The following is a 61772-nucleotide window of genomic DNA, read 5'->3' on the forward strand; positions in this document are numbered from 1 at the left end:
AGCTCCGACGTTAAATATCGGGAGACGAGCCGGCGTCTATAAACGTCCGAGCAGAAGACCGTCGAGCTCCGACGTTAAATATCGAGAGATGAGCCGGCGTCTATAAACATCCGAGCCGAAGACCGTCGAGCTCCGACGTTAAATATCGGGAGACGAGCTGGCGTCTATAAACGTCCGAGCGGAAGACCGTCGAGCTCCGACGTTAAATATCGGGAGACGAGCTGGCGTCTATAAACGTCCGAGCGGGGAATGCCAATAAAAAGAATACAATTGCCTCAGAAACTCGCCCTCAATATCATTAAATCGTCTCTACGTTCCGCTCGGCCCAGAGCCAAAAGGTACTTGCTCGGTACATAGCGAAGGACCTCTGCTATCAGAGCGGAAAATTAAGTAGGCGAAGTATTACATGTTTAGCCGAACGACATGACAATGCCAGGCACTTAATAAAAATCCCTTTCGAATACCAGAAGGGTGATAATGGGAGAGCGGATGAACACATATTTTGGTTATGTAAAAAGACAACAAATATAAAGAAAACATTGCATTAAAGTCAAAACTTTAGGCCGAGTGGCCTAATTACAAAAAAGGATGGTTCAGTCAAGTGAACAAGTTACAGAAACTACTCAATATATTCATAAAGGGTCTTGGGGATGTTATCCAGAAGCACCACCTGGTCGCCGGCCGGAATAGAAGTGGACTCGGGGAGAAGACCTTTCGACTTCAGATAAGTCATAGTGGCAGTCATGGCCAAGTCGAAAGATGTGTACATCCGCTCGCAGATTTTCTCCGAGAATTCGGGCGAGCGGATATAGCCCTGTCTTAGAGCTGCAACCCGACTCGGCTCGGCCTCCTGGTACTCTTTGAATGCCAGTTGAGCTGTAGAGAGGGATTCTTGCAAAGCGGTCAGCTCGTCCTTGTGCTTGGTTGCGTTGGTCGAGCGGCTTACTTTCTCCTGGTCAAGCTGTTCCATCAACTCCTTGACCTTCAGCTCCAGGCCTCGAGCCTCCACATTCTTCTTTTCCAAGTCAGAAATGGTCGTATTCTTCCGAGTGGTGGCCAGGGTAAATTTTTGGTCGAGCGACTTGACTTGTCGCTCGAGCTCGGACAAATGATGAGCCTGGTCGGTTGTTCTCTTCTGTTCGGCCGCCAGCATATCTTGGGCCTTCTTCAGCTCCTTCTGCAGATCGGAATATGAAGGGCCCTGAAGGCCGGACGGACCAACCGCAACCTTCAGTTGTCGCAGCTCTTCATCCACCAAGGCCAAGCGATTGGAAACCGCAATTTCTTCTACCCATCTCTGACGAGAAGAATTAGAAGCTGTTAGTGGCCGATCGGGAGGAAGGAAGACAAAACTTGGTAGATTACAAACTTACCCCCGTGGCCTGCTGCATATGGCTGTTAGCCAAATTCCCGATGGGGATCAGGGCGACGCGTGCCCGAGCGTCGGCCCACATCTCAGCGAGAGGCCCCTTCAGGGTGATAGTGTGCTCGGGCGCAGTCGGTTGATCGGCCTCTGGCAGCAGCTCTTCAGTCGGGAGATGAAGAGTGACCCGAATGGTACGACCATGACCGGGGGTCGTCCGACCAGCTGTCGGGAGGGGATCAGAAGCCAGCACCGAAAACTGCGAATGAATGGTCGAGCGTTCGACTGGTTGACGAGCGGGCGGGAGAGTGCTGACCGGAATAGCATCAATTGGCGCGGCCGGCTCGTCCCATTCAGAAGGTGTCCGGTCGGACGAAATGGCTTCAGCCACTGGCGCCTTGCCTCGAGCGGTTGCAGTGTCCCGCTCGGAGGGTTGGACAGCTGAGGTAGCCGAGCGCAGGGGAGTCTCCACTCGACGCCTCTTTTGTAAGGGCGGCTCCTCCTCCCGAGCGGAACCTTCCTCGGGGGCAGTTCGTTCTCTTGAGGGGGTGGCTCCGCTAGCCACATTTTGTTGGGAAGCTTGAGCGGCCGACTCAGCCTGAGTCCCGCTCTCTCCTTCATGGGATCCGACCGGCTGGATACCCAGTGCTTCCATTTCTTTGGCGGCCGCGGCTTCTAACGCTGCCGCCCTTCTCTTCAAAACGCTGGCCATCACCGAATCCATGACGATGTCCGCTGCAAAAGAAAGAAAAGAAATCAGTTAGCGATCAAAGCAAATGCCCAAGTAAAGTTCTTACCGAAGCCGGTCGGAAGAGGAGTCCGTATAGGACTCAGGCCGAAGATGTACATCACTCCGTCATGAAGGAGCTTATTGATGTCGAGTCGCAGACCGGCTAGTATGTTTGCCGCATGGAGGTAGTCCGGTCGGGTCTTGAATTTCTTCAGCTCGCGAGTAGGAGGCAAGTTGACTTGCCACTTTGTCGGGAAGGTGGCCTGATCGGGCATACGGATGTAGAAAAAATAATCCTTCCAATGTTTATTGGAAGTAGGAAGTTTGTTGAAGAAGACCAAGCCGGGCCGAGCTTGGAACATAAAGGTGCCCGGCTCGGCTTGCTTGGGGTAATAGAAATAAAAGAAGACCTCCGGTCGGAGGGGGATGTTGTGAATCTTAAATAAAATAACAACACCGCAGAGGAGACGGAAGATATTGGGTACTAAACTGCCGAGCGGCACACCGAAAAAATTACAGACATCTATGATGAAAGGATGTACTGGAAAAAGCAGACCGGTGGTAAACTGGTCGCGAAAGACACAGAAAGCTCCGCGCGGCGGCCTGTGCGGCCGAGCGAAAGGACCGGCTAAAAGAAGTTCAAAATCTTCGGGGATTTCGAAATTGTCTGTCAGAATATCAAAATCACGCTGGTCGAATCGGGACTGCATGGTGGTGTACCATGGGCCGAGCGACTGGTCTTCGGGATTGGAAGAGCTAGCCATGAGCCGATCGGAAGGAATCAAAAGGCACAAAGGCAGGAGAAAAACGACAGCAAACGAAAGGAGGTTTCAAGGATCGAAACTGAGAAAGAAATGCGGAGGAAACACCGGAAAGGAGGAAGGAAAGATATAAAACCTTACAGCGAGGAAAGGGATCAAGGAAAAGGCGCCGGAGAGCGTCAGAGAGCAGAAACAGGATCGCCGGAGCTCCAAAGCGCAGGGGGCAGTGGTTGAAATCGCAGAGGCAAGTGAGGGAGAGAAGGAAACGAAGAATTTATAGGGTGGAGGCCGGGCGGCCTCCACCGTTGGATCCAGGTCACGGGAATCAAAGCATGCATCGAGCCGTCCATTTCGAATCGCTTCGATCACATCAAAACACTATACCACCGCCGCCGTACGCCGATGGCAGTGCTCCATGTGGCATTCAATCATTCGGAGCATTTAATGAAAGCATGCTCAACCTTAATGTCGAAGATTGGCGCAGAACACGAGGAGATCCGGTGAATGCCATTATTGATTCGCTCAAGGCTACCTCTATGGTTGGCCGAGCGGAGGATACTAGCACGGAGGAGCCGCTCGGCCAGATTCGTAGTCCAGTCAGTCGGACTATTCGCCTCCTTCGACTAGACTTGAAGGGGAGGCAAGTGATCCGGTAGTAAGAACGGGACCCCGCCCTGTGGAGTCAACGCCACGTGGAAGTCAAAGTGGTAGTTGTCCATCCGGAGAGGGTCGGGTCCGACCAGACGGCCGGCCGGCCGTCCGGTGGAATTGAACGTTCGGAGAGGGATGGGTCCGATCAGCTGGCTGACCGGATGATGTTCGGCTGATGGTTAAAGGTGCCCTGTCGAAATCAGGGTTCCGGCGCTCAGTGGAAAAGGTCGCAGGGCCAAGCGGACTGCACGCTCGGCCAAAGCCATAAGGTAACATACTGCTAATAGTCTCCACAAAGCACGTGATGGAGAATCTCCCCAAGTAAACCACCGCATATGTCCGGCCGGATGTTGAGGGAGCTGTCTGCCCGGACGCCAGATCTGGAGCAAAGGGGAAAAGGACAAGGGACGTCTTTTTCTGACAGCAGGTATGTTTCACGTGTAGGCCATGCTCCAAATCTTGTGACAGAGGATTCCGCTATCCCATCGAGAACATGCTTAGACTGTAGCAGTATGGGTTAGGGAAGCTCACTGACAAGCCCTTACTGGGGTATGGGCCATGGACACGTATACACCTCGGTAGGTGTACACTCACTTCTTCGCTGCCCTATATAAAGGCCCTCATTCTTCGCCGGAGGTATGCATTCTACAAGTTTTGGAGTCACTTTTTCTCTATTTGAGCTTCGCCTGACTTGAGCGTCGGAGGGTCGCCGCCGGGAACCCCTTCCCGGCCCGACTTCTGTGCAGGTTCGCCGGAGGTTCTTGCACTCAGACGAGGACCCACGTCATCGACTAGGAGAGCGCCACGTGCCCAGCGTCCGTTGATTCAGCGTTCGGACAGGATCAGTAGACATTTGACCAATGTGATTCTTATTTCTAGATAAATATTTTATACCAAAAACTAGGCTTTTAGTATACATTCTAACACTTCTCTAGTAAGTTTGTCAAGTAGAAAACAACATTGTATAGCTCTCTCCACAACCGAAGCGGAATATATTGCCATGGGAGAGTGTGTATCACAATTATTGTGGATAACTCATACACTAGAGGACTATAAACTTACCTATAACAATGTTCAAGTTCTTTGTGATAATATGAGTACAATCAACTTGACCAAAAATCCCATTCATCATTCAAGAACGAAACACATAGAGGTTAAATATCATTTTATTCGTGATCATGTAACTCGAGGTGATATCATTTTAAATTATGTTGGATCAAAATCAAACTTAGCCAATATCTTTACTAAACCTCTTCCCGAAGTTGAATTTAGCTTTCTTAGAAGGGAATTGGGAATGTGTTGTATTGATTAAATCACATCCTCCATGATCACTTTATAGGTAAAGCTCTTTACGTTCTATTCACCTTAAAATTACCTCTCACAAGAACATATGATTGTCCTCTTAATATGATTTAGATGGGGGTGAGAGGTTAGGGGCATTTATCTTGGTCATAATGCTTGTTATGATGCATTATTTTGTTCAAGAAAAGTGGTTTTCATATGAAACATTCATTTGTCCAATCATAGGGAAAATAGGTGCACAAATCGTATGCACTTTGCCCTACGATTATGATTGGAAATTTCAAATTTACATATGTATAAAACTTATGTTTGAAACCTTGGTTGAAGTTTGTTATTGGATGGGAATTATCATTGCACAATTGGATACATACTTACTCAAAGTTATAAAGTTTTTGACAACTTTCAATTTTGTGTAAATTTTCGCTAAGAAGAATCGATTTATGTCAAACTTTATTTTTCCTTGATAATATGAGACATATATAGTGTCTACACAAAATTTCGTGATTTTTAGAGGCGTGTACAATTATTTGTGCATTTCCAATCCTTGGATCTGAAAGTTTTCAGAAGTGCAGAAATATCAGCCTTCCCAATCGATAAGTTAATCGATTAGGAGACTTGTTTTTCATCACAGAGAGCGTCTGAATCGATCGATGGATCGATTCAGCGTGTTTCGATCGATCAATGGATCGATTGGAACGCGTAATCGATGTTTGCAGAAGGCATCTGAATCGATCAATGGATCGATTCAGCGCGTTTTGAATCGATCGATGGATCGATTCAGACGCATGTTCGATTCTTACAGCGGCCTTGTGAATCGATCGTCCGATTGATTCACGTGTTCTCGATCGATCGGTCGATCGATTGGGAATTTAAACCCCATCTTAACTCTCTGATTGACCTAAGTCTTCTCTCACTCCAACTTTCTTTCTCTCCCGACTCTTTCCCTCTAGCGCTTAGACGATTTCTTCGGCGCTCCTCCCACCTTGTCCGCCGTCTTCTCCGACGGCCTTCTCCAACACCGAGTGCCCTCTTTTTCCTCTCCGACTTCCGTTCCCCTCCTCTCGGCGAAAAGGGGCTCGCAGACTGTCCCTCGTCTCCTCGTCGCGGAGCTCAATATGTCGAACCCTAACCCTAGGTAACTCCTCCGTTTCTTTTCTTCTCTTTATTTCTTTTGTTTTGCTTTTGTCAATTAATTGTGGCTAATCCTACTATGTTTTCGGTGCATTTCATTCATGCATCATGTGCACGACATTTTGTGTTCTCCTTGCATTTTTTTTCTTCTTGCATTTTTCTTCCTTGCACATTCTGTTGCCCTGTCAATTCGTGTGCCATCTCTTTTTTTAATAGAAAGAAACGAAAAGTTCCTGAATCGGGCGAAGGATCGTCCATTCCTTCATCACGCCCATTACCTCCTACTGATTCAAGATTCCCTAATGCAGCTATGCAGTAAAACTTTAGCAAGTACACCTTCAAACTAATAACCCCTAGGTCTGTTGATCTTCAATACTATAGGGACTCTTGTTTTGATACCTATTCCAGGTTTAGGCACTATAAACTTGACTAATTGTTATCTTGTGAGAGAAATATCAATGTTAGTCTTGTCTCCGAATTCTATAACAATTTGCACACTTCTGATGGTATAAATTATCGCACTCGCATTGCGAAATGGAGCTTGGACTTTTCCTATGAGATTCTTCAGTCTTTTCTAGGGTGTCTACCATCCACTAATGACTTTATTTTTTATCCCACCCTTCCTGATGAGTTGCCTCCACCATTTGAGCATCTCAGCATTGCATCCATGCATCAGTTCCTTTTTGGTCGTCCTCGTCCGGACGGGCCGAATGCTCAAATCACTAACTTCTCTTCTCTTGAGTTATCGACTGAGAACGTTGCCTTGTTTAAGGTAGTTATTAACTGCCTTTTTCCCATTGTCTCCCGTGCCTTGGTCGCTCTTCAATCCCCTCACATGTTTGCCCTATATGTCATTCGTCATTCCCTTGACATCAACATAGCTCTGAACATTTTTCATTGCATCATTCATTTTACCCAGCCAGTGCAGCAGACGATTCACATGCCGTACGATCATCTCATCACTGACTGGCTGGAGTTCATAAAGATAGATGTCTCCCGGGTACGGCTGGAGCCCATGACTGTTGCTTATTCTCGGATTTCTTCCTGCTCCTTCACGAAGACGAGCTTAGTGGGTGGTCCAGCGGGGGTTCGATGGCGCGATGGTCGTGCTCTTGTTGAGGGACCTAGGGTTCGTCACCGGGGGGATGCACAGGCAGTGGTTCCTGCAGCAGATGATGCTGAGGAGGATTTCCCCGAGCCAGCTTCTCCGACATTCGAGGAGACTGTCGATACTCGCCTTGAGGAGCTGACCTTGGAGGTAGCCAGCTTGCGCACTATGATGGATACCATGGTCCATCGCCAGACTACGATGCAGACCACTCTGGATACATTTGTAGATTTGGTGAGCTCATGGGTGACGGGTCATCCGTCTCAGTCTGTCCCATCCACTGATCTTGTTCCACATGCTGAGGTTGTGCCTGGTGCTGACTCTGCAGCGGCTCCTGCTCTAGCTACTACGTCTGTTCCTTCTGCTGATCCTGATCCCGCTCCTCCGGGAGATGATCTCATTGATTTTTTTGTCCCCATATGATTCGTGTCATTGTACGCTATATGGATGTTTGGTGTGGAATCTCTATGTGAACTTCATTTCATTTTGAATGTATAATATACTACTTATAATATATTTCATTTTGTTTCTAAAATCAATGTTGTTATATTCTATTGATATTTTTGTGTCTTCGGGGGAGCACCCCTCGGATTTATCGTGTTTGCTTAGTGCACCTATTGAGGGGAGTTTTTGTTTTTGATCTTTGACAAAGGGGGAGATATATGTTGAAGTTTATGCTTAAGTTAATTTAAATCATGCTTATTGCTTATGCTTAACTTAGTAAATTAAAAATTAAGCTTATTGCAATCATTATTTCAGCGTAGTAACAATCAGTATTTATCATTATATTATTATGGTGTATTGAAAATTAACCTAAACTTAAATAGATTGTCAAACATCAAAAAGGGGAGATTGTTGGTGTAATCATGCCCTGGAAGTTTCAATGTGTTGACAATTATTCAAGTTTAGGTTAATACGTTGAATCTAACATACATTGTGAGTTTGCAGGAGAAGTCCTTGCAGGTCGGAAGACCGGATGCAAGGCAAGAGAAGTCCAAGAAGGTCGAGGACCGGATTCTTGGAAAAAGAATCCTTGCAGGTCAGAAGACCAGATGCAAGGCAAGAGAAGTCCAAGGAGGTAGAAGACCGGATTCTTGGCAAGAGAAGTTCTTGCAGGTCAGAAAGTTGGATGTATGTTACACCATTTATTAGAAATCGATTGGTAAATTGATTTAGACACGACCGTGAGGCAGAATGTCTCTGAATCGATCAGCCGATCGATTGGAAGAAATCCAATCGATTGGTCGATTGATCGAGAAGTTCCTGCGCGAAGCACAGAATGCTTCTAGATTGATCGACCGATCGATTGGATAAACCAATCGATCGATCCAGGAAGTCTCTGTGCGAAGCACAGAATGCTTCTGGATCGATCGGCCGATCGATTGGGGTAAACCAATCGATCGAGCGATCGATCCAGGAAGTTTCTGTGCGAAGCACAGAAGCCTCTTGGATCGATCAGCCGATCGATTGAAGTTACTCAATCGATCGATTCACAGAGTCCTGTGATTCTGCAACTTCATGAAGGTGTGTCTGAATCGATTCAAGGAGTGCACCAATCGATTCAAGTTCAAGTGAAGTAATCTATGCCGTTGATCTTGACGCGATGGTTTCCAACGGATACTTGTGAATCGATTCAAATGTAAATCCGATTGATCCACGGCGACGATGATTTGAGAAACAGCTAGTTTTCACGACGTTTAAAACCGTGGAAGAAAAAGGAACAAAAGACATCTAACAAAAATTACTGTTTTATTGCTCTTGCATCATCAATCTTGGAAGTGCTGAACATCTCTCAAGAGTTTGAAGCAAAAGCTCTCCATCTCCCACGTTCTCTAGTTGCACGCCGCAAGGAAGAAGCATTTTCAAGTGTGTAATGTTGGTGCGGGAAGCATCCGACGATCGAACCTTAGTTTTGATAATGGCAAAGGATTCAAAGTTAAGTTACTCTGTGATCTAACATGTTTGAATGAGTGTTTCAGGAAAGTCCTAGCTGCGGTTAGGCAGGTAAAAAAACCCTAAGGGGTGGTAACCTTAGGTCCTAGGGGGCGGTAACCCTAGGTGGAGGAAAACCCTAAGGGGCGGTAACCTTAGGTCCTAGGGGGTGGCAACCCTAGGTGGAGAAAAACCCTAGAGGGCGGTAACTCTAGGTCCTAGGGGGTGGTAACCCTAGGCGGAAAGTCCAGTCGGTCTGGAGGACCGGACTGGCATCAGGTAATCTCTCCTGAGGGGAGTAGGTGAGGACGCGTTCCCCGTAGAGGGAACAGTAGGCGTCGGGTCGACCTAGGGTTTCCGGTTGAAAATCCGAAGTCAGACTCAGACAGTCCGAAGACTGTCAGCTCTTTTTCACTTATGAACTATCAGATTCTAACATTGTCTTACAGGGTATGCAATTGCTCGGACTAACCTTGTTTTGCAGGAGAAGCGGCTCCTGGAAAAAAGAGGTCTGGGTGCCCGGAATGGATCCGGGCGCCCGGAGGTCCGGGTGCCCGGAATGGATCCGGGCGCCCGGAGGTCCGGGCGCCCGGGACCAACTTTTATCCCCTGCGCGACTTCATCACGTGGAGCAACTTAGTTGGCTGGCCACGTCACACTCCAGGCGCCCGGAAAGGTCCCAGGCGCCTGGAACCTCATATAAAAGGAGGGTTGAGGTGCAGCTTCAAAAACAACAATCTTCTAAGCATTCTCCGTGCGACAAGCTGCTAACGTCTCGACTCAGAAGTGCTGCAACGACAATTCGGAGCCTCAACTTTATTCTTTTTATTGTCGGTACAATATTCTTTTCTGCTTAAATTGTACTTAGTGCGTAATAGCTGTTACGAATTATAGTTGTTGCCCACCGGAAGCGATCAAGGATCGCGGGCCTTCGAGTAGGAGTCGTCACAGACTCAGAACGAAGTAAATCCTTCGTGTCCATTTCATTTACTTTTCCGCTGCGTTATTTCTGAACAAGCTTTTACGATTTCGAAAAACGAAATAGCCACGAGCGCTATTCACCCCCCCTCTAGCGCTTTCGATCCATCAATTGGTATCAGAGCGGGGTCATTTTGAATCGGTGCAACCACCATTCAAAATATTTTTTCGTGGTATTTTTTTATTTTCGGAGTCGATTAGAATTTAGCCTCATAGCTATATTCTAATTCTTTTTCCCTCGAATAGGTTTTTCTCAGAATTGGTGCAACACCACCCGAGTTCGTGATCCATTTTTTTTCCTACCGCACTGCTAATCCAGGACCAAGTCCTGGGACATTTTTTTTTGGTGGTTTTTCGCTTTAGGTAAAACTGAAATGACCCTTCAAGAAGGCTACAGTACTGCCCGCCCTCCGCTATTCACCGGAGACGACTTCGGGTACTAGAAAGGTCGAATGGAGGCATATCTCCAGACTCACTTTGAAGTCTGGATGATTGTCAAAACCGGATTCGAACTACCATCTGACAGCGCCGGCAAACCACTACCGTACGAGGACTGGGATGCATCTTTGATCAAGAAAGTGGAAGCTAATGCCAAGGCAACTTGCACCCTCCAGTGTGGCCTATCAAAAGAAGAACTTAATCGCGTCGGCCCCTTCAACAGTGCCAAAAAATTATGGGAGAAACTAATTGAACTTCACGAAGGGACATCCGACACCAAAGTAAGTAAAAGAGACCTAATTTTTAATAAATTATTTAACATCAAATTGCAGGAAGGTGAAATAGCTGCCCAACTCCATGCCCGGATTCAAGATCTGCTCAATGGTCTTCATGCAATTGGATAGAAGGTAGACAACCGGGACATCATAAGGTATTCTCTAAACGCCTTTCCAAGGAACACCTTGTGGGCATCCATGGTAGATGCCTACAAGGTCTCCAAGGACTTATCTACCATTAAACTAGATGAACTTTTTGCAGAACTCGAACTTCATGAACAGACTAATGCACGCCCGACCGAGAAAGGGTTGGCTTTGGTTGCAGGAACAGGGAGATCGCGTGAGTCAAAAATCAAGCGAAGAACCGAACCTGAGTCAGAAGAAGAACCAGATTCAGAAGACGACGATGAACTTACCACCGAGATAGTCAACTTAGTAAAGAAGCTCTGCAAAAAGAAGGGCTTCAACAAAAAGGATCTCAGAAAGGCCATCCAGTCTAAAGAAATCCAACCAAGCTCGAAGGTTAAATTCGAAGTGACCTGCTACGAATGCAATCAGAAGGGTCACATCAAGGCAAATTACCCGAACCAGAAGGATCCAAAGAAACCCAAAAGAAAGAAAGCATTGAAGGCAACATGGGACGAGTCTTCTTCCGAGGAATCCGACGACAAAGAACTAGAACAGACGAACTTTCTCGCCTTGACAACACGGGACTACACCAACGGATCCGGAAGTGAGGATGAATCGGAAACCGAGTCCAAGAGAAGCCACGGATCCGCATCCGTTTCCGAAGGACCGAACCTCTCTGTAAGTAAAAATCGTTTATATAGCTTAATTAATTATTTAATGCATAAAGTAGCTAAGTCCAAGATTCGAATCAAAACGCTTCTAAAGGAGGTAACACTCCTTAAAGAAACGCCAAACAACGAATCCTTAACTGATCAAGTTCAGACTGGAACCTCAACTCAAGTTCAAAAACTTGAGGAAGAGAATTCTAATCTGAAAAGTCAGGTAAAGGATTTGAAAACTACCCTAGAACGATTTTCCTTGGGATCCAAGAATCTTGACTTGATTCTTGGAACACAAAGGGAAATCTACAATCGAACTGGACTAGGATATAAAATGAAATATAAATCTTACATATCCTTAATAAACAAACCAAATAGAAAAATGGTCCAAGCATGGGTTGCCAAGTCCAATCTTATCAATCAAGTTGGACTTGGACATTATTGGGTTCCTAAGGATCAAATACATTACCTCAATAAACCTTATCGAGGCTATGATCCAGGGGGAGCTAAAACAATAAAAATTCAAAATTCAAAATTAATCTAAAACTCAAAATTCAAAATTCGAAATAAATCTAAAACTCAAAATTCAAAATTCGAAATAAATCTAAAACTCAAAATTCAAAATTCGAAATTAATCTAAAACTCAAAATTAATTTAAAATTCAACTCAAAATTCGTAATTAAAATTTAAATTCAACTTGAAATTATTAATAAAATTTAAAACTCAAAAATCAAATAGAAGGAGTGTCCAGAATAGCTGGCAACTCCGAAATCTATTTACCCGATAGGGTAACCGAACTTAATCTACCCGAAATGGGTAAACAAGAGTAGATTACCCGGATAGGTAAATAAGGATAGATTAAAAAGGGTTAAATTTTAACTTGAAGCACAGTACTGGTGAAGTTTTTGGATGATAGTACGTCAGGAAAACTTGGGCATCGCATGTCTAGGAAGATATGGCTTCGACCTGGTGCATTTGGCCAAGTGGAACTAACCGAAGCTACCCTTAAATGGATCCTAACTAATTAGACCAAGGTTTAGTATTAAGTTCAGTGGGTAGGACTATTTGGGAAACCTCGAAGGCATGGTTACTTTAATGAGCTCCTTGTGACTCACCATAGCCCAGAAGTTTATCCAAAGAACGCTTACTTGTTGAACCCAAAGCTAAACCCGAATCTAACATAAAGTTAAACATAACCCTATAAATTGAACTAATTCATCTCACAAAATAATAGGATCCCCTGATTGAAAACATACATCGGGTGAGATGACTAAACAAATTAAAATTTAAATATTTCTCAATTAAACATCAAATCACCAAACAAACTCCCATAAAATTAACTCAGATTAGGTAAGATGCTAAATTAGGGACTTACTTCAATCAAACTATCTTTTGATCCATCAACTACTTTATGTGTAGGAATTGGATCAATGGATGTTGGACAGTGGATGCTCCAGACATATGACTGGAGATAGGTTGAAGTTCACTAAGCTAAAACTAAAGAACCTAGGATCAGTTACATTCGGCAACGATGGAAAACTGAAAGTAATCGGAAAAGGTAATATCGAACTTAATTCTGATTTTATTATTCAAAAAGTACTGTTAGTTGAAAATTTTAATTTTAATTTGTTAAGCATAAGTCAACTATGCGATACTGGTTATTCAGTCAATTTTACCAAGTCTGAATGTATAGTCAAACATGTCGATAATCCAAAAATCATACTTAAGGGCACTAGGAAAGATAATGTCTACACTATTTATCTACCATCATCCTCAATAAAGTGTTTTCTAACACAACAAGAGAAAACTGAGTTATGGCACAGAAGACTCGGTCATACTCACACAAGACTCATTTCAAAAATGAGTCAAAATGGACTAGTTAGAGGGTTGTCCAAATTAAAAGTTATTGAAAACTCAATCTGTAATGCATGTCAACAAGGAAAACAAACCAAGTCCACCCACAAGTCAACCAATACGGTTAGAACTACCTATCTACTTGAGCTCCTTCACCTAGATCTATTTGATTCACATGGAGCTAAATCACTAAGCAAGAACCAGTATTGCTTAGTTATAATTGATGACTACTCCAGGTTCACCTGGGTAAAATTTCTAAAAACAAAAGATGAAACCTTTGAAAAATTTAGTAATTTTTGCAAATTAACAGAAAATTAAAAAGATACTAAAATTAAAAGGATAAGGAGTGATCATAGAGGAGAATTTGAAAATCACAACTTCACTGAATTTTGTGAGATAAATGGATACAAACATGAATACTCCTGCCCTAGAACCCCCCAACAAAATGGTTTAGTAGAACGTAAAAACAGAACCTTACAAGAAGCTGCTAGAACCATGTTAAACGAATATAATCTATCTAATCAATTCTGGGCTGAAGCAGTTAGTACAGCGTGCTACATTCAAAATAGGATCTTAATTAACAAATTTCAGAATAAAACCCCCTATGAAATCTATTATAATAAAATTCCTAACTTAAATTATTTAAAAGTATTTGGGTGTAAAGTTTTTATTTTAAACACTAAAGACTACTTAGGAAAATTTACATCAAAAACAACCCCAGGAATATTTTTAGGGTACTCAACAACTAGTAGAGCATATAGAGTATATAACAAGAATACCCTAAAAGTAGAAGAAACAACAAATATAAAATTTGATGAAGACACTATAGATGAAACTGAAGATATAGAAGATGCTAATCCAATAAACAGAGAAGATGACGAAATTCAATCTGAACCTATTGAATCTGAAGAACAAGTCACTAATTCAAATGACATACGTCCAACCAGAACAAGCACAAATCACCCATCGGATCAAATCTTGGGTGATCCAACTGTAGGAGTGAGAACTAGGTCATCCTATAGAAACCAGAGTCAAATAGCCCTAATTTCAAAAATTGAACCCAAAACCATAGAAGAAGCCCTACCAGACCCAGATTGGACTATAGCAATGCAAGAAGAATTGGCCCAATTTGAAAGAAATCAGGTATGGGAATTAATGCCTAAACCCATTAATAAAACCATAATTGACACTAAATGGGTTTTTAGAAACAAATTAAATGATCAAGGTGAAATAGTAAGAAATAAAGCCAGGTTAGTAGCCAAAGGGTTCAATCAAATAGAAGGACTAGACTATGATGAGACCTATGCTCCTGTAGCAAGACTTGAATCCATCAGAATGCTGTTGGCCTATGCAGCACACAAAGGATTCAAGCTATTTCAAATGGATGTAAAATCCGCATTCTTAAATGGATTTATAAAAGAAGAAGTATACGTAGGCCAACCCCCAGGATTTGAGGACATAGAACATCCAAATTATGTCTTCAGATTAAAAAAAGGCCCTGTACGGACTAAAACAAGCACCTAGGGCTTGGTATGAACGACTATCCAACTATCTAATATCAAAAGGGTTCAACCAAGGTCAAATTCACCCAACCCTCTTTGTAAAAACCTTTGAAAACGACATCTTTATAGCACAAATTTACGTCGACGATATTATTTTTGGATCAACCAACTCAAAGTTTCTAGAAGAATTTACCAAACTAATGGAAAATGAATTTGAAATGAGTCTAGTAGGTGAACTCAACTTCTTTTTAGGTTTACAAATTAAGCAAACCAAAGATGGAATTTATATTTATCAAACCAAATATACTAAGGAATTAATTAGTAAATTTGGAATGGAAAATTCAAAAATCATCAATACACCAATGGCTACTAATGTTAAAATTGACTCAGACTTAGAAGGAAAATCAGTAGACTTGAAATACTATCGAAGTATGATAGGAAGTCTACTGTACCTAACTGCAAGTTGACCAGACATCATCTTCGCAGTAGGTATGTGTGCAAGATATCAATCCTGTGCAAAAGAGTCTCACTTAACACTAGTAAAAAGAATTCTTAGGTATGTTAAGGGAACCCTAAACGTAGAACTTTGGTACCCTAGATCCTGCACCCTTGATCTAACCGGCTACTCTGACTCTGACTATGCCGGGTGCAAGCTAGATAGAAAAAGCACAAGTGACAGTTGTCAATTTTTAGGGCACTGCCTAGTAAGTTGGTCAAGTAGAAAGCAACACTGTGTTGCCTTATCTACCACTGAAGCTGAATATATAGCACTAGGTGAATGCACATCTCAATTACTATGGATGATGCATACCCTTAAAGACTATCAACTTGAATATCAAAAAACAAAGATCTCAATTGATAACATAAGTACAATAAATCTAACAAAAAACCCAATTTATCACTCAAGGACTAAACATATAGAAGTGAAGCACCACTTTGTAAGGGATCATGTAGCTAAGGGTGATATTGTACTCAACTATGTTGAGTCCAAATCAAACCTAGCTGACATCTTTACAAAACCCTTACCTGAACTTGAGTTCAGTACACTTAGAAGACAAATAGGAATGTGCTGGGTAGAATAGATACTTTATAATTTGTTGTTACACTTTTATAACGTCTAGGCAAAATTTTTCAAAATCCCTACTTTACTAGACTTTCAAAAGTTGGATTTAGCCTAGGATTTCCCCCTAGAAATAATGTTCCCCCAGGACCCAGCCAGAGCATCTCACAAACACCTAGGTTTACCTTGATTGTATTTGTAAAACATAGAACGGTGTGAGATGCATAGGGTACAGCCTGGACTCGATAATGCTTATTTCTGTGCATCAATATGAGTCTGGGCGTTAAATACGTGATTAACAGTAATCAAATCAAGTCTTCCAGCCTTAGTCAAATCTAACTGGATCAATTGACTTGACTTGACTAACCAAGTGAACACTGTTGCCCTCTAGGCAATCAACAAGTAGCTAAACGGTTAGACATTTGGTGAAGGAAATAATAAGTTTAAGCATGTCTGTACTTAAGGGATCTGATACCTGATCAAAACAAATCTTGACTCATGCTTGGTCTTTAGGGCTCTGATACCTTACTTAAACAAAATGGAAAGCTATTAAACATTAAGGTTATCACTTCTCCTTTGCCTTAAGTATTCTTGAAATTCATTTCAAAAACATGCCTTAAACAACTTTTCAAAAAACTTCTCCAAACTTAAAACTTTCAAGTGTCCTCTATTTTGAAAATTTCTTTTGGAATTTTTTTTAGAAAATTATTTAAGCTGAAACTTTTTCAAAATTCGTTAAGTTAAAAATTTTTTTTTAGAAAATTCTTTAAAGTTTGAAAAATTTTGTTAAGCTGCAATTAACTTCTTTAAGTTGAAAATTTTTCCTTGGAAATTTTCTTTAAAAACCCTGAATATTTTTTCGGAATATTTCTGAAGTTGAAAATTGTGTTTTGAAATTTTTTTTGTGAAAATTTTGGAAACTCCTCAAAATACACTCAGTTAAAAAGAGTTCCTTTTTGCTATATCACAAAATCTCTTCAAGCAATATCAAGTTTGAAAAATGTTGTTATTCTAAGGTGTTGCCTTTTCCTTGCCTAAGTTAAAATGTTCTCTGCAAAATTCTGTCTTGTAAAGTTAAGTTTTTCAAAATTAGCTCATTTTTTATATATGGCAAAGGGGAAGAGTAGAGAAATTCAAAGAAATATTTTAGGGAGCTTGTATTAAGGGGGAGCTATGGTTATATATTTTAGGGAGCTAGTATTAAGGGGGAGTTCAAAAATAATAACCTATATTAAGGGGGAGCTAGGTTTATGCTTATCTTGCCATCATCGCTTATCTTGTTTCTTGTGCTTATACATAACTGCATATTTTTACTTAACATTGAATTTCGGTTGTCATTATCAAAAAGGGGGAGATTGTTGGTGCGGGAAGCATCCGACGATCGAACCTTAGTTTTGATAATGGCAAAGGATTCAAAGTTAAGTTAGTCTGTGATCTAACATGTTTGAATGAGTGTTTCAGGAAAGTCCTAGCTGCGGTTAGGCAGGTAAAAAACCCTAAGGGGGTGGTAACCTTAGGTCCTAGGGGGCGGTAACCCTAGGTGGAGGAAAACCCTAAGGGGCGGTAACCTTAGGTCCTAGGGGGTGGCAACCCTAGGTGGAGAAAAACCCTAGAGGGCGGTAACTCTAGGTCCTAGGGGGTGGTAACCCTAGGCGGAAAGTCCAGTCGGTCTGGAGGACCGGACTGACATCAGGTAATCTCTCCTGAGGGGAGTAGGTGAGGACGCGTTCCCCGTAGAGGGAACAGTAGGCGTCGGGTCGACCTAGGGTTTCCGGTTGAAAATCCAAAGTCAGACTCGGACAGTCCGAAGACTGTCAGCTCTTTTTCACTTATGAACTATCAGATTCTAACATTGTCTTGCAGGGTATGCAATTGCTCGGACTAACCTTGTTTTGGAGGATAAGCGGCTCCTGGAAAAAGGAGGTCCGGGCACCCGGGACCAACTTTTATCCCCTACGCGACTTCATCACGTAGAGCAACCTAGTTGGCTGGCCACGTCACACTCCAGGCGCCCGGAAAGGTCCCAGGCGCCCGGAACCTCATATAAAAGGAGGGTTGAGGTGCAGCTTCAAAAACAACAATCTTCTAAGCATTCTCCGTGCGACAAGCTGCTAACGTTTCGACTCAGAAGTGCTGCAATGACAATTCGGAGCCTCAGCTTTATTCTTTTTATTGTCGGTACAATATTCTTTTCTGCTTAAATTGTACTTAGTGTGTAATAGCTGTTACGAATTATAGTTGTTGCCCACCGGAAGCGATCAAGGATCGCGGGCCTTCGAGTAGGAGTCGTCACAGGCTCCGAACGAAGTAAATCCTTCGTGTCCATTTCATTTACTTTTCCGCTGCGTTATTTCTGAACAAGCTTTTACGATTTCGAAAAACGAAATAGCCACGAGCGCTATTCACCCCCCCTCTAGCGCTTTCGATCCATCATGTAATCCTTCCTTTCTTTTTCTTTGTGTTGGGTGTGATCTTTTCTCTTATAAAGGGAGAGTTGTAAGGTTTCTCCACCTTCGGTGTTATTCCGAGAAGGAGAGGTTTGATAGTGAAAGGGTGACGATGGTGTGAATCCTTGGACTAGTCACCTCCTTGAGGAGGTGGATACCAAGTAAATACAAGTATTAGCATTGCCTTCAAGTGTCCGTTGCGAAAGATCAAGTTGATCAAGAAAACGAAGTGAGCCATTCACCCCCCCCCTTCTAGCTCAACCGATCCTAACAGTCCATGTTATCACAAAACCAAACAAAGCGCAGATATTCGAACAAAAGAGTATATATGATGAGTACAAGATAAAATAAACGATCATGCAAAGAATATATACATATAAAGTAAGTGAATGCGTGTTAAAATATGCATAAATGATCATAATATTTGCGCACATCAATGACATCAACCGGTCAAGGCGAAGCATGCCCCGACCCAGGGGAAGGCTCTGACCCGCCGTCGCCTTCGACGCAGGGAGCAATCAAACAATCAACGCTCAAGGGAGACAATGTCCAGAAGCCGAGCGGCCACCTTGCTCGGCCATACCATAGAGATCGATGTGCAGAGTTTGACTTCGGCTGAGCTGCTATCCCGCTCAGCCGGGCAACAAGCTTCGGCCGAGTGGCTACCCCGCTTGGCCCGACGTCAGGCTTTGACAATAACAAAGTGAACCTACAGTCGAGCAAACACACACTGATAAACAATGAAGTTTCGGCCGACCAGACGGGGCACTAGGGCGGTAGAATTCAGGACGAACGACCAATCTGTTCGGCCTAACAATACACTCCTAATGATATCTAGTGATATCCTTTTGAGAGTTGGTGTCACCGACACCGGGCATGGGCTACCAGAAGATCGTACGGCGGAAACTTCTACTGTCACTTCAGAGATATGCTCGGTCTTTTAAGGTACTGTGTCAAGGACACTTTACTGACAAGTCACTTCAGGGAAAGCTTTAAGAAGCGTTCACGCACACTACCAGAGCTCTATATAAGAGGGGGAGGTCCAAGCATCAGTGGAGGTATGCGGTATTCACTGTTTGTGCTACAGTTCTTATTACTCCGTTTCAATCCTCATCGTCGGTGACTGACTTGACCATCGGAGAGCTAACGTTGGGGACCCCTTCCCTGGCTCGGCGCTGATGTAGTCTGTGTTGTAGATCCGCGCGGAGTCCACAGGAGGTTAGTGTGAGCGCCACATCCCCAGCTTTCTGTCTCTTCAACTTCCAGACAGGATCAGGGTGTAATATCGGGGTAGTGGGTCATCCGGAATGAGAGAATCGTTGGTTGATCCGTTCGGGTGAATCATCATTTCTTGGTACTTTTCCTTTCTGCGCATCCCGAATGAGCGCGTCGTCCGAGGAGGATCTTGGTCCCCTATCCGCTTTGCACTGTTCCTTTGATGGAGTTTGGAACAACGCGCGATGGAAGGGGATCGGTGCTGATCCGGCAGTAAGAATGGGGGACCCACAGATGGGGTCCCGTCCGAGCGGAACCAGAGATTACCCATCCAAAGGTTTGGGTTTCCGACGCCAAAGCAGAAGAACCGGAGCCGAGTGGCCGAGCGGAGGTGTCCGCTCGGCCGAGGACAGAATGGCCGAGCGGAGGTGTCCGCTCGGCCTGAATCGTGGCGAGGGAACAGTGGTTAGCCGAGCGGCCTATTCACTCGGCTCGGGATATGATATGTCAGCAAAGGCATGATGATTAGACTGTACGCAAGATGACACTATTAAAGGCCCCACCATCACGTCACAGACAGGTTGATACAGTAGCAGTATGGTCTTATGGATGCCCTTCTGACAGGCCCACACCTAGGCATGGTCGAAAGCAGGTGATTGTATCAACAGTATGGTCTTATGGATGCCCTTCTGACAGGCCCACACCTAGGCATGGTCGAACGCAGGTGATCGCTTCGATTGGTGTGCCCAGGCTCCTTCGAGAGGTCTATATAAGGCCTCCATTTCTTCAACCGGAGGTACACAGGTCTACATTTTCTAAGCCACTTTCTTATTCCTTCGCCTAACTTGAGCGTCGGAGGGCCGTCGCCGGGACACCCCCCCCCCCCCCCGGCTCGGTTTTGTTGCAGGTTCGCCGGAGCACTCGAGGATACAGCAGGGAGCGCCACATCCTCAGCGTCCATTAATCCTGGTTCGGACAGGATCAATTTGGCGTCGTCTGTGGGAACACACCTGCATCCGAGCAGAGGCAATGGACGAGGCTGGAAGACTACATACCGTGGCACTCTCACAAGAAGAGTTTGACGCTATAGTCGAGGCGAGGGCAGCCAAGACAGTGGCGCAGCAAAAGGAGAAAGCACAGGCTGAGCGAGCGCAACAGCAAACAACCTCGGCTTCAGCAGGCCGGGCGGCGCAAGCAGACCGCCCGGAATATGTTTCAACAGGAGGGTTCCCTCAGGCACTCTTCCGTACTCCCCCAGAAATCGCGCCCGCTCACGGGGAGCAAGGATCTTCATCCGATGAGCCTCCCGTTCGGGATCATAAGAAGGGCAAAGCTCCCCGAGCGAACGCACCACTCGAGCAGGTTCACCGACAGTTCTCTGAAGCCATACATCGGGATCCGTTACCAAAATACTATACACCACCGCCGATCGGAGCTTACAATGGGACGACCGACCCCGACGATCATTTGGGGAAGTTCGACAGCATCGCCACCTTGCATCAGTACTCCGATGGCGTAAAGTGCCGGGTATTTCTCACCACTCTATCGGAATCTGCACATAGGTGGTTTCGGAGGCTGCCGGACGGCTCTATCACTAGTTTCCAGGAGTTCCGAAAGGCATTTCTTCATCACTTTGCGAGCAGCCGACGTTATCAAAGGACAAGCGTCAGTCTGTTCACCATCAAACAAGAACCAAAAGAATCTCTCCGGGCGTATATACAGCGATTTAATCAGGTAGCGATGGACATCCCCACAGCCACCTCGGAGACAATGGTAAACGCCTTCACGCAAGGCCTCGCGAAAGGGGACTTCTTCCGCGCGCTCATTCGCAAACCGCCCAGAGACTACGACCACATGCTACACCGGGCGAATGAGTACATAAATGTGGAAGAGGCGGAGGCTGCCCGACGGAAGGGAACTCATGCCGAACGTCCGGCCCATGCCGAACGGAAGCAGCCCGCTGCCCATCATCCACCGAGAGGACCAAGAGTTGAGGCATCCCGGGCACATCATGCGAAGTCCCTGGTGGTCCAAGAGGTAGCGACCGAGCGGTCAAAGATGAAGAAAAGGAGGGTATGGACCCCAATGTTTTGCTCTTTCCATAATACTGACTCCCACAACACCCGCGACTGTCGGGGTCTGCCTTCAATCACCCATCCCGTACGACGGGGTGGCCCTCGTCGATCGCCTTCACCCGGCCGCCGGCAGCGGCATCAAGAGTCAGGTCGGCGAACATATAGAAGATCTCCCGAACAGCGTTTCCCTCCAAGGCATGAAGATCGCTCTCGAAGGTCCAATGAGCGACCTAGGCAGTCCGCTCGGGAAGAGGAGAACAGAAACAACACCTCCTGGGGAGAAATCAATATTATTGCGGGTGGGCCGACCGGAGGAGATTCACACAGGGTGAGAAAGGCAAGCGCCCGGCAGCTCAGAATCCATGAGGTGGGTTGCAGCCAAGAAAAGGCGAGCGGACCCGAGATCAGCTTCGGGCCCAAGGATCTTGAGGGAGTTGAAGTGCCGCATGATGATGCCCTTATCATCAAAGCGGTGATAGCCAACTACACCATCCATCGTATCTTCATTGACACTGACAGCTCGGTCAACATCATCTTCAGAAAGGCCTTTGATCAACTACAAATCGATCAAGCCGAGCTGACAACCTCTACGGGTTTACGGGCAATGAGGTTCTTCCGGTCGGACAGGTAAGACTGGCTATCTCCTTAGGGGAAGAACCGCTCCGGAGAACAAGGGCAACAAACTTTGTGGTGGTCGACTCCCCTTCATCCTACAACGTGATACTGGGGCGACCGGCGTTAAGTGAATTCCGAGCAGCTGTGTCGACGTTCTATCAGAAGATCAAATTCCTGGTCGAGGACAAAATCGGTGAAGTACGAGGAGATCAGTTAGCCGCTCGGAAATGCTATGTGGAAATGGTCCGAGCCGAATCCAGCGCCGCGCGAAAGGCTCCACGGATCGAGGTACACGCCATAACCGAGAAACCTCCTGCTTTAATTTATGATGAAAAGGAGGAGGTTCAGATCCATCCGAGTCGATCGGAGGCTACAACCTTTATTGTCGCCGACCTGGAGGTCGAACAGAAAGAAGAAGTGGTCAAATGCCTCCAGATGAATCATGACGTCTTCGCTTGGTCGACGCATGAGCTGCCCGGTGTCTCCCCTAGCATAGCCCAACATAAGCTTCACGTCCGGCCGGACGCTCGGCCAGTAAAACAAAGGAGAAGAGATTTCAGCGCCGAGCAGAATATTATCATTCGAGCGGAGGTAGAAAGGCTCTTAGAGGCCGGCCACATACGGGAGGTTCAATTCCCAAGCTGGTTAGCAAATGTGGTGCTCGTCTCCAGGCAACAAATGGAGGGTGTGCATCGACTTCAGAGATCCGAACAAAGCTTGCCCGAAGGATTTCTACCCTCTTCGACCAACTCGTAGATTCTACATCGGATGCGAGCTTATATGTATGCTGGACGCCTACCAAGGCTATCATCAAGCCGCCGCCCGGAGGATCGGAAAGTTAGCTTACATAACCGGACGGACGACATATACGGTGATGCCGTCGGATCAAGAATGCCGAGCAACATATCAAAGATTGATGAATAGGGTCTTCCGCGAGCAAATCGGACACAACCGAGGTCTATGTAGATGACATCCTCATCAAATCCTTCCGAGCGCCACTTTATGCAAAGATATGGAAGAAACCTTCCGTACACTCGAAAAATAGGGGTCAAGCTAAATCCTCATAAGTGTTTGTTCGACGCCAAAGGAGGACGCTTGGGCTATATTGTGACCGAACGGGTATTGAAGCTAATCCTAGCAAGGTGAAGGCTCTTCAAGACATGCCACCGCCAAACATGAGGGAAGTACAGAGGTTGACCGGTCGGATTACAGCGCGCTTCATCTCCAAGATCGCCGACCGGAGCCTTCCGTTCTTCAAAGTCCTCCGCAGCTACAAAGTTCCAATGGAATGAAGACCGCGATCGGCCTTTGAAGAATCAAGACGATTTAAATTCCCTGTCTAAGCCACCGTCGCGAACCGCTGCACATTTATTTATCCTCAACCGAGCAGGCAGTGGGATCGGCGTTAGTCCGGTCGGGAGGTGAGGAAAAACCTGTATATTTCCTTAGTCATATCTTGAAAGATGTTGAAACCCGCTACACCGGACTCGAGAAGTTGGCCTTTGCTCTGATCCTGGCCGCTCGGAGACTTCGTCCTTATTTCCTGGCGCACACGATTATCGTCAAGACCAATAGTCCGTTGGGACGAGTGCTTTTAAATCCAGAAGCTTCCGGACGGCTCATCAAATGGACAACCGAGCTAAGCGAATTTGATATCCAATATCAACCCCGCCCGGCTATCAAAGCACAAGCCTTAGCCGATTTTGTGACGGAGGTGCAGGACCCAGAACCCGCAGCTGTGTGGAAAGTGTTCGTGGATGGATCGTCCACTGGACACGGGAGTGGAATTGGCATAGTTTTGCTGTCCCCACAAGGAGAGCGGATGCAACTCTCCGTCCGGCTAGATTACCGAGCGACCAACAACGAAGCAGAATATGAAGCCCTTATTGCTGGATTGCAGGCCGCTCGGCACGTTGGAGCCGTCCGGGTCATCCTCTATTCAGATTCCCAGTTGGCCGCTCAGCAAATCTCGGGGATTTTCGAGATAAATAGTACAAGGCTCAAGCTCTACGTGGAGGCTATTGAAAAACTTAAGCTCAACTTTAGGGAGGTGATTATTCAGAAGATCCCCCGGGCGGAGAATCAAGTGGCGGATGAATTGGCCAAGCTGGCAAGCGTGTTATCCCCGGTCGGCTCTCAGAAGCCGATCGAGCAAGTATCTTTAGTAGCACATGTCGATCGGATGGAGGGCATCACATACCCGAGCGACTGGAGGACAACTATTGTGGAGTTTTTGCGCTCGGGAGCTACCCCCTCCGACCGGGAAGAAGCTCATTTACTGAAGAGAAGGGCTAGTCGGTTCACCCTCGTAGGAGATCAACTCTACAAGAAGGCCTTCTCCCGTCCGCTCCTAAAATGCGTCAGCTGGGAAGATGCCGAGTACATCCTTCGAGAAGTGCACCAAGGTTCGTGCGGTGGACATCCAGGCGGACGGTCGTTAACCAGGAAGATTTTGCTAGCCGGGTATTTTTGGCCAACACTTCAAAAGGATGCTGCCCGGACCGTTGCAAATTGTCTATCCTGTCAGAAGTATCACAGCATGTCCCACCGACCGACAGATGAGATGAAAGCATCAACTGTGGCTTGCCCGTTCGACCAATGGGGGATGGACATCGTGGGACCCTTCCCCATGGCTACCGGGCAGCGAAAGTTCTTATTGGTGGCGGTCGACTACTTCTCAAAATGGGTAGAAGCTGAGCCACTTGCAAAAATATCCGAGCAGATGGTTAAAAAGTTCATATGGCAAAATATCATCTGCCGCTTTGGCATCCCAAGACGACTCGTCTCCGACAACGGACGTCAATTCACTGGGAAGCTGCTCGGGAAGTGGTGCGAAAGTTATGGCATCGAGCAGCACTTCACATCGGTGGCATACCCCCAGAGTAACGGTCAAGCCGAGGTAACCAACCGAGAGATTCTCAGAATTTTACGGGCTCGGCTCGACCATGAAGGAGGCAGCTGGGTAGACGAGCTGCCGAGCGTCCTATGGGCTCTCCGCACGACACCAAAGGAGGGAACGGGCGTCACTCTATTTCACTTGGTATATGGAGGCGAAGCAATCATCCCGATTGAAGTTGGGGTGGAGTCCGTTCGAGTACAAAATTATGATGAAGATAACGCCGAACGGAGGAGCATGGAGCTAGACTTGGTCGAAGAGGAAAGAGCTAAAGCGTCCGTCCGGCTGATGGCGTACCGGCAACGTATGAAACAGAACTACAACCGGCGCGTGATCCCCAGAGCCTTTCAAGTAGGCGACCTAGTTTAGAAGAAAGTCAAGCCGGTCGGAGATGTCGGCAAGTTGGAAGCTCCCTGGGCAGGACCCTTTGAAGTGGTCGAGAAGCTCCGTTCGGGCGCTTATTACCTCAAGGATGCGGAAGGTCGGATGCTGGATCGGCCATGGAGTGCAAATCACCTTCAGCCATATAGAGCTGGGTGAGAGGTGCGCTTTTGCTCTATTTTGTGTAAATTCAAAATAGCTGTACTTCTTTTATCGCAGGAAACAAATTATTCCCAAGGCATTCTGTGTTCATAGCCGAACGGTTGGTTATCCGAAGGCCCCGTGCCGCTCGGCCGGAGGTAAATTATCGGAGCCAAGCGCTCGACGACGAAGGCCCCGAACTGCTCAGCCGGAGGTATATTGTACGAGCCAAAGGCTCAATTTTGAAGACCCTGTGCCGTTCGGCCAGGTAAACATTGTCCAAATTAGGCTTAAAAGCCCGACGAGCTTCGTCGTTAAAGATCGAGAGCCGCGCCGACCGGCTATAAATATCCGCGCCGTCAAGCTACGACGTTAAAAATCGGGAGACGAGCCGGCGTCTATAAATCCCCGAGCGGAAGACCGACGAGCTCCGTCGTTAAAGATCGAGAGCCGCGCCGACCGGCTATAAATATCCGCGCCGACGAGCTCCGTCGTTAAAGATCGAGAGCCGCGCCGACCGGCTATAAATATCCGCTAAATATCCGTGCCGACGAGCTAGAGCCGCGCCGACCGGCTATAAATATCCGCGCCGACGAGCTCCGTCGTTAAAGATCGAGAGCCGCGCCGACCGGCTATAAATATCCGCGCCGTCGAGCTCCGACGTTAAAAATCGAGAGACGAGCCGGCGTCTATAAATCCCCGAGCGGAAGACCGACGAGCTCCGTCGTTAAAGATCGAGAGCCGCGCCGACCGGCTATAAATATCCGCGCCGACGAGCTCCGTCGTTAAAAATCGAGAGCCGCGCCGACCGGCTATAAATATCCGCGCCGACGAGCTCCGTCGTTAAAGATCGAGAGCCGAGCCGACCGGCTATAAATATCCGCGCCGTCGAGCTCCGACGTTAAAATCGAGAGACGAGCCGGCAATCCCCAAGCGGAAGACCGACGAGCCCCGTTAAAGATCGAGAGCCGCCCGACCGGCTATAATATCCGCGCCGCCGAGCCCGACGTTAAAATCGAGACGAGCGGCCTATAAAACCGAGCGAAACCGACGAGCACCATCAAGAAGATCGAGAGCCGTGCCGGCCGGCTATAAATATCCGTGTCGACGAGCTCCGTCGTTAAAGATCGAGAGCCGCGCCGACCGGCTATAAATATCCGCGTCGTCGAGCTCCGACGTTAAAAATCGAGAGACGAGCCGGCGTCTATAAAAACCGAGCGGAAAACTGACGAGCACCATCGTTAAAAATCGAGAGTCGGTCCGGCGACTATAAATACCCCGGGCGGACGAACGAATATCAAAGAATAAGAAACCGCGGAAACCACAAGTATTAAAACATTTAGGCCCGCTCGGGCTTTGGTCCTTCGATACTTGGCGTTTGTTGACTTCACACAGGCTAGATACGTGCAGAGCGAGCAGGCCCTCCCGCTCGGACACACAGTCCAGTCAGTCGGACTCACTGCCTCCTTCGACTAGACTTGAAGGGGAGGCAAGTGATCCGGCGGTAAGAATGGGGGACCCACAGATGGGGTCCCGTCCGAGCGGAACCAGAGATTACCCAGCCAAAGGTTTGGGTTTCCGACGCCAAAGCAGAAGAACCGGAGCCGTGTGGCCTAGCGGAGGTGTCCGCTCGGCCGAGGACAGAATGGCCGAGCGGAGGTGTCCGCTCGGCCTGAATCGTGGCGAGGGAACAGTGGTTAGCCGAGCGGCCTATTCGCTCGGCTCGGGATATGATATGTCAGCAAAGGCATGATGATTAGACTGTACGCAAGATGGCACTATTAAAGGCCCCACAATCACGTCACGGACAGGTTGATACATTAGCAGTATGGTCTTATGGATGCCCTTCTGACAGGCCCACACCTAGGCATGGTCGAAAGCAGGTGATTGTATCAACAGTATGGTCTTATGGATGCCCTTCTGACAGGCCCACACCTAGGCATGGTCGAACGCAGGTGATCGCTTCGATTGGTGTGCCCAGGCTCCTTCGAGAGGTCTATATAAGGCCTCCATTTCTTCAACCGGAGGTACACAGGTCTACATTTTCTAAGCCACTTTCTTATTCCTTCGCCTAACTTGAGCGTCGGAGGGTCGTCGCCGGGACACCCCCCCCCACGGCTCGGTTTTGTTGCAGGTTCGCCGGAGCACTCGAGGATACAGCAGGGAGCGCCACATCCCCAGCGTCCATTAATCCTGGTTCGGACAGGATCAGGTGCATTGGGGGCATTCTCATATGTGTCGGTCGACTTTTTATTCTTCCCCTGAACGAATACATGTTTCGCTCAATTTCTATATCCGGCCTATTGCCCCTCTGCTAATGCAGCATGCTCATGTACTTGGAGCTCCGGCAGCGCCTGCTGCTATTGTTGCTCCACCATTTTTGCTGCTCGGACTTGTATCAACATATCTAATTCCTCCTTTGTTAATGTCACCATTGTGAATCAACCAGCGTCCTCTATCTCCGCATTTCGGATACAGGGTACGTTCCCACAGACGACGCCAATATGATTTTGTCTGAAAATCATGAAAAAGGTTGGTTGGGGATGTGGCTTATGGGTTGAACGTGTGTAGACCTCGCTCTGCTATACAACACAAGAAACATTAGTGCCGAGCCAGGAAAGGGGTCCCTGCATTGACCCTCCGACGCTCAAGTCAATTATTGAAATAATGGAAGAAAGCGGCGTAACAGTAAGCACAGATGTGAATAGTGAATAACGCGTACTTCCGTCGGTGCATGAACCCCCTTTATATAGCGTCTCAGTAGGCAACGTGCACGTGCCTCAAGGCACGGGCACACTTTCCTAACCATCCTATGAAAGGACCTGTCAGGAACGTGCCTCTGACACTATACCTTAACAGGATATGCAAATCCTTCATGAGACAGTAGAAGCTTTCGTCGTACGATCCGTCTATTGACTATGCCTTATTGTCAGCGACATTATCTACTAAAAGGATATTAAGAGATATGAGAGGGGTCCCACTATTTGCTGAGAAAGGGGGGGGCTACTCGGCTAGGGATCCCCGCCCGGTCGACCTCTGCTGCTTTCCTTGTAGTGACTTGGTTCGGTAGTTTGTTTCCGCTTGACTGGACAAACGCTCCGGTTGTCTTAACGTTCCTTCACTCCGTGATGAGCATATAATGTTCTTGCTATAGTGTTTTTTACTGTACGAGCGTTCAGTTTGAACTAACCATTTGTCGATCAGACACTTCATGCCCGATCGGGAACTACAGTAAACCTTCACCTGGTCCACCTTTGGTAAATCCATTGATTTTCTGACGTTGATTTCCTTGATTTTAATCTCCATGTTGACTAGTTACTATCTTTACCCTTGACTCGCATTTGATGGACCTCATTTTATCACCGCCTACTTTTTTTTTTTTTTTTTTTTTTTTGGGACAGTATCGTACTATAATAATTATTTTGATAATTATCATAATAAGACCGAAATTTAAATATTTTTTTAAGATAAAAATATTTTGTCATCCTCTAATCAATTTTGATTAAGCATCCGTAGGCACAAATCCGTTAATTTAATGATTTGATACGATAATGATTTCAAACCCACACGAAGGCGACCGGACTCGATACGACGTGCTTTCCGTCCGACCACTCGAGCCGTCCGAACCCCGACGATCCCTGAGGCTGCGCCGATGACGAGAAGCTCACCGTGTAGTTTCTCTTCTCCCCCGGAACACCGAAGATAAGCTCCTCCGGAACCACCTCCACCTTCACTCCCTCCGCCGCCGCCCCAGCCGACGCCGTCACCGTGACCTTGTACGTGCCCGGTTCGCCGACGTTCGTCAGCGTCCTCCTGTGTTTCGATACCGAAGCTTCCCCGCCGCTGGACGGGAACGTGACCGCGAAGGACGGGTAGTTGAGCTCCTCCACCGCGTAGGCCCGCGCGGCGTCGCATGCGAAGTCGCTTCTCCTGGCGAGGATCGCCAGCCGGAAGGCCGAGTAGTTCAAGGCGCAGAGGAAGTCGAGGTAGTCTTCGGCGGTGAGGTCGTAGACGAGCCCTGGGTCCATCGCCCGTCGGGGTTCCACGTGGCCAGCTCCAAGGTCGAACGGTGTGGCGGCGCGGCCCGAGGCCGCGTCGAGGAGGGCGTCGCCTCCGGCGTAGGCGGAGTAGGCGGTGGTCATGAGGGCGGACCTGATGGCGGCGGGGCTCCACTCCGGGTGCGCTCCCTTGAGGAACGCAGCCAGTCCGCTCACGTGCGGGCACGACATCGACGTCCCGGAGACGATGTTGAACTCCACTCGCCGGGAGTCCACCGCGATCCCTGTCGGACCAACCGCGTCCGTCCACGCAGCGAGGATGTTAACCCCTGGCGCGATGATGTCGGGCTTGAGGACGCCTCTCGTGACCGAATTCGGTCCGCGGGAGGAGAAAGCGGCCACCACCGGCGATGGCTGGACCCCGACCTTGGTCCCGCCGAAAACTACGGTCGCCGTCGGGTTCGGGTCCGATAAAATGTAGGCCTTAATGGCGTTTCCGGCCTTTTCTCCTGTTCCTGCGGCGGGAAGGAGGTGCGCGTCGGCGACGAGTTCTTCCCCCTTGCCCGGCGAGTTGGCGAGGACCATGCCGGCTCCGCCAGCCTCGTGAACCACGTATCCCTTTTGGACCCTGGGGTTGATCCCTCGGTCGCAAACTACGATTTTCCCAGCTACTTTCTCCGGCGAAAGTGTCCCCGGCAAACAGAGGTTTCCGTTACTAATATCCTCGCTGGCGTTAGCGGCGTAGATCAATGGCAGGGTCGGCGACGGCGGCAGGGGAGGTCCTCTGTATAGAGTGACTCCGGTGTAATTCTCCCCGTTTCCCAGCATGACATACGCCGGGAAGTCGCGGTCGAGAGTGCCGGCGCCGACGGTGGTCATCCAAGGGGCTACGTTGGAGAGGCTGGACGGCACGGGGCCTGCGTTCCCGGCGGAGCACGAGACGAAGACGCCCTTCTCCATGGCTCCAAAGGCACCAATGGCAGCGGTGTCTCGGAAATAGTCCACCATCTTCCCACCCAAGGACAGCGAGAGGACGCCGCAACCGTCCTCCACCGCCTTGTCTATGCCAGCGAGTATGTCGGAGCCGAAGCACCCACCGAGCCAACAGACCTTGTACACGGCGACCCGAGCGCGCGGCGACATTCCACGGGCGGTGCCGGCGGCGAACCCGAACAAGCTAGCGTCCGGCACGGCAGCGCCGGCGACGGTGGAGGCGGTGTGGGTGCCGTGGCCGTCTCGGTCTCTCGGGGACCTGGTCTCCTTGGATTCCTCCATTGTGCCCACGCTTGCCTTGTAACCCCAAAAGAACGACCGGGCGCCGACGAGCTTGCGGTTGCAGTTGACGGCCGGGAAATCCTCACTGTCCTCGCACTCGCCCTTCCAGCTCTCCGGGACCGGCCCGAGCTCGGCATCATCGAAGCTCCGCCTCTCGGGCCACACCCCCGTGTCGAGCACGCCCACCACAACGTCGTCGCCGATCGGGCTATCGACGTCGAGGAACCCGTTCGCTCCGCGATCTACGAGGCCGAGGAACTCGGGGGTCCGCGTGGTGTGGAGCTCGTACCGGGTCTCGGGGGTGACGGAGAGCACGCCGTGGCGGCGGGAGAGGGCGCGGGCCTCAGCAGGGCTGAGGCGGGCGGCGAAGCCGTGGGCAACGGTGTCGTAGTAGTAAATGGCGTCGGCGGAGTCGGAGACGGAGCGCAAGGAGGCGTCGTACCAGTGGCGGTGGGCGGCGAAGCCGGGGGGTAACTGGGACTTGGCCATGTGCACGATGTAGGTCCCTTTCTCGCCGGCGACGGCGCTGCAACAGAACAGGACGAGCCATAAGATTAACCTCAAGAGATCCCTCTGTCTCCCCATCTCTCTACGAACCAGTGATTGGCTGAGGAGGAGGAGGAACAAGAAAGAAGATAGGCATAGAGATCGGAAGAAGAGTCACATGCATTTCGTCGTCTTCAGCGTGGAGCTTGGCCACTCTGTTTCGTCTCTATGTTCGACAATAATCGAACAGAGTACGTGAGCGTGTTGGAGGTAGCCACAGTCTGTGGCGGGGTCTTTGTGGAGAAGGAAAACAGAGGGCTCTTGTCGTGTTCTCTTATCACGGGCATCCAAAGAGAGACGTGTCTTGTCAGTTACTTAGCTCGTCCGCGACTCTGCCCGAAAGAAGGTCGATCTGTTCCGACCGGCGGCGGCGGTGATCACGACCGGTGCTATTCCAGGCAACTTTATTGAGGCGGCGGCGGCGGTGATCACGACCGCCGCTGTTCCAGGCAGTGTAGTTGACATGGCTGCAAGTGAAGGATTTTGAGGTCGATGGAGAAATGATAAATGCAATGGATTTCACTCGAGCCGAAGAAAAACCACCCTAAAGAATATGGCGTATTTTACAAATCATAAATCATAAATCATGAAAATACATCTACAGCTAAGCCTTAAATCTTAAAATGTTAAAAGCCAAATCTTAAATTAGCTACTACAGCAGCGCATATATTTTTAAAATAAAATCACTGATCAGACACCCTTTTGATTTTTTTTTTAAACACCTATTTGATCGGACTTTTTTGGTTCATATTTAGATTTTCTAAAAGTAATAATAAGTACTTATCACGAATTTTGGACCCAATTCATCTCCAGCTTAAAGGTGTCAAGAAGTCAACAATAAATATTTTTAATTATTGTCAGGGGAAATTTGTAAAAAAAAAAAAAGAAGTAAAAACCCCTCAGTTTTATCACATACCGAAGAATATTACAACGTCAATCTTTCATGCTTAACAATCAACAATGGAGCAATTTTGGTGAATCTCTACATAATTCTCATGCAATTTATGTCGCAGAAATAGCAAATAACTCAGGCAAAATAGAAACACTGTCAAGGATAATATTTACAGTCTCAAGATAAAATCAAATGCGGAGGACAAGGTCTTATGATCTGTGATTCTAAGATTTTCATAGTACCCAAGGTTCTCCTATCATCTATGCTTTTCACTTGACTTATTGAATCCCAGTAAATATTTTTCAGGCTCCTAGTTGAGAAAAATATCCGGTTGATGTGGTGCCACAGGCACGGCTTGCCGCCTCTGGCGTTCTCGGAGATAAAGTACAGCCAGGAGACAAGCAAAAAGAGTTAATATTGTTGCATTTCCTTCATCCATGAGCACCTCCTCCACCCATAACTCTAATTTTGGGTACAATTCTGGGAGTGAATCAATCACCTTAACCTGAAACTTAGAAATAAGTAATCATAAGGAAGAGAGTTACCATCAACAGAAAAAAAATATCATCATAAAAATTAAACTATGAAGATGAAGACAGAATGCAATAAAAAAAAATACACTTTGTAGATTCTTTACTTCTTGGAGCCAAATAAAAAACTTAGAATACTCCTTCCAACGTTTCTAACAAAGGTTTGCTATATCTTATTTCAATATACAAGCCTAGGAACATTTAACTCTACTTTTGCTAGCCACCAATTTGGTCCTCCTCTTTAATCCCTCAAATAGTCAAGAGGGCAGTTATATTTCAGGACCTCAATGGGATTTTTTTTTTTTTAAAAAAGGTAGATTTAAATGAGCCATTTTACTCTCCGGGAAGAATTCAAATGCATGTGCAAGTGCTTATAACACAGACATAAGAACATTGTGAAGAAAGCAACATGAACAAATCACAAAATGTGGAAATAAGTTCAACAATTATTTATGAACCACGATCTATGTTTTACTTATTAAATTTCAGGTAATGCTTCCAAAATTCTGACTACAATGCCAAGTCAATGAAAAGAAAAGGCTCAAGTAACAGAATCAGAAAAGGCCTTTCAGTTTCAACAAAAAAATATGAACATAAAGATAATCTTCATAGAGAAACGAGCAACCTACAAACTAGAAGCAACACATATTTGTGATCACTTCATAGATTGATAGTTGATTAAGAAAATAGAGGAACCTCACCATGAAACTGTCAGCATAGTTCATCCTTATCCATAAGCTCATAAGTGCTAGTTTAACAGGCATCGCAGCAGCTGCATCACGCTCAAGGGCCTGATCGTAGTACCTTTTAGCTAGATGAAGATCAAGAGGAAGTCCCTGACCATGCTCATGCATGTATCCCAGATTGAACATGGCTTGCGCATTGGATTGTGACCGAGCATGCATGTATGCCTCAGCAGCACGTTCAAAGTCTCTATTTGTCCCCTGAAACAGAAAATTCACTAGGAATGAGAGATTGTTTTCCATGGTCAAAGTTGATGGAGCAACTATACCCAAAAAAAAATCAAATTGCAAGTTTAATTGTAATTAATTTCCTATATAAAATATACCACACAGAAAACAAATGTTTCAATACAAAAATGTCTTGTTATATGAAAAGATGGATAATGAACATGAGAAATAGCGATTCAAGATCACCTCAGGATTAATATCTGTAATCTGAGGCGAAATACCATAATAGGTATATGCAAAATCAAAAAATAACATGCAGAAAAAATCAGGCAAAAGTCTCACTCTCTACCAAGTTAAAAGAAACAAATTAAAATGATCCAATATCAAAATTCACCGTCAAATTCCATAATTCTAATGCATTCAATTGCGGATATTGCATGTGCCTAATTGTGTAGACTGTAAACGAATACCATCTGACAAAGATGGGCAATAAACGAAATAAGAATTTGAGAGCCTAAATACATTATAAAAAATATAGAATAGGACAATGAATTGACTAGGATAAAAACAAGTTATGCCATAATAGTAGGATCAATTTTCATATATCAATATTCTAATTTGATTTGCTAAAGTAATAAATTTATCAATCTCTATATATACAATAGAATTTTAAGTCTACTATCAAGGGAAGACAATTTATTGTGTCCTATGAAGGCCTGCCATTGAATTTGCCTCACCTCATAATGTAAACAGGAAAGGGATAGGACAAATAAATAATTACATATGCAGTGTGGAGGCAGGTATCGAATAGAAATTTTATGTCTCACCCTACCCCACTTGAATTTATTTTTAAATATATAATTTGATAATAATAATAATTTGTATTTTAATTAATATTTTATTGTCACACCTCAAAACCAACTCACATAAGAGTGATATGGTCTAATAAAAAAAAAAAGACAGTCCGATGCACAAAGCTCCCACTAGCCTTACCTTACTTTTTGCAAGAGGCTGTTTCAAGGATTCAAACACCTTTTGGTCACAACGCAACAACTTTACCATTGCGCCAAAGCTCCCCTTCTAATACGGTCTAATAATCTAAAATATTATTTCATTGAGCCCAATGGCGTAGAAGGATTTATATAGCCGACGTCACAAGATTTGCGGGTTGTTGTAGTATTCTTATATTATTAAATAATAGCATTTCATTTTATTAAATAATATTTTAAATTTTATACCTTTTATTTTTTATATTTTTAATATTTTGTGTTAAAATAATATTACATAAATGTTAAATTATTGAATATCTTATGTTCTGTTATATCAATATTCAATATTATTACTTTTTATATTAATTCTTTCAAGAGTCAAAATTACAGATTTAGAAAATTTACTTTGGGAATACAATGGTTTAAGTAAAAGCTCTTTGGACATGAATTAGTCAATCATCTTAATTAACTCCCAATGTGCTTTGGCCCTAAAAAAGTGGTTTGGAAAAGCGCACCCAACCAATCTTATGTAATTTTACCCACAATTAGTTCAGAATTTTTTTTTAACATTTGTACGAATTAACCAAATACTCTTAAACTCTTTTATGACATCATGATAAGGTGATTACCCGGCCATAGTAGTATGCGTCGCCAACCAACAAAGCTGCATGTTCGTTCCCCTGCTCTGATGCCTGCCACCACAATGAGTGTGCACGGGTATGCCTTTCTGCATCTGAACAAAAGCCAGATTCACCCATGCAAATACTTTGTTCCCTGAATTTGTCGAGGATCCAAGCTGCATTGCTTTGAGCCACTTCATATCCTAGCTCTGCCATTCTTGAATACAACAAAAGTGATTTCCCTACATCACCTTTAAGATATGACTCGAGAGCCCATCTTAACAGGGAGCCCCAAGGTCCCCTTTCTGCCACTGCCTTGTAGAGAAGTGTGGCCTGCATCAAGAGTTCAAAACAATAAAATGATTGATAGATATTTTCAAGAAGACCACAATGTCATTGAAAAAACATACAGAGCTGCTATAAGCTAACTTGTCACTTAAATTTCTGCCTTTACTTGGTCAAGGGTCATGATGTCAAGTTGAAAGCAATTTAATTCTGTTAAGTTCCTTAAGATGGGTCACCCTATCTAAAAGTCACTCCATTTCTAGTGAGTTTCCGCTCCTAGTTTAAGTTAGGATAAAACAAGATGAATGAGTCATGTCCTTAGTCCAGTAACCATCTTTTTATGACTAAATCTAATAAATAATGGACAAGTATAACGCAAACAGATATGGGATCAGAATTTCATAGCAATAACCAACAGTGTGTTAATTACTAACACCATTTATCTAGAAGAAAATATCTCCATTCATTTTTTAACTTGGGGAAATAATGGCAAAAGAAGTTCTACTGTTCTGCATGGAGGTTAAGTGAAATTGAGGGGGAGGAAAAGAATTAGGAAGCTGATCCTACATGCTTCTTCTGATCTACTTGGAGATGAGTAAATTTAGATGCTTAAAAAACTCTACTAAGAGTATATTTTAATTGCTGATTGAAGCAAAGGAGCTCAACTTGCATGCTGAAGTTGACGATAAAATTCCCTTTATGCTTTATCACCTCTATGATAGCATTGAATAGAATTACAGAAGGATAATGTAAAATCAAAAATAGATAAATAGAGTAGCTCATTAGACAACCAGCAAACAGCAGAAGTCATCACCAAGTTTGTAAGTGTCAGCTGGAATGTTTGAGAACAACCTCTCATAGCTTGTAACCATTCTGTTAGCAAGTGAATTTTTCTCATTTTTAATCAAGCATTAGGACAAGGATAATATAGTAAGGAGATGTGGATTATTCAAGTTACATATAACCTAGCCTCAGCATAGCAAATAGATCTATTGAAGAATTTTCGTGCCAAACTAGATATTAGACACCAAGGGGATGCAACAAAACCTCTACACAACAGACAATCAGGATAAGGGTAATATCCCTTGCTTTTCTTGTCATTCATGGTATATAACCATTTACTTTCACTCAAACATAGGATAACTGCTGCTGTGGCATATATTAGAGTTCCAAGAGAAAGGCATTAGAGTGCATGGGCATTTAAAGATCTAGAGTCAAGTTCAGGACTCATGTAACTATTACACTTTTGCCCGTGTTCTGAAAACTGAATTCAAATATCAGCAAAATAAGCCTAGAATGGCTTATGCTACCGTTCATGGGAATGGTTCAAGTTTAATTTATATTACACGAGAAGATAACTAAACTACACTATTGCCTTAGTTAATATAGCTCCATGAGTCTTTGATCTTCATGGTCTTGCTCTCCTTAGCTGTCCTGCGAGTCTGCTTGAATCTCTGTTGGTAGTTATCATGAGTTCCCCAATAGGGATAGAAGAGACTGAAGGAGAAAAGCAAAGAGCCGAACACAAGAAAATGAATAAACGTTGAGTGGCCTTTCAACCTTCATTCAATGAAGTAGTGGCGGACAACCTATTTGAAATATAAAAAGAAACACGGCTAAATAAAAATAGCAAAAAAAAAGAATCTAAAAGAATACCATATGGAGATCCTTCTTAAAGCCTATGCCTTTATGAGATAACCTTGCAACTCGGTAGATGGCCTTTGGTTGACCAGTTTCAGCTGCAATAAGAAGTAATTTGCATGCTTTTGTTATATTCCTCTTCACACCAATTCCCTTGAGATACAGCACACCTAGGTTATAGAATCCACCAGGCACCTTATTTTCAGCAGCTTTTTCAAAATATTCTCTTGCCTGGAGGTGAAAATTAAAATTTGAATCATGACCGTAGAATTGATTAATAAATAATTTGCACATAACAAAAATCTCAATATATTAAAGGTTTATAATTTACTAAAGACTTGGGGTTAAACTGACTCAAGGTAGCAGACAAGAACTGACCCCACTGAGCTTAGGGTCTTGGCTCCGCTAGTGACAGAAGGAAACTGATCTCAAATATGAATAATCAATTTCATATGCTAAGGATGTTAATGTTTTAAATATATGCTGATGGTTCTCTTATAGTTAATCTATCATACTTGAACCTTCTTTTTTTTTGGCAAGATATGTGAAAGGACAAAAGGATTCAAAACCAAGATCTTGGCAAAAATTTCAATGCCTTTGCATGCAGGAAATCTTTTTGCAATGACTAATCTGAAACAATAGAAAATGAATATCATCCATCCATTCTTCTATAAGCTGCCTGATATTCAATTTAATGTTGACAAAAGAATAATGAGACTGCACAGAAAACTAACGTTGTATTTATTTTTGTTAGATTATCAGATTGTTCACCGTATTTGTCATTCTTAATTCCAAATTTCTAGTAAGAAAATTACTTTGTTTCATGTAATCTCAAACCCCTGTTCGTCATATGGAAACTATGAGAAGTCAAGCAAAATAAATCATGCTACACTAGCAACAAAGTCGGATGTCAAGGACTCAGAGGTCAAGAGTTCCAACAGGAAATAGAACCTATCTGAATGGGAATTCCAGAAAGTGACTGCTTGAAACAGTTAGACTTATATCACGGAGGCATAAACTTTAGAGATCTCTACGACCAGTAAACCTTAATATAGATACAATATACACCCAGAAGGATGTTCACAATGTCAAATAACTTGAATATCAATTTTTGGTTCAGTATATGTTCATGATATTTCAGTTTCAAAATTAAAGTATTGTGACAATCTCAACTCCCGAATTAAGTAATGAAATGGAAGGTAGGAACTGATGCAAGTTAAAATATGAAGGATCAGGCTTCACCTTAGTGTAGTTCTTTTTCTCTACACCGTAACCTTTAACGTAGAGGTATCCCAAGCCATTATATGCTGAGTAATACTTATGTTTGGATGCAAGAGAGAGCCATCTGAAGGCCTTAGTATAATTCCTCTCCACTCCAGCTCCTCTGGCATACATCTCTCCAAGCAATTCCATTGCTTTTGGATTTTGCTTCTCCACGGCCTTTGAAAACCAATCCAAAGCCCTAGTGAGGTCTCTCTTCACTCCCCTCAACCCATAGTAATACAACAAGCCAATCTGGTACATGGCAGCAGAATCACCCTTCAATGCTTGATACTCCGTGATTTGGAAATTCTCATCCGCTTCCCCTCTTGATTTCCTTAAATCCTCCTGGTTCTCCTCGGTACCGCTGTGGATCCGGATGTGTTCTATCACAGGCGACTCCTCCAATATCAGGAAGCTCGTGATCGCTGCCTCTGCAAGTTCGGAATAAAGCTCCAGCGCTTTCTCATGCACCTGCATACAAAGGAACAATTCAACAGAGATGGAATCAGACTAGTCAGAGAGTGGTGAAAGAGGAAAAAAAGGGTAATCAGATTAGGGTTCACCTCTTGCCGTAAATAGTTGTAGGCGAGAACCATCTTGGACTGCAGATTGCCGCCCTCGGCGGCAAAATGGTGGTAGAGCAAGGACTTGGAGCGGCTGTGGGCACGCATGAGACCGGTGCCATATAGAAAACCGAGGGCGGATTGCGCGTGCGGGTAGCCTCGGGAGGCAGAGGCTTCGATTTCGGCGGCGGCAGCCTCCATGTCGGAAGAGTCACCAGAGGAAGCGGCGGAGATCAAGTGACGGACTCCGGATGCATATTGGACTTCACGGGCATCAGACGAGGGGTCATCCAGAAGAGACGGCGACTCGAGGAAAGGGAGCCACGATCCTTGGTCGTAATCGACGTCCGGGAGCGACTCCGAGTCGCCGAACTCATCCCACTCGTCGGATCCCTCGGTTCCCTCTGATCCTTCGCCGGCGGCCGACGAGGCGGAAGACGATTCGGATAAGTGTTCGTTGGCGAAGACGTAAACGAACTGGCGAGGGCGGAGAGATGAAGCGAGGAGAGCGTGACAAAGGAGGAGGACGGCGACGCAGCTAATTGCAGCGCGTCGCATCGCGAATTGTGCTTCTTCCCCAGCGTCGAATCGATGTGGAGTTTGACTTCGCCGGCCGTGTTCTTGTAAAGCAAAACTCGGGATGCAATAACATGCGTATTCGTATCGATGGCGAATAGAAGAGAGAAGACAAGATCCGACGGTTCTCGTGAATGGTGACACGTGGCAGCGATGCTAGTCGCCTGTAGTAAGATATAACAATAAATATAAAAATAAATATTTTAAATAATAATAATAATAAAAATAATCTTAAGTGTTCATTATTCATTATAAAATAAAAATATTAATTATCATATAATAAAAATTAAAATATCTGTATCAATCTTCTTTTTTATTTTTATTTTTGTATTTTTACAATTCATCACGGATAAGTTAATTCGAAATTTATCTTCCATTTATTTTGCATTATGAATTTTAAATTAATTTAATCAGAAAAAAATAATTTTATTAAACTAGCAAAAAGAATGGGTATCATATTTCCTGGCCCGGTCCGGCCCGGAACACCCCATTTATGAAGATTTCCATTTAGTTCATGAAGATTGCCTTTTTCAGCGAACTGATTGCCGAATAAAGACAAATAGAAAATAAAATCATATTTCCGAAGCAAGATTGTGCGCTCTCTTCCAAATCAAAAAGAAAGATCAAGAAGGAACAGAGACGACGATCCCTCATCCTTCTCGCCGGGTCCCTTAGTCTCCGCTCATCTTCCGGCGGACACCGTAACCCTCGCTTCTTCCTCGTCGCTCTCGATCTCGTATGGGTACTGGCAAGGATAGCAGCGAGGCCACCGACGATCTCGACGACATGCCGCTCGCGGAGCGGCGCAGCTTGATTCGCCTCCGGAAGGCGGCTTCGCCTTTGTCTCGTGTTCCTGAGCCTCCAAAGTGCTTTCGCTCTGCTTTTTCCGCCTATGCATTGTTCTACTATTTTCTCGGGAGGGTAACAACATTTTTTAGTTATGACCTGCAGGTGTTCGATTGACGAGCCTGGAGCGCGCGTATCTTCTGAAACTTCCAAGGTGAGTTCTGATACGAGGTTTTATTTAGCCTTTAACCGCATGCACAATGGGAGCTTGAGACTAGACTTAGCTGAAGATTGTGTTAATCTTTAGACCTAGATGACCTAATGGTGACCTGTTTTGTTTTTGAAATGGTATTCTCTGAAAAAAAAAATTAAATGTTCAGTGCAAAATCTACAAGAAGCTGGATATCTAGTATTAAGACGTTTTATTGTGATCTTGCAGCTTAACATGTACTACTGTGTGCCTCCTTATTTTGGGAAAAAAGGTCATAAGAAAGAAATAAGAAATTTTATTACCATCTTAGTTTATAATTTTTTTACCATTGCGCTGCAATTGAAGAGCTTAATTGATTTTCCCCCCTTTTTATCTTTTTATGCTTAGTTTCTTTCTCATCGAATTGAGCTTCTTTATGCAAAAAATAGTTTTTCAAGCTAAAATCGGATAATCTAGCTGCAACATTGATGACATGGTTGAAATCATCAGGAAAGTAAATCTAAGCATGACTTTGTCTGCTACTGATAAATATGGAACTAACAAATTTTGTACTTTGGACCAGTGCAAGTATCCAAATTGGACCTAAGGAAGTATGCAACTCAATTTACCACTTCATGTACTTAAATCACTATGTTATTTAAATTAATCTGTTTACCTTCAGCTATAGTTAACATGGGATTGCTTTATTGGATGAAAAGATTTCCTGTTGAAAGGTTATTTTTCTTTTTAATGTTTGTGGTAAATTCTGTTTATATCAAAATGAATTTTGATCTGTACCACCATTCAATTTTGGAAGTTTTTTTGCATATCACAATTGGACAAATTTTGAAGATAGTAACATTCTAATTGTTCTTATTATGTAATAAGTTCTTCTATTGTTGCATAAATTGTTATTTGCAGGAGTGGCCGGGGTTACCAAGAGGTGTAAAATTTAAACCCTCTGATACTGATCTACTCTGGCACTTGCTTGCAAAAGTAGGCAAGGCTACCGCTGATCCACATCCATTCATACACGAGTTCATTACTTGCCTAGATGATTTTGATAAATTTGGTCATACCCACCCTCAGAATCTTCCTGGTAACTGAGAATAAGGCTTTCACTCATGATGGCTATATTTGCATATCTAAAAGATTATTTGACAGGTATAAAAGATGGGACCACTACTTATTTCTTTCACAAATCTTTTAAGACTCATGATACCGAAGCTGAACAACATGATGATTGTGGGGACGTGTGTTGGAAGAAGAATGGCAGCATCAAGCCTTTGATCATTGATAACAAACACCGTGGATATAAGTCAATAATGGCTCTTCATGCACGCATGAACAGATCCGAGAATCTCAGTTGGATAATGCATCAGTTTCAACTTGGCTCTGACAATGATGATATAGGGGAGTTTGTTGTTTCCAAGATATTCTCCCGAAGGAGTAGTCAAACCAATGAAATTTCAGAAGAGAAAACAATGAACATAGCCATAGCTATTCCTAGTAATGCAGAATTAGCAATATGTTCCACGTCACGTAAAACTGAAGTCCATCAAGCTGATCAACATCTTGATGTCACTGCGACAGACTCAACTTCACAGGTCTTCAAAATTCATAACTTAACTTTGTATTCTGGCTGCAATGTTCAATCATAATGTTTAAGAGGATATCACACTAACAAAGTCACAGAGAAGTAGTAAAGGAAAATCCCGAAGTTTGAATAGTTTAGAATATCTGTTTGTTGTTGTTAACATGTATTGAATATTTCACTATCTTGTGGAGTTTCTATTGTTAAATAGCATACAGGATGCTTTATATCATCTACAACTATTTATTTCTTGTACATGATGCACAATATATTCTGTGTAGGGACACCCTGGGTTTCTGTTCTTTCCTTCAACATAGGGGTTGCTCACCTGTGTTTTTGTTTGTGTTCTTGTGTATAAGACTATAAGTCAATGATTTTGTTGAGACCCTTTTAGAAACACAAGTCCCCGGATGGAAACACAAGTCATGGAGACTAAATTGACTGAAGCTAATTTTATCCTTTTAGTTCTTTATTTCTTCCATCTTCAGACTGCTTGGTTATTCTTGTAATGAGGTAGCAAATCATTGGAAACTTAAAATCTTGTTTGGTCCTTCATTCAAACACGGTTACTTATGCTTTGATGTCCCTTTTCTTGAGCTTATTCAAAATTGTTGAAACTACTCTACTTACATCATCCCTCCTCCTCACCGCAACTGTTACACAGGAAATTTTGATGGATGACCATTACACGAAGGAATCAGAGCCTTTGCAAGGTTGTTGAAATTTTCCTTTAAAGCATTCAATATAACAAGTTTTTTGTTATGAAGCTAAAGCAATTCTGAATTGAACTTTTTTCTTTATCCCTCAACAGATTCTAAAGTTAAAGGTTATATTGCTTATATAAGCAAATATTAATGATTTTTTACTGTAACACAGGTCCAAATATCAAGTGTTTAGATGGTATCTCTGCTACAATCGACGAGCTTTATCATTTTGATCAGCTTATGATGCATGAATATTCGTCCATGTTATTGGCTAACACAAGTTCTGGATATGTTGATTCCAATTGTTCTATTGGTCAAAGCAAATGTGATATGAATTGCGCTTCAGGAAATCTATTAGATGCTGTTAATGATGGTTCTATTCCACTAAATGACATGATGTATGCTCCAGTTCTGAAGTTTCCTTTGCACTTTTGCATATCTGAGGTTAGCTAATGCTGCTGTTTGTTTGAAAATAACTCCAGGAGTAACAGGGAATCAGTTTCTAGAAAAGGTTTTTTTGACACTGCAAAGGTATTCAATATTTTTCCTTCTGAAATATTTCATTATATTTGAGTGACATTCTTTTGAAACTTTATCTGTGCTGATCATTTCTTATAAATCACTGCAGAAGTTTATTTATCTCATCACTCATCTAACCTTGCATGAAGAATTTTGTTAGTGGAATGTGATCGCACTTGTATAAATTATTTACCTCCAATTGGATCTTCCATCACACACTAGAGCATACCGTTGGGGCACAATAGTGTTTCATAAAAATATGTAACAATTAAATCATCAAACTCCACATAAAAGTATTATTTTAAGAATCTAGGCCACTATAAATAGGGTTGTAAATGAGTCGAGTCGTGCCGAGTCGAGCTTTGGGGTGTTCAAGCTTGTTTGATAAGGTAACCGAACCAAACCGAGCTTAAAATGAACCAAGCTTTTGAAATGATTGTTCAAGCTTGGCTTGGTTTATTTTTTATGAGCTTGAACTTGTTTGAAGTTTGGCTTGAGTTTGGTTCATTTAGGTGTTATCAAACTCTCAATTCAAGCTTGGCTCGAGGTTGGTTCGAATTTGGTTCGTTTAAATGTTATCGAGCTTTCAATTCAAGCATGTTTGATTGTTTGAAACTTTTAGTTGTTTAATTGATTATGGAGCTTGATAATTTAAACTTATTTTTTTATTTTATTTTATTTTATTATTTATTTAGCATATTGAAAAAAGTTTTATTAATGAATATGGCTCGTGAACATTGTTCACGAACATTAACGAGTTGAACACATATGTATTCAAGCTTGTTTGTTTAGTTTAACGAGCTATTTAAGCTTGTTTGTTTAATTAATCTTGTGTATATTGAACGAACATAAACAAGCTCTTACCAAGCCGAATACCAAGCTTGTTCACAAACGCTTGGTTCATTTGCAGCCCTAACTATAAATTTGATAAAAGAGGTTTTAGCGTACTAAGTTGGTAAAGGCTTTTCTAGTTATTGACTTCCAAAATGGGGTTTTTTATTTGTATATACATTATAAAAAAATTAAAAAATAAATTTGATCAAAAATCTGAAAATTACATTCCAATTCCACTCACAGATCCAATTTGAAGAAACTAGGATTGCCCCATCATTTTGTGTATGTTTAATATTAGTTATAAAACTCAAATAAGCTATAAACCAAAGAACATTGGATTCTCCATTTTTAGTTTCCTAACAAATTAGAGTTTCAAGAAAATTAGATCAGGTTGACCAAATTATTATTTTATTTTTTGGTTTAAATTTGAAAATTTTATCCAGTCCGAACTCATTAATGATGAAGAATATATCTGATTATTAAAGATGATGGAGTTTCACATATATGTTCATAGGGTTTTTTTTGGTGTAAATACAATTGTTATATTTTAGTTTTCCATTTTTCAGTTGGTTTCAACTATGCATTATCTACACTCAAGTTTTTTTTTCCTTAATATATTTTTTTTTGATGGTGCCAAATGATGTCAAAAGGGGTAACAAGAACAATGTATATTATCTTTATTATGAATGTGTATATTAATATATTTCTGATTTTTGGATGGCTTTTTACTTGCTTTGAGGTGAAATGCAATGAGCTTTATTGATTGACATGAATGTGATCTTGACTGTATTAGTTTGCATTGGGTTCTTGATTGATGGATTTGCTAGTGCTAGTTCGTCCTTGTCCCTATCTGTTGTATTTGCTTTACTTCCGGCCTTTCATATTTGTTAGTTTTTAAAAAACATGCTTGCTAAACTTCTTTCTGTTTCTTGTTAGATTGCAAATATCCCATGTGATTATAGTCCTCCTAAACCTTCTTCAAAAACATTGCGAGAAATGTAATTTTTGAGTCTTCCGGAAGTGTCACTGAAACTAATTGTTGCACTGTTTGCCAGTGTTCAGCATCAGTGCCTATCTTTCAAAACAATGATTCACTTGTAGCTGCCTCTAGAGATAACGATGGTAACTGTTGCCTATCCTCATATATCTTGTTCAAAAGTTGTCACCTGCTTCAGGAGAACTTGTTAATAATTTATGTCATTCCTGTCTTTAGGTGTATCTGCCCGGTTGGATTATGTGAAAATGGAACCTACAGAGGAAGACCATTTTGAGATTACCACAACTCAGGAACAAATGACATCCAACTGCGCACAAGAGGTAGCACAGTCTAAAGTCACAGGTTATCTATCTGTTCTTTCTTGTTGATATATTTAGTTCCAGCAAATTTTGAATCTATTTATGGTGATTTTTCTCATGCAAGAATCATCTTCATCTTCCAGAGTCTCATGCCTCAAGAGAAAAACTCAAGGAAGAACCTATTGATGATGATCTCTTCAGGAACATGCTACACAATATAACATCTGTAGAACATGATGTAGGGATCTCTGAATCTGTTTCTAACCCAAGTCTTTCTGAAAAGGCAAATTTTTCCGAACAGTTTTTCCCCAAGAATCAACATTTTGAACGAGACAACACTGCAAGTGTTGTATCTGTTCGTAGGAAAAGAAAGAAGACTGCAACGTAAATGCTGATCCCTTATCTTATTTGCTTATATAGTTATATATGATTGTTAATGACATCTTGGTGGAATTTGATCCTATAAACACAGGAGTTCAGTAAAGCAAGCACTTGAAGAAGATGCACCTGGACTTCTGCAGGTAAATTCTGAATGAACAGCTTTAGATTTTTCATGTTTTTGTCTCACATTGTATGCCAATTGTATGTTTGTTTGATAGATTTTGCTGGACAGAGATATATCAATTGAGGATATCAAGCTTTATGAGACTATGGAAGATGATGAGGCTCTAGAGGTCTCTGAAGAAGATGATGATTTCAAAGAGCTTGAAACTGTGATCAATAAGGTTTGTCAGGTTAATGAACTTGTAAGAGGGCTTAAATTAAGTTTTCCGAAAGTGTCCACTGGCGTTGTGTAATCCATCCACTACAGAATGCATATCTGGTTAATAGTGAAATTTTTTTAGTAGAATAAGTTATGATAAGAGTTTATTTGTATAGTTAATTTGTATTCTAGATTGACTCATAGTTGGGCCTTTAAGAGTATCTCAACACTCTGTTGTTGAATAATCTTCTCATTAATGAAACTTTGATTTTCTATGAGATTCACCCTCTGAGGAACATGGATTTATGATCTTCTCATTCATTCTACATTAGTAACTTGGAATTTTAAGTCAATGCGATTTAAATAAACCAATACGAGTTATTTGATGCACATGCCAATTGCATATGCTATATACTATCATATAAAATTATTGCGTGGGCTTTCTCAATATTCACTTGCTTAGGCAAATACATATAGACTATATATAGCCTTTGTTGATATTGTACTTGATTTAAGTATCATTTCATGTCAGAGTTCTAGTTCTGGCCAGACGATGTAGTTTGGACGCCATGCTGTGTCAACATTTGGCACTTAAACACACGTAGAAGTGTGCTGAGATAAATTTGGTTACTTCTTTAATATTATTTTTTTAGTTTATTTATTTAAAAAAAAATAAGACTAGCAATTAGATAGTCAATGAAGCTATTTTTTTACTATATTGTTTCAATGCTTTACATGCTTCAATATGTGCTAAAGTTGACTAAGATGAATTTATGTGGCTTTTACTATTTAATCCTCGTTCACTTATTTATTAATTGGATAGGTCAATTAAAAATGATTTTGTTTCATTGCAGGCAACATGCATTTACGTAACTTTTGCTCCGACAATCCTCTTCACTTCACTTTTTCACTTGTTTACTTTTAAAAATAAGACTGAAATTTAAAATAATCAAATAAATTAGTATTTTTGGAGAAGCAAACTACAGAATAATAATAAATGTTACTTAGATTCATCTTGATGTGAAGCATGCTGATAGATGACGTGGCACGATACTAAATCGGTACTATTTGTATGGGTGGCACTATCAATATGAGTGGTACTGGAGAGATTATACCAATTAATATAAGGTTTTGGCAAATATCAGGATGGTACGTTTCAACTTGTACTGTTTGATTTTGTTGCATAATCATGTCAGAATATCTGTAATAAAAAGTAATTATTTACCTAGTATAGTCTTTCCCACCTTGTATTTAGCTTACTTGATCATAATGTAAAATCCTTTTTTAAAATCATATTCAAGTATTTTTTTTGTGAGACAATCGGGCAAATGAAGTTTTTTTAGCCTTTGTTGCTGGTTTGAAGTTGTATTTCAGCAATTACTGATAGTTGGGCATTTTACATCAGTTATTTTCTGCACGAGCTTCCATTTTCAAGTTTTCAGTAGCACGCCACATGAAGGGATCAAAGCCTTATTATGTAAATTGTTTAATTTCCCTGATTAACCAGGTTCAAAGCTTCTCTTTGCTCATTAGTTGAACATTTTTACATCACAATATTTTTCCTTAAATTATCTTCCATTTCCTATTTTGTTTAAACTATAATTTTCTTCCTCAGGCAAAATATCTGCGGTTTAGTAAAAATTCAGTCCAATGGGGGTGGTGCAGGGATCTTCAATCATTCATTTTCATATTTTATTTGCATAACAGGTAATTAACTTCTTGCTCAAGTGTGTGGTATTTTGAAATATCTTATTTTGCTAGCTCGTCAAATGCCATCAAGTATTACCTCTAAAACATATCCCTTACAGAATAGTGTTGGAACGTCCGGAATATGGCTATGCCACCTATTTCTTTGAGCTTGTGCATGATTTACCAATTGACTGGCAGATCAAGAGGTTGGTGACTGCAATGAAGCTCACTAGCTGTGGCCGGGCCACTCTTATCGAGAACAAACCTTTAGTGGTAAGTTGTCTTTTATTTATTTATTTATTTTTCTGATCATGTTCTTTTGACTTGTTCTAATGTTCATCCCCCCCAACCCATATTTTTGTACGGAAGCATCTGTGTTCAGGCTTTGTTCTATTTTTTTTCCCGTTGCAATAAAAGATGGATTTCCAGTTAAGTATGAATGCGTACAAGTATTGGCAGTGATCTTGTGACCTTGTTAATTATGATGCTTCGAGTAGTGGTCTTGGTTTGCCGGTCGTCTAATGATGATAATTAGAACTCTGAAGAACAAAGAATCTGAAGCTTTGGTATTTACATCAGCCATTGAGTTTTGACAACTAATTATCGTGTTGGATATTAAAGGCCTAAGATTTAAATTTCTAAAAGCATTGCATTGTATCTGGTGTGAGCCTTAACTGTCGTTCATGATGTAAAGTAAGATCATCATTTTTATATTGTGACTTGAGATGAATAGCTAGCATTTGTCTGTGTTCAGATTGGCGAAGATTTGACAGAGGGAGAAGCGCGTGTTTTGGAAGAGTATGGCTGGACTTCCAACTGTGGGCTGGGGTCAATGCTGAACTTTTGCGATAGGGTTGTGCATGACGCCAGAACTGAAAGCAACGAATGGTGGAACAAAATTGGTAAAATGCTGATGGCCGGCTATGAATCAGGGCGTATTGTCCTAGACCATCTCCCGAAGAAGGCCCAAAAGTACGCCAGGAACAAGAATTTGCCAAAACAAGAGGGAGAACTGATTTTGTAATTTATTTTTTTTAGTTTGTGTCAGAAACTGTTGGATTAATCGAAACCAATACTACATTTTGTTTGTGTAGCAGTCGTTTGGGGTCCAGTTCCTCAACATCCATTTTTCTTAAAATGTAAATTACCTACTCAATAACTCTCTTATATTGGGGCAGAATGTGAAATAGTCATTTTAGCGATTCTTTCAGGATGGTCACATATACTTTAGAAGGGAGTAAACTATAAATGTTATTTTACTCTAGTGCGGTGGCTCTTTGTCGTTGAGGGATTAGACATAAGATATTTTCACACTCGTTGAGAATTGACTCCAATAACTCTCGTATATGTTTTATATCTTTCTCTAACTCTGGGGATTATTGCCTCACTGGATATATTTAGTGTACATTTTGAAATAATCCAAAGATACAAAATAACAATGTTCAAAATATTTTAAGGTTTTTTGTATTTTTTTTTCTCACATCTTATGCTACATTCATTTTGATGAAAGTGAGAACGAAAATAAAACTTGTGAAATAATTCCTCTCTATTTAGTCTAAAGGAAATAAATGTTAAGACAGAGGAGATGCACATATGATTATATCCAAAAGGACTGATTTATCGATTTCTTTTATCTTTTAGAAAATAGGATTTATTTATGCTAATAAAGTATTTAAACTCAATTTCTCTTTAGCTGGCGGAGTGGCGGAGATAAAATAAAGTAACGTTCCTTCCACTCTTCATTTGTTTCAACTTAACAAGAAACATTCATGTTTTCTTCCTGTTAAAATAGAGTAAGGAGATGTTTGATTCTTTTCTAAGAATAGGAATCGGAATAGAAATTATTATATTATAGAATGGGAATGAGTATGAGTATGGATATCATTCTTAAAAGCAATGTTTGATTAGTTGTATATTTTCTATCGGAATAAATCAAAATTTCCTTTTTTACCCTTAAATGAAAATAAGAGAAAAAATTAAATGTGAGAGAAAGATGAATGTGAGAGAAAAATATGATAAAAGAGAATAATGAGAAAGAATGAAGAGAGAGAGAAAGTGTGATAAAAAAAAATGAGAAAAGAGAGTCTGATAGGAGAGAACATGATGAGAAAAGATGAGAAAGAAAATATAATGTGAGAGAAATGATGAAGAGAGAGAAAATATAATGAGAAAAAAATGAGGAGAGAGAGTGTGATGAGAGAGATTGAGGAGAGTGAAAGTATGATGAGAAAGAAAGTGTGATGAAAAAAAAAAGAGAATAGTGAGTATGATGGGAGAGATTGAGAAGAGAAAAGTATGATGAGAAAGAAAGTGTGATGAGAGAGAAAGTGTGTTGAGGAAAAAAAGGAGGGAGTGTGATAAAAGAAATTGAGTAGAGAGAAAGTGTTATGAGAAAAAAAGAAAAAAGAGAGTGTGATGGGAGAGATTGAGAGAGAAAGTATGATATGAAAAAAGAAGGAAGAGAGTGCGATAAAAGAAATTGAGGAGAGAGAAAGTATGATGAGAGGGAAAATGTAATGAGAAAAAAAAAGAGAAAATAGAGTGTTATAGGAGTGATTAAAGAGAGAGAAAGTGTGTGATAAAATGATGAGAGAGAAAATATGATGAGAGAGAACAAGGAGAAAGAAGTGATATGAAAGAAAAAATTAATAAATATATTTTTATATTTGATATTAAGGGATAAAATTTTAATTTTAGGTCAAGGGTATTTTTGGAATAAGAGAATATTTTGATTGATGAAAATAAAGTAATGACTCATTGAAGGGAAGGTACATGGGAATGAGTTATTACCCAATTTTAAGAATTCATTCCCTTATTTGTATTCATATTCCTATAATTTAAACATTAACAATGACAATCAATGATTTTCATTCTCATTTTTCACTCCAATTCCCTTAAATCAAACGCCTCTTAAGTTTCTTCTCTTCGTTTATTTCAACTATGTTGGGAAGGTAATTATTCTTTTCCAATTTAAATGGTTAAGTATAATAAAATAAAACATTTTGTGGTGGATTAATTAATTTTTTTCCACACTTTATTAAAAAAATAAAAAATGATAGATTAAAGTGCAGGAGAACAAAAAAATAAAAATTGTGAAATAATTCCTCTCTGTTTAGTCTAAAGGAAATAAACAAATAAATGATGAATTAAATAACATTAAATTGATTGCTTCATAGAAATTTTCAACTGACCGTAAAAATAAATCAGTGACAGTTAAAATTGAGTAACATTCCATCTCCTCTTCATTTATTCTCCCTTTCCCACTATGTTGGGAAGGTCATTATTCTTGTCCAATTTAAATGGTTGGGTATAAAACATTTTGTGGTGCAATAAAAAATCTTTTTCCACAATTAATTAAAAAAATTTGATAAGTGCAAGGGCGTAAATGATACCCAGACCAACAAACTTCTTACTGACTTAGAGTGTGTTCGCTCTCTGCCACTCCCATCATTGCATTTTGGAAAAGGCAAGTAGGACCCAGCCCTCCATGATTGGCAGGGAAAGGTGGGGGCTGGTATTCCCACCTATCACAGATTTGTTGTTGTAAGAGGACTTTAACATAGTAATATATTTACATTAAAAAAAATAAATATACAATAAATTTATAAATAAAAGAGTAAGGTTGAGAAATTGTTTTCTTCGATTGACGACTGTCTTTAGAGAATTTATTATCGTCCACGGTACAGAGACTTTCTGGTAAAATTCTCTCAAGATCCGATAACCACTCGCATCGTCCGTAGGTGCACTCCAAGACGAACGTCGCGCCCGATTTATGGATTTCCGGCTCAAACCCCCCGAAACCACCTGATTTGGGCTCGGCCTGCGTATGCGTGTAGGTCCCCTTAACTTTGCTAAGCAAGGATGGAAGAGATCCATATATAAGATCTTCCAACCTTCTTAGCTTAGCAATGTGAGACTAAATGCATTCACATATGCATTACCATAACAACTAAAATCAAGAAAAATACTTTGAATTAAACACAAAACTCAACAAGATTGGCCTCGTCCTTTTATAGGGCCCTACTGTCCTTCTCTATCGCACTGCTATAGAGGTAAATGAATCAAACGGTTCGCGAGTTATTCGGAGTTCGGTTCGATAAAAAAACTCATTCGAGTTCGTTCGTTTATCTTATCAAGCCGAACTCGAACTCGATTTCGAGCTGGATAGTTTTATCGAGCCGAGCTCGAGCTTAAGGATATTCGGCTCGTGAGCTCACGAACATGTTTGTTTGTAGGCTCACGAGCCAAAAAATGAATCTTAAAATGAGCCTTAAAACGAGCCTTAAATCGAGTCAAAAAATGAGCTCTAAAACGAGTTCTAAAACGAACCTTAAAACGAGCTTTAAAACGAGCAAAAAAAAATGAGTCCAAAAATGAGCCCGAGCTCGCTTAACGAATTAGGCTCGTTAACTATGATAATCAAGCTAATAACGAATCGAGTTCGAACTGTTCACGAGCTTGATAATTTCAAAACGAGCCGAGCTCGAGCCTTACAATAAAAGTTTGAATCGAGCTCGAGCTGAACTCGAGCCCGAATATAACTTAAACGAGTCGAGCTCGAGCCTAATATTGTTTGATTCGATTTAACTCATTTACATCCCTACATACTGCCATCTTTGGTAAGTGGTAAGTGGCTGGGATGTTGTATCATGACGCAACGGTTCGAGTGTCGACGGTTGCAATGTGAGATAATATCCCCGTCTGCCGGCTTAAAGCCTCGAACCCCAGCCACTTGTCAACCCAGCATTCACCCTGATTAACCCTCCTCCTACATCACCGTGGGGCAGGCGTAGGGGGCCGTCGGGGCGACGGATTCCGCCTTTTTTTTTGTATCATCTTTGAGAAAGTGCCAGAGGAGCCATGGAAGAACAGAAACAAGAGGATGTTTTTGGCTGGGCAGCAAGGGACACCTCCGGAGTCCTCTTCCCTTTCACCTTGCCCAAAAGGTATCTCAATCCTTCTTGTATGGGCAAAAATGGATAGAAAAGTTGTTGAATCATAAAAGGGTGTGTTTTGTATTTCAATATTAGTTTCTAATCTTCGAGTAATTATTAGGGCAAAAGCCAAAAGGATATATATTTTTTTTCTGAAATTAGGGGCGACTCACTTTGCCTTTGATTGGACGCCCTTTGTCACTTTTCAATGTGCATATTTATGCTTTTATCCTATAGTACTGATCTCATTATTATTTATGTATGAATATCTCTTTTAAATTATTAATCAATTAAATACGTTATAGTAGTTTTGATTTTATAGTTACTACGAGATATATTTAACTTTTTCAAAAATATTTATATTGTATTGACTACTATTTTATAGATGCTATAGTATAGATTCAACGTTTTCCTAATATTTACATTGTACCACTTATAAAATTATAGTTGTTATAATTTATAGAGTAGTTACAATTTTACAGTTTTAAAAAAAAGAATACTTTTTAATTTGTTCCTAGTTATTATACATGTAAATTGTTTTTTAATTTTAATTTATCAAAAAAAAAATATACATTTTTATATTTGTATTAACATATTTAATATTAATAAGTTTTTTAAATAAAATCAAATCAAATTTAATAGCTACTATAATAATAATTATAGTAATCGATTGTTAAAATATTGTAGTGGTCATATGTTATAGCAGTTAATTATTGATGTTATAATGTTATGGTAGGTAATTATTAATTGCTATAATATTGCACTAGGTGACTATTATAATAATTTAAAGATATTTTTAATTATTTTAAAATAATTTTAATTATATTTATTAAAAGATAGATCCATTATCTTAACGACAATCTTATAGTCGGTCCCACGAATATAGAGAGAGGTACATGTAGGTTGAGTGCATGGTGGAATCGACCATGTCGACCATCACCTAAAAAAATCGACCCTTAACTATTATGTCAGAGTTGTCATATATGTTCATCGTATGTGCTACATCCTGGGAGCTTACTAAGATATGATACACTTTTTATAATGACTGAGCCCATCGCTTCAAGATCTATATCTAGACCTGACGACGGTTCGGAACCGACGGTTCGACGGTTCGGAACCGACGGTTCGACGGTTCGGAACCGACGGTTCGACGGTTCGGAATCGCCGGTTCGACGGTTCCAGGCAGGTCGACCCTTAACCTTAACCGCCCAAGACGATTACGGTTCACGGTTCAAAACCGCCGGTTCACGGTTCGTCACGGTTCGTCACGGTTCAAGATTAATATGTTAAAAAAATTAAAAATTAAAAATAAAAAATTAAACATTAAACATTAAAAATTAGAAATTAAAATTTATTAAAAAAAGGGTTTGCACTTATTTAAGTTGCCTATGTATCCCTTTAGGGAAATCAAAGCCCACGTAGTTCTTTTACATTTTTATCCTTTTACATTTTCATTCACTTCCATTTCCTGTTCCTGTCGTATTTGTTCCTTCAGTATCAAAATCTTCAACTTCGTCATCTGAAAGTTGCATTTCTTGGATTCTTTTCTCCGCTCTGGTCCAATCGTCCAGTAATGCTTGGGCTTCCAATGAGTCGGGAGACAAAGTTGATCGTCGTTCATCTAATATGTTGCCGCCGGCACTGAACGTCTGCTCCACAGCAACAGTTGACACTAGACAAGCTAAAATTTCTTTTGCGATCACGGAGAGAACGGGAAAGCTTTGAGCCTTCTGTGACCACCACTTTAAGATATCGAAGTTTTCGCTATCTGCTTCATTAAAATCAAAAGAAGTCGTAAAATAATTCTCAAGTTCCTGTGTGGAACTTGAGGATCCCCGTGGACGTTTTGTCCGTTCTTTTAATAAGAGTTGTGCTTTTGTAAGTTTTAAATTACTACTAGTAGTTTGTTGAATTTCAGAAATATTAATTTGTGTTCCATATTTTGCATAATATTGATTATAAATATCATATAAATAAATTCTAACATTATATATAATATTAGCTGGATCAGGGGAAGAAGAATCTTTAATTGAAATTAAAGCATCATAATATAAAGTTAACATTTCTTGTAAAACTTCTAATTTAAATCTAGGATCTAAAGCAAATGCAATTAAATAAATTTCATGAATTAAATAAAAATATTTTTCCCATTTAGTTTTCATAGCTAAGATGCAAGGAGATAAAGATTCATTATTAATATGTTCATTTAAAACTAATACTATATTAGAAAAATTTTCTAAAACTAATTTAGCAGTGGAATAATAAACACTGGAAAGTTGTTCGGTTGCATCATTAAATACTTTTAAAATTTCACAAATACTACTACAAATATTCCATTGTTGTGAAAATAAATATATATTAGTATTAGTATTTTGTGCAAAAAATGAACATAATAATTCTTTATATTGAAATGAATCTTGTAATAATTGGTATGTTGAATTCCAACGTGTTGGTACATCACGTGGAAATTTTTTAGGTCTCATTCCATTAATTTTACAAAACCTACCCCATTGTTTCATTATAGATGGATGAGACCATAAATAAGAAATTGCAATTCTAATTGGTTTAATATAACTTTCTAAAATTTTTAAACCATCTTAAACACATAAATTTAAAACATGGCATACACAACGAATATGAAAAAATAAACCTCCAATAATAGGTTGACAAACAAATTTTAGATCATCTATACAAGCGGTATTAGAACTAACATTATTTAATGATATTGAAAATATTTTATGAGTTAAACCATATTCTTCTAAAATTAAACATAATAATTGTGTGATATTATGAGCATTATGTGATTCATCAAAAACTCTATAAGCTAATAATCTTTTTTGGAGGTTCCAAGAGTTATCGATCCAATGGCAAGTCACACCCATATACGAATGTGTTTGCCAATGATCACTCCAAATATCGGAACATAAAGAAACTTTATTATCTAATTTACTAAATTCATCAATTAAATTCTTTTTTCCTTGTTTTACTAATTTTTTAATTGTACGAGTAAGTGTAGTCCTAGGAACACGTTTAGCACATGGATTAAGAGATTCTTTACAAAAATCTTCAAATGTGCATTTAGATCCAAAACTAAAAGAAAGATGTTCTACGGAAACAAATTTAGCTAATGATTCTCTTAATTTATTATCTGAATATAAAAATAAACTGGAATCGGTACTACCGCTAGTTGAAGAAAATCTTGATAATTGTGTTTGAGAACGGTCGAGTCCATATTCCGTCGGGTGCTTCGTTTCTACATGTCGTTTCAACAACCCATAGCCGCCGCCGGCTTGGAATTTGTAGGAAACATTGCAGTGCTTACATTTTGCACGCATTTCTCCCGACGGAAGAGTGACCTTCTCAAAATGTTTAGTAAAAATAGAAGACTTTAGAGGAGGAAGTTCCCGAACCTTAGAAGTAATTGCATCGGTACTTCCTTGTGTGTCGGGTGCCGGATTCGGAAGATGCTCGATCTCATCATCGGTGGATTGAATGTTGGGGTCCTCCTCCCGTGGATTCATTATTTGCTTTCCCTTCCGAGCTCGAGATGATGCACCTCCGTGGCCTCCTTCCATTGTAATTGAAAATTGAAAACGAAAGCGTGTAGAGATTAGAGAATACGAAAATGAGATTAAGAGTAGAGAAGATGTGTGTGAAAAATGATGAAATAAACTCTCTATTTATAGAGTTTTGATAGTAACGGACACTAAATCATAGTCATTGATCAAAAAACGGTCAAATGATCCTAACCGTTGAAAAAAATACCTAAAAAAACCCTCCCAACGGCTATGAACCGCCGGTTAACCGGCGGTTCCAACGGCTATGAACCGCTGGTTAACCGGCGATTCAAGCCGTTAAAAAAAAAAAAAAAAAAAATTTGCGGCTGAACCGCCGGTTCAACCCGCCGGTTTGTACACCCAATGAACCGGGTTCAACCCGGCGGTTCCAACTTGCCGGGCCGGTTCCGGTTCGACCCGGTGAACCGGGTCAACGGGCAACCGGCCCGTTGACCCGGTTACGGGCCCGGGCCGGGTCCGGGCCAGATCCGTCCCAGGGTCGGGTCTATCTATATCTCAAAAACCCTCAAAGAGATTGTTTGGAGGAGCTTCAATATCATTCTATTGATTAAAACATGCACAAATTACCTCAGTCAACCATAATTGGATGGATAAAGTTGGTAAATAAAAGTGTTCTTTATATTAATTTTTTGATTGAGTTAAATCAATTTAGTTTTATATATTATTGAAACGACTGTTACAACCATATTAAAATAAAAATTCATTTTATACCTTTTGGCATAAAGAACGATGATCAAACTCCAAACAAATGACAATTCTACTTCTCTGTGAACTACTACTAGTTTTAGACTCTCTAATACTGCTGCATCTGATTTCTCAATGCATTTGGCCTATATATCACAATACTTTTCAGGGCCATGAAGAGCGATGAGATATCCCTCAAGGTTCTCTACTCTGGAATTTGCCACACCGATCTTTCGATGAGTAAGAACGAGTGGGGAATTTCAACATACCCAGTCGTCCCAGGGTCAGAATTTCCTACCTATCTGCTCCAATGAATTAATTAATACACAGCAACAATAACTATCAAAGCTTTATCTCACTAATTTGTTAATTAGTGGTCGACCAGGCATGAAGTAGTCGGAGTCGTAATTGAAGTAGGCCGCGCCGCTCATAAGTTCAAGGCCGGCGACAAGGCCGGCGTCGGGTACTTAGCCGGCGCCTGCTTCTCCTGCGACAGATGCGTGGTCGGCGAAGAGAACTACTGCACGGAGTTCGTCTGCAACTTCAACAGCTCCCACCCCGACGGCACCAGGACCTTTGGAGGATTCGCCGGCCGCATGGTGATCAGCGAGCGCTTTGCGGTCAAGATCCCTGAGATGATGCCCCTGGACAAGGCTGCGCCATTGATGTGCGCGGGCGTCACGGTGTATGCATGCGCCGATGACGCAACATGGCCTGGACCAGCCGGGGCTGCACCTGGGGGTCTAGGGGCTCGGAGGACTCGGCCACCTCGCCGTCCAGTTCGCCAAGTCCTTCGGAATGAGAGTCACCGTCATCAGCTCGACGCCTGACAAGGAAAAGGACGCTATTGAAGCCCTCGGGGCTGACTCGTTTATAGTCAGCAGCAACGAAGAGCAAATGAAGGTGCCACTTTTGTTGTTTTTTTTTGTTAATCCAATATTTCTTAAAACCGACTAATCCTGGACCGGCTTGGCTCCACTCCCCACGGGCGTTTGATATGCTCAACGTCGTTGTATAAGAGAATGCCCTACCTCCTACCATGTTTAAGGCATTTGTTCTTTTTGTCAGGCTGTTCGTGGCACTATGGATGGCGTCATCAGCACAAGTTCTGGTGCTCTCTCTTTGGGAACTTTGAACGCCTTGCTGAAAGTTTATGGCAAGTTGATCTTGGTCGGCGTGCCGAACAAGCCGCCGGAGCTGCCGTCGTTCGGCTTGATTTCAGGTTAGCTAAGTCACCTCCACTGTTTGCTCTTGTGTGTTTCATCAGGTGAAGTGTTTGGAAGTTGCTCAGAATTGGGGGGTGTCCCTTGCAGGAGGCAAGAGTATAGCTGGGAGCATGGTTGGGGAAACCAACGGAGAGACACACAAGAGCAAACAACGGAGAGAGAGCGAGCCGGCGGCGACTGCAGCGGCAGGGGAGGGAGAAGGAAGCGGCGGCCGTGGAAGTCGCGGGAGGGAAGCTCGAGCACGAGATCCGCATTCGGGAGCCTCCGATGGCGGACGATGGACGTGGCCAAGGGCGGAGAGGGAAAATAATTTTCGGCGTTTACTTCCATTGCCGAGTGAGGGGATAGACGAGGGGGAAAAATTGGTATGAAGGAGCTTTACAGTACTTTGCCGTATGCAACGATAGAAATATCTCGAGACTTGGGAACTTCATTAAACGAGTGGAAATAAAATAATTTATTTGTGGTTTAAGCAAGAAATATGTATTAGGGGGTGTTTGCTATGAGCATGAGAATGATAATCGAAATGAAAATTATTGTATTGTGGAATAAAAATGAGTATGAGTATAGATATTATTCTTAAAAGCAATGTTTAGTTAGTTGCATACTTTCTATCGGAATAAATCAATATTTCCTTTTTTACCTTATCCGGCGGTACGGACACGGGACCCCCTTTGACGGGAGTCAATGACACGTAGAGGTCAAAAGTCAAGGGCATTATGAGGTTCGACCGATCGGATAAAGGTCGGGTCAACCGGCCGAACAGGTCAGAACAGAATCAAAGAACCCGACCAGGAATCGGGTTTCCGACGCTCATGGTGACGCCCGAGCGGGGCCGCCCGCTCAGCCAAGGCATAAAACAGCAAGGCTGTGAACAGTCTCAGCCTAGCCTAGCATGCAACCGGGAGTCCTCCCGGTCGAACCAATAATGTGCTTGCCGAGCGGGTGGGCGCTCGGCGCGGGTAAAAGAGGACAAGGGCAAGAGGACATTGGGGGGAACATCTTCTAACAACAAGCATGTTCAACGATCAAACCATACGCAAAATCTTACGACAGAAGGTTCTGCTGTCCCATCAGAGAGGTTCTCGGATTGTACCAGTATGGTGTTAAGCATGCTCCTCTGGTAAGCCCATGCTAAGGTATGGGCAAATGACACGTATACGCCTCGTTAGGTGTGCCTGAGCCTCCCAACAGCTCTATATAAGAACCCTTAGACTTCAGCGGAGGTATGCAATCACGCGATCTCACATCTTCGAAGCCACTATCATTCTCCTCTTGCCTGACTTGAGCGTCGGAGGGTCGTCGTCGGGAACCCCTTCCCGGCCCGACTTTCTTGCAGGTTCGCCGGAGATCCCTATGGTCGGTCAGAGATCCACGTCATCAGTTCGGAGAGCGCCACGTGCCCAACGTCCATTGACTCAGCGTTCGGACAGGATCAAATTGGCGCCGTCTGTGGGAACGCACCTGTATCCGAGCGGAAGAGATGGATGACGCTGGACGACCGCACACGGTGATGCTCTCCCAAGAGGAGCTCGACGCTCTAATCGAGGCAAGAGCAGCTAAGCTAGTGGAGCAACAGACACAGAAGACGCAAGTCGAGCGGCTGGAGCAACAAGCAACGTCAGCGTCAGGGGGCCGAGCGGAAGCACCGCCTGCCACGGTTCCATTTCATCGGGTCCTATTCCGTACGCCTCCAGCCTTACCGGGCGGGGTGAAAGGTGCTCCAATGTAATATATGCTGTATATTTTTCGTTCGGCTGTATACTTGAAATATAGGAGTAAAAAAGTCGAAAAATTAACGCAAGTAGAGGTCATCGTCAGCCGAATCGGAACAACCGTCGAGCTTCGACGTTAAATATCGAGAGCCGAACCGGCGACTATAAACCCTCCGGGCGGAAGACCGTCGAGCTCCGACGTTAAATATCGAGAGTCGCGCCGGTGACTATAAACCCTCCGGCCGGAAGACCGTCGAGCTCCGACGTTAAATATCGAGAGTCGCGCCGGTGACTATAAACCTTCCGGTCGGAAAACCGTCGAGCTCCGACGTTAAATATCGAGAGTCGCGCCGGTGACTATAAACCCTCCGGCCGGAAGACCGTCGAGCTCCGACGTTAAATATCGAGAGTCGCGCCGGCGACTATAAACCCTCCGGCCGGAAGACCGAGTTTCGACGTTAAATATCGAGAGTCGCGCCGGCGACTATAAATCCTCCGGCTGGAAGACCGTCGAGCTCCGACGTTAAAAATCGGGAGTCGAACCGGCGACTATAAACCCCCTGGCCGGAAGACCGTCGAGCTCCGACGTTAAATATCGAGAGTCGCGCCGGCGACTATAAACCCTCCGGTCGGAAGACCGTCGAGCTCCGACGTTAAATATCGAGAGTCGCGCCGGTGACTATAAACCCTCCGGTCGGAAAACCGTCGAGCTCCGACGTTAAATATCGAGAGTCACACGGGTGACTATAAACCCTCCGGGCGGAAGACCGTCGAGCTCCGACGTTAAATATCGAGAGTCGCGCCGGCGACTATAAATCCTCCGGCCGAAAGACCGTCGAGCTCCGACGTTAAAAATCGAGAGTCGCGCCGGCGACTATAAACCCTCTGGCCGGAAGACCGTCGAGCTCCGACGTTAAAAATTGAGAGTCGCGCCGGCGACTATAAACCCTCCGGTCGGAAGAACCGTCGAGCTCCGACGTTAAAAATCGAGAGTCGCGCTGGCGACTATAAACCTTCCGGCCGGAAGACCGTCGAGCTCCGACGTTAAATATCGAGAGTCGCAACAACGACTATAAACCCTCCGAGCGGAAGATCGTCGAGCTCCAACGTTAAATATCGAAAGTCGCGCCGGCGACTATAAACCCTCCGGCCGGAAGACCGTCGAGCTCCGACGTTAAAAATCGAGAGTCGCACCGGCGACTATAAACCCTCCGGTCGGAAGACCGTCGAGCTCCGACGTTAAAAATCGAGAGTCGCGCCGACGACTATAAACCCTCCGGTCTGAAGAACCGTCGAGCTCCAACGTTAAAAATCGAGAGTCGCGCCGGCGACTATAAACCCTCCGGTCAGAAGAACCGTCGAGCTCCGACATTAAAAATCGAGAGTCGCGTCAGCGACTATAAACCCTCCGGTCGAAAGACCGTCGAGCTCCGACATTAAAAATCAAGGGTCGCGCCGGCGACTATAAATCCTCCGGCCGGAAGACCGTCGAGCTCCGACATTAAAAATCAAGGGTCGCGCCGGCGACTATAAATCCTCCGGCCGGAAGACCGTCGAGCTCCGACATTAAAAATCGAGAGTCGCGCTG

The 61772-nt window shown here is 42.9% G+C and overlaps 3 protein-coding genes and 1 pseudogene across 4 annotated transcripts; 2 read left to right on the forward strand and 2 right to left on the reverse strand.

Annotated features, from left to right (window-relative positions):
* Nucleotides 1–29119: 29119 nt before the first annotated feature.
* On the reverse strand, nt 29120–31677 carry LOC121970950 (subtilisin-like protease SBT1.7). The gene has a single exon (XM_042521985.1). The coding sequence runs from the start codon at nt 31499–31501 to the stop codon at nt 29201–29203; it is 2301 nt and encodes a 766-aa protein (XP_042377919.1). The 5' UTR covers nt 31502–31677; the 3' UTR covers nt 29120–29200.
* Nucleotides 31678–32423: 746 nt separating this feature from the next.
* Nucleotides 32424–39803, reverse strand: LOC121970951 (ERAD-associated E3 ubiquitin-protein ligase component HRD3A-like). The gene is made up of 6 exons (XM_042521986.1): nt 39157–39803; nt 38573–39064; nt 37346–37561; nt 35414–35737; nt 33586–33828; nt 32424–32859 (listed from the first exon to the last, which is right to left on the reverse strand). The coding sequence occupies exons 1-6, from the start codon at nt 39712–39714 to the stop codon at nt 32665–32667; spliced, it is 2028 nt and encodes a 675-aa protein (XP_042377920.1). The 5' UTR covers nt 39715–39803; the 3' UTR covers nt 32424–32664.
* A 472-nt stretch (nt 39804–40275) lies between these two features.
* On the forward strand, nt 40276–49240 carry LOC121970952. Of its 2 annotated transcripts, none has more exons than XM_042521987.1 (16): nt 40276–40598; nt 40684–40732; nt 41630–41807; nt 41873–42315; nt 42967–43015; nt 43179–43404; nt 43489–43537; nt 45415–45481; nt 45573–45698; nt 45799–46039; nt 46128–46176; nt 46255–46380; nt 47764–47865; nt 47974–48065; nt 48167–48320; nt 48802–49240. In XM_042521987.1, exons 1-16 carry the CDS (start codon nt 40471–40473, stop codon nt 49069–49071), a joined length of 2349 nt encoding a protein of 782 aa, XP_042377921.1. In that variant the 5' UTR covers nt 40276–40470; the 3' UTR covers nt 49072–49240. The 2 variants fall into 2 exon arrangements, with proteins under 2 accessions (XP_042377921.1, XP_042377922.1); XM_042521988.1 differs by having other exon boundaries at nt 45573–45676; nt 45780–46039.
* A 3667-nt stretch (nt 49241–52907) lies between these two features.
* Nucleotides 52908–58841, forward strand: LOC121972746 (annotated as a pseudogene).
* Nucleotides 58842–61772: the final 2931 nt, after the last annotated feature.

This window comes from Zingiber officinale, chromosome 4A, assembly GCF_018446385.1.
Source record: "Zingiber officinale cultivar Zhangliang chromosome 4A, Zo_v1.1, whole genome shotgun sequence".
Taxonomy (NCBI): domain Eukaryota; kingdom Viridiplantae; phylum Streptophyta; class Magnoliopsida; order Zingiberales; family Zingiberaceae; genus Zingiber; species Zingiber officinale.

What these genes read in the sequence shown, in the direction of transcription:
- LOC121970950 (XM_042521985.1), bottom strand. Translation starts at nt 31,501, where the DNA reads ATGGGGAGACAGAGGGATCTCTTGAGGTTAATCTTATGGCTCGTCCTG.
- LOC121970951 (XM_042521986.1), bottom strand. Translation starts at nt 39,714, where the DNA reads ATGCGACGCGCTGCAATTAGCTGCGTCGCCGTCCTCCTCCTTTGTCAC. An exon ending in ACGCATACTACTATGGCCGG is followed by an intron (nt 33,829 to 35,413) that starts GTAATCACCTTA and finishes TTTCTGTTTCAG; the next exon opens with GGGACAAATAGAGACTTTGA. An exon ending in ACTATGCTGACAGTTTCATG is followed by an intron (nt 32,860 to 33,585) that starts GTGAGGTTCCTC and finishes TCTAAGTTTCAG; the next exon opens with GTTAAGGTGATTGATTCACT.
- LOC121970952 (XM_042521987.1), top strand. Translation starts at nt 40,471, where the DNA reads ATGGGTACTGGCAAGGATAGCAGCGAGGCCACCGACGATCTCGACGAC. An exon ending in CGACAGACTCAACTTCACAG is followed by an intron (nt 42,316 to 42,966) that starts GTCTTCAAAATT and finishes ACTGTTACACAG; the next exon opens with GAAATTTTGATGGATGACCA. An exon ending in GTTTTTTTGACACTGCAAAG is followed by an intron (nt 43,538 to 45,414) that starts GTATTCAATATT and finishes ACTGTTTGCCAG; the next exon opens with TGTTCAGCATCAGTGCCTAT.